We start from the raw sequence: 59058 nt of genomic DNA, 5'->3' as shown, positions 1-59058 counted from the left end.
TGCCTTAATCCACCACTTCCTATTCCACCCCCAGCAAAACTGCCACCCAGACTCCTTCCAGCCAAACATTCATGGGGATGTCAGCATCCCCTTCCTGCTGGCTTACCAGAACTTGAAGATGATGCCGGTGGCCACGAGGACAATGATGATGGAGATGGTAATTGTGACGTAGAGCTGAGGGTCCACACCTGCTTAGGGGCAGGGAAAAAGTCTTAGGGAGGCCTGGGGCCCGGGAAGCCAAGCGGGGTTGGGGGTGGGGTTAGGCTGTAGGTGCAGGAAGCTTGAGCGGTGTTGCCATTGGAAGCCACATCATCCAACTCTTTTTCTGCTTCTTTAGAGCCTCCCTGCTTTATTTTTATCATCAGCTTTCCCCAGAGTTTTCAGCTCTTTCCCTCCCAAATCTTTTTTCTCCACTTCCCCAAATCTTCTGTATATATGGGATGAGAAGGAGTTCCAAGGTCAGAGAGAACCTCTCAGAACCTCTCTCTCCGCATGGAAACTAGCGGGTGAAAATGTCCATCTCTGCCCTGGCCCCGCCCCCAAGCCACTGGCCCTGTATCTGCGCGCCCTGAGTCGAGGTGTCATCCTGAAGGGCCTTCCTCTGCCTGGACTACTCCCACTGTTTCCAGGGTCTGGCTCAAATGTCAATTCTTGGAAGGTGTCCTGATCCCCGGGCAGAAGTAGTCTCTCCCTTCCCTTTGCCTAAAAACATGCTGTGCACGCCTCTGTTAGAGCATGTATTACTGTTGACTCATCCCCGAGGGTTTACGCGTTTTCACCAGTGGACCTGAGCTCCTCTGGGGCTCAGACACATCTTCCTCTCCGCCTCCTGTGCCAGCCCAGGGCCCGGCACACTTGTGGAAGGAGCTGATACACAGGACCCTATTGCTGCCCTGAGAGTCTTCAACCAGCTCCCCGTCCATATCCCTTCCCAGCCTCTCCCACTCACCTTCACCGCGGCCCCCGAACAGGAAGGGCCTCAGGGTGGCAGGTGCTTCTCCAAGGATGAGCCCATCTCCATCAGCCCGCATGGAGTCTGAGTTGGGGTGTGGAGTAGCCAGCCCGTGGGGGGCTGCAAAACCATAGTCCAGGGGCAGAAATCCAGGATTGGCAGAGTTGGGGTCCCCCCCATCCTCTCGAGACACCGTAGGGCCCCACACAATAGCCCAGGGGTACTGGGATGAGGGTGGACCCTCCTCAAAGCCTGATGGGGTGGCCGGGGGCGCGGTGCCTGGCAGGACTTGCCGACGTGATCTCAGGACCCGAGGGGATCGGCTTGGTGGAGGTGCCCGCTCCCACACACACACGTGGCGTGGGGCCGAGGGGCCTCCCCGGGCACAGGGGGGCCGGGCTGGGGCTGGTGGGGTTCGAGGGGAGGAGGAGGAACCTTGAGCAGGCGGTGGGAGGGGCAGCAACAGCAGTGGCCAGAGAGAAAGGAGATGGGACAGCAGCAATGCAGGCCTGCGGGAAGGGAGAGCAAGCGATGAGTCCGAGGCCATCTTGGGCTGCCTCCTTCCTCTGCAAAAAGTGGCTTCGGGAGGACATGTCTCACTTCCCATCTTCCAAGGGTCGAGCCCTCAGGATGAAAAGCCCTGGGTGGGCCTAGGAGGGAAAGAGCCAAAACCCCAGGAAATGTGACCTCTAAGCTCCCTCCAAACTTACCGCATCCTGGACTCCATGTCCGAGATCCTCAGCGGTGACTCAGATTTTCAGCCTTTACTGGGGGAGAGAGGGGTTGTCACATCCCAAGCTTGCCCTGAGGACCTCCCCAGCTCATCCATCCTCCCTGTTCACCTCCATCTCCCCTCCCAGCTGCAGCTGCCATCTATGCTGCCACCACTCAGGACCCTCAGTTGCCTAGCACTGTCCTGGGGAGGGGAAACTCCAGACCAGTCCCCTGTCTAGCCCCTAGTCTCTATCTGCAACTTCCCAGGTCCCTGTTACTTCCCCACCCCAGGGTCTACTCTCACTTCTCTGGCTTCCTTCCTTCTCACTTCCTCTGCCCACAGCGCCTAGCTTTTCTTGGATCTTAATTTAGAGCCAAGAACCTTGTGATTCCTTGAGCACCTACCGCGAGGGAGGGCGTCTGAGAGGGGGAGGGAAGAAGAAGTCAATCAGATTGAGTGTGTGAACGTGTAGGGCTGCACAGAGGGGAGCATCCCAGACTGCCCACCCCACTTGTCCTCCGAGGCTTTTCTCTGAGGAGTGAATGGCCCCAGGAATCTGCATCTTCAAGAGCAGAGGAAACGGAGATGGAGGGATGGAAGGAAAGAGACAAGAAAGGGAGAGGTGGGTGGGAGAAAACTACAGAATGTAATTTTTGCTCAGTGTTCAGCCATCCAAACGCATAGGTGCCCTCTGAGAAGTGGAGATGGGGAGAAGCCGGACCCTCAAATGTCGCTCTCCAGGGTAAAGAGTCTGGGAGAATCATCGGGATGGAGGGTTCTGAAAGAGGAGGACACGTTCTCAGAGTCGAGGGTGGCAGACCCAGGGGGAGGCAGCAGGCTCCCCAGTGAATGAGGATGTGACATTCAGTGTCCTCTGGTATCTGGGTCCAGATCTGGACATGAAGTGCTCTCGGAGAATAACAGGGAGTAAGGTGGGAGAGTCTGGGGAAGGGACTGGGAAAGTGGGCTGTGGAGAGAGCTGTGAAGAGGTGATGGGCTGAGAGACGGAAGGCTGGTGAGGCGTGAGAAAGGAGAAAGGTGAAGAGGAAGACGGTGAGGGGGGCTGGTCCCTGAAAGAATGGACTGGGGTGGGGGGCGCGCACAAAAGATGGACAGCTGTAGGATGCTGAGCATAAGAGGAAAGGTCAGGGAGGGAAACAGAGGGTTCCGGGGTCGCAGGAGCCGGGGAGAAGGAGGAAAGAAAGGTCCAGGCAGGACGGGAAGTGGAGACCGCGGAAGGAGAGGGGAGAAGAGGGACGGAGGAGACCAGGGATGGGGAGGAAGAAAGCGGGGAGGAGACGACAAGGTACCGAGGACAGAATGAGACAAGGAAGGGACTGGGGAACAGCAAAGATGGAGGAGTTGGAAATTGTTTCTTCCAACGTAAAGAGACACGGAGCTACGGAGAGAGGCAGGGAAGGGGGCCTGATAGAAAGACACGAAAGGAAGCCAGGAAGAGAGCGAGGCTGTGGGGACCGAGGAAGGAGTGGAAGCCGGTGGAGTGTAGAGGGGTTCCCAGGGACAGCTGTGGCCAGCTGACGCCGGGACCCACTCGCCTCTCCTGCCTGTGCATCCCCCCGCCCCAACCAACGTCAACTCCAGTCCCCGGACTCCGCACCCCTTAGTCACCCCCTCCAGGAAGCCCGCAGTCGCCCAGCTGGCGCGCCACCCCCACCCTCCCCTCGCTCCTCACCGACCTGTTGTGCGCAGGAGACGAGCTGGGGGTGGGGCGGGAGTCTGGGGCTGGGGGAGCAGGGCCCATCCCCAGCGCGGCCGCGAGCCCACCCTTCCCGAAGGCCCGCGCTCCCTGGACCCCGCTGGAAATCGATGAGTGGGGTGGGGGGTGGGGGGTGTGGAAACGAGGACCAGGAGGTAGGCGAGGGGGTCCGTGGGAGGGAGCGCCGAGAGCAGAAAAGGAAGCCGAGGCAGGAGGATGCGAGGGGCCGAGCCAAAGGCGGGATGCAGGCAGCCGCCGGGACCGCTGCGCAGGAGGGCAGGACGGAGTCGGGACCCGCGGTGGGATGCGGAGCGCGGCGGGCGAGGCGAGCTTCTGGGCTGGAGGCTCGAGCCGGGCGGGGGGCCGCGCCGGGAGGGTTAGGGGGCGAAGGGCGCGGAGTCGGGGAGGGCAGGGCCGGGCTCCCTCGGGTGGGAATGTGGGGGGCCCTCTCGCTCACCTGCATGCCTGGCGCGGCGGCGCGACGGCTGCGGGCGCTCGGGGCTGCGCCGGCCTGGGGGCTCGCGGGAACGCGTGAGGCACGGGGCATGGTCGGGGGATTCTGCGGGCAACGGGGTGCAGGAGAGGGTGGGGGGCTAGCGCCCGGGGCGCGGGGCGGCGGCGGCGGCGGCGGCGGGAGATGCTCGGCTCGGCTCGGCTCGGCTCGGGCTGCGCTCGGCTCGGCTGGGCTCGGCGCGGCAGCTCGGAGCGCGCGGTCCCCGCCTCTCCTCCTCCCTCCGCTCGGTTTAACCCTCCCGCTGCCGCGCCTCGAATGTCGCGCCTGGCCGCGTCCCAGGTGGAGGATGGGAGAGGGCAGCGGAGGGTGAGCGACCGTCCGATTCCTAGGGTTCCGGGGGCGGGCTTCTCCACCCTCACTCCAACTCCGTGGACACCAGTGAGTTTCTGAGATTCTGAGTCACCCGAAGCTCTGGGTTCCTGACTGTTTCGCCTCTGCTGGGGGATGAGGTGGGATGAGGGTGGGTGTGATGTTCTCGCACCATCCTCGGATTATCACAACAGCTGGATCCCCTGATTCCATTCTGGCCCAGCTGCAGTGTAGCCTTCCCAGAGCAACCCAAACGATCTTTCAAATAAGTGGACCGAGTTGCGTTACTCAGCTTTTCTAGCACTTAGAGTATCCCAGCTCCTTACTGTGCCTTAGGAGGCCGCGCATAACCTGGCCCCCCAGGGAGCTCCCCATTCGCTCTTCATGTCCCAGCCACACTGGACCTGATCTACGTTCCTAGAATCAGAGGAGGTGAACTTGCCTCAGGGCCTTGGCACTTGCTGTTCCCACTGCCTTGACCGTTTTCCCCTGGCTTCTTTCAGTGATTCACTCATTTCATTAAATTTTCCCTTAGTTCCTATGTCACCTCCTCTAGGAGGCCTTCCCTAACCCCTCTAGCTAAATGGGCTTCCCCAGCCCTTAATCTCACCCTGTGCTACCCTTCCTGTGTCTTTCAGGTTACCCTATTTTATTTGGGTTGTGAGCGGACACCATGCCCTTCTAGTTTCCTTTCATTCTCACTGGCTTTTCCTTCTCCGTCTTCTGCTCGACCTCTAAATGTTAGAGCTTCCTAGGGCTTAGTCCTTGGCCCCTTCTCGTTCCACATTCTCTGTCCAGTGATGTCATCCAGTCCCAGGGCTTAAATACTATGTAAATGTCAGCGAGTCCTAAATTTATATCCAACGCTCCAGACTCATTTATCCAACAGCCTACTTGACATCTCCACTTGGATGTCTAATAGCCATGCAAAGCTCATGTGGCTAAAATAGATGTCTTGAATTACCCTCGGCCCCGGTCAGTCCATTTCTCTCTTAGCAGTGTTCCCCATCCTGGAATACCATGGTTTACACTTTTCAGGCTAAAAACCTAGGACACATCCTCCCCACCTTTTCCTTTTTGCTCTGATTCCCACCCTGTATCTAATTTACCAGCAAGTTCTGTGAGCTCTGCTTCCAAAATACACCACGAATCCATCTCCTTTTCTTCATCATTGTTGTTTGGTCGCGCTGAGTGTCATGTGGGATCTTAGGACCCAGACCCCCTGCAGCGGAAGCACAGAGTCTTAACCACTGGACCACCAGGGAAATCCACTCTATCGTTGTTGCTGTCACCCTGGTCCAAGCCATCTGCTCTCTCTGAAATAATGAAGTGATTACCTAGCTGGCTCCTTGCTTCTGCCTTTGCCCTTTACAAACTAGTCTTCACAATATCTAGTCATGTTTTGAAAAATCTAAATTATATCATTCTCTTGCCTGCTTGGGCTTCCCTGATGGCTCAGATGGTAAAGAATCTGCCTGCAATGCGGGAGACCCAGGTTTGATCCCTGGGTGGGTAAGATCCCCTGGAGAAGGGAATGGCAGCCCACTCCAGTATTCTTGCCTGGAGAATTCCATGGACATATGAGCCTGGTGGGCTACAGATCATGGGGTCGCAAAGAGTCAGACACAGCAGAGCGACTAACGCCTGCCTGCTTAAAACATCTGAGGGGCTTTTCATTGTACTTAGAGTAAAATCTGAATTCGTTGTTAGGAGAGGCCCGCCCATTAGTATTCCTCAATATTCAAACGATGTACCAGATCGGACTTCTAAAAAGTTCTAAACATCTGAAATTATCCTCTTGACGCCCCTGTACTTTTCATTCCAACTTCCTGGAATCCTTTGCCCACCCCCACCCCCCATCTTCCTCTTGTTGGGTCCCTCTTGTCATTCAGCCACCCACTCTGTCTCATCAGAAAGTTTCACTGTCTTTCCAACTCATCACTCTCTGAAATGATCTTGTATTTGTTTCCTGTTTATTATCCACCCCCACTCCACCCCCATATGCACTGCAGAACAAAGACCTCATTTGCCTTGTTCATCAGTATCCTTCTTCAGTGCCTAGCACATAGTAGATGCTCAATATCTGTTGCTTAGTGAACTTCACCTGGGACTCCTGCCCACTCATCCTCTCCCCTGCTCTTCATCTGCCTTTTCTGTCTGCCTGCCCTCTCTGATCTCTGCCCTGTGGTGAATGCTCTAAGTCAAGTCTCTGCTCGCACTCCCACCCCTCTAGATTCTCACCCCTCATCCCCTGCCTTATTACTATTATTAACCTGACATGCTCGCCTCCCGGAAGGAAACCTACTGTTCTGATCAGCATCTGCAGGGACTGCCCTCCTGCTCATCTGTCCCTGACAGCCCTTCATTCTGAGGTCAGAAGGCAGTGAGTGAGCCCTCCTCCTAGTGTCTCCCTGTGGCCAGGAAAAATGGTGCACATTTTATGTAAACACAGTCCTGTGAGGCTGGGTGTGCAACCCATGCTGTGTCCTGGGCCCCGGTGAGCCCCAGCTGCATCCTGAGAATATGCTGTGAGAGGCCTCATTATATGACGAGTGCGGGTCAAATTTATCAAGTGAATATTCACTATCAGTCTAAGTGCCTTTTATGCTGAGTACTTTGGGTCATTATGACTTATTTCAGGTATTCCTGATTGATTCATTCTTGCAGGGACTATTTCTGGAACATCTGCTATAGGCTGGGTACTGAGTTACAGCCTGGGGCATGGTGGAGACCAGGAACAAAGCCATCACTGTCTTCATGAAACTTAGAATGGAGCCAGGGAGACAATGAAACACAAAGTGATACATGTGTCTTTAGATGAATTTAAGGACCTTCCCACACGCCACAGTCTATAAATTCTCTCCTCATGTCTGGCTCTGTTGGTATCTTTATCAACTTCTTTGGGCTCACTGGGGCTTCCCTGTATTTGTCAGAGAAAATTGCTGTCGCTTTCCTGTCCTCAAATGTCCAGTTCTTCTGAATTCTTCTCACTCTCAGCTGATGATCTTGCTTGTTGCTTTTTTGAGAAAACAGAAAGAGGGAGAAGAGAACTTCCCCACGTCCACCACCTTATCACAGCTGCACCTCTCCTTCTGTGGGGGATCCCAGGCCCTTTTCAACCACCCAAAGCTATTACTCCAGCGACTGTCTCTCCCTCTCCTGCACTATCACCTCCTTCTCTCTGCTTGATTATGCCCAGCAGCATGTAAACACACTGTAACTTCTTGCAGCTTTAGCTTGAAACAAACCTTCCTTAGCTCCACGTTTCTCCTCCAGCATCAGTCCTTCTCTGCCTCCCATTACAGCAAAGATCACAGAAGATGCTCTCTGTTCACCTGCTCTTTCACTTCTCCTCCCATTCCTTCTCTTTCTCTTTTATCAACTTAAACTTCAATTTTTGTAATGCATTCTTTTCAATTGGCAATACATTTCCCCATGTGCAAAAAAACTTTCCAGTATACAAAAAGCTGTATAGTGAAAGTTCTCATTTTCAGCCCGTCCACTAGCTTGTCCAGTTCCCGTCTTCTGCCTTCAGGTTGACTCATTTCTACATATTCTTCCAGAGTCTTTATTCCCACACAAGCAAATAATAACGCAAGTTCTTATTCCCCCATATATTTGACATAGTCTTGCCGTGACATAGTCTTACTGTCTACACTGTTCTACATCTTTACTCTTTTTAAAAATAAATAAATAAATAGTTGATTTATTTGTGGTTGCCCTGGGTCTTCGTTGCTGCATGCAGACTTTCTCTGTTGTTGGTGAGCAGGGGCTACTCTCTAGGGGCAATGCTAGGGCTTCTCACTGCGGTGGCTTCTCTTGAGGCTCTAGTTGTGGTAGACTGGCTTAGTTGCCCTGCAGCTTGTGGGATCTTCCTAGACCAGGGATGGAACCTGTGTCCCCTGCATTGGCAGGCAGATTCTCAAACACTGGACAACTAGGAAAGTCCACTTCCTCTCTTAATAGATGGCATCTCCTTTCTTCCAGTTGATTAGGGCAAAAATCTTGGAATCATCCTTTTTAAAAAAAATTTATTTATTTTTTGGCCATGATACAAGGCATGTGGGATCTAGTTCCCTGACCAGGGATCTAACCTGGGCCCCCTGCATCGGGAACTCAGAGTCTTGGCAAATGGACCATCAGGGAAGTCCAAATTATTTTGGCACAGCTTGCAGGGTCTTACTTGCTTGACCAGGGATCAAACCAGGCAGTGAAAGCACAGAGTCCTAACTGGACAGCCAGGGAATTTCCTCCACTCTTTTAAAATATCATTTCTCACAAATAGATATAAGTTTAAACAGTATGTTACTTCAGTTCAGTTCAGTCACTCAGTCGTGTCCAACTCTTTGCGACCCCATGAACCGCAGCACACCAGGCCTCCCTGTCCATCACCAACTCCTGGAGTTTACCCAAACTTAAGTGGGTGATGCCATCCAACCATCTCATCCTCTGTTGTCCCTTTCTCCTCCTGCCCTCAATCTTTCCCAATATCAGGGTCTTTTCAGATGAGTCATCTCTTCGCATCCGGTGATCAAAGTATTGGAGTTTCAGCTTCAACATCAGTCCTTCCAATGAACACCCAGGACTGATCTCCTTTAGGATGGACTGGTTGGATCTCCTTGAAGTCCAAGGGATTCTCAAGAGTCTTCTCCAACACCACAGTTCAAAAGCATCAATTCTTCGGCGCTCAGCGTTCTTTATAGTCCAACTCTCACATCCATACATGACTACTGGAAAAACCATAGCCGTGACTAGATGGACCTTTGTTGACAAAGTAATGTCTCTGCTTTTTAATATACTGTCTAGGTTGGTCATACCTTTCCTTCCAAGGAGTAAGTGTCTTTTAATTTCATGGCTGCATTCACCATCTGCAGTGATTTTGGAGCCCCCCAGAATAAAGTCAGCCACTGTTTCCACCGTTTCCCCATCTATTTGCCATGAAGTGATGGGACCGGATGCCATGATCTTAGTTTTCTGAATGTTGAGCTTTAAGCCAACTTTTTCACTCTCCTCTTTCACTTTCATCAAGAGGCTCTTTAGTTCTTCTTCACTTTCTGCCATAAGGGTGGTGTCATCTACATATCTGAGGTTATTGATATTTCTCCCGGCAATCTTGATTCCAGCTTGTGTTTCTTCCAGCCCAGCGTTTCTCATGATGTACTCTGCATATAAGTTAAATAAGCAGGGTGACAATATACAGCCTTGACGTACTCCTTTTCCTATTTGGAACCAGTCTTTCTTGCTTATTTTCAAACTCTATAAAAATATCATATTGTATGTAGCTTTCTTGGAGAAGGCAATGGCACCCCACTCCAGTACTCTTGCCTGGAAAATCCCATGGACCGAGGAGCCTGGTGGGCTGCAGTCCATGGGGTCTCGAAGAGTCGGACACGACTGAGTGGCTTCACTTTCACTTTTCACTTTCATGCATTGGAGAAGGAAATGGCAATGCACTCCAGTGTTCTTGCCTGGAGAATCCCAGGGACGGGGGAGCCTAGTGGGCTGCCGTCTACACAGAGTCGGACACGACTGAAGCGACTTAGCAGCAGCAGCATGTAGCTTTCTAATACAAGTTTTTTTCCCACTTAATATGATGCTTCTAAGATTTGTCCATATTGTTGCATATTGCTAGAGCTCATAGATTTTCATTGGAATATACTATGCCACTGTGCATATGTGATATGTATCATAATTTATATATTCTCCCGTGGATGGATTTATGAATTGTTTCCATTTCTAGCTATAATAGACAGTATTTCTGTGAACATAACTATGTCTTCTGCATGCTACAAGAATTTCTCTAGAGTATAAATGTAACAGTGAAACTGCTAGGTTGTGAGGTATAAGAATAATTCTCTTTGAAAAAGAATGCCACATTGTTCTTTTAGTTTACACCCCTGCCATCAATATTTGAGTTCCCATTGATCTACATTCTCTCCAACATTAGTATTTTTAGACTTTGTAATTCTTGCCCATCCAGCAGATGTACAGTAATATCTTCTTGTGGTTTATTTGGCATTTTTCTAATTAAAAATGTAATTGGCATCTTTTCATATATGTCACAGTCTTTTGGGTTTCCTCTTTTGGGAAATGACTGATCATTTGGGTTTTATGTTTTTCTTATTGATTTGCAGAAGATCTTTATATATTCTGGATATTAATCTTGTATCAATTTTATGTGTTGTAAATATCTTCTCTGTGAAAATATTTGTGACCCGTCCTTTTGTTTTTTTCATCATATACTTTGATTATCGGAAGTTCTTAATTTTAATAAAGGTGTATTTATCAACCCTTCATTTTATCATTAAGCTTTTTGCATCTTGTATTAAAAAAATCACTCTCTGCCCTCTTGGTCAGGAAAGATTTTCTTACATGATCTTTAAAAGATTTTAAACTTTTTCTCTTTATCCTTAAGTTCTAAACATACCTAGAATCAATTTTTGTATATAGTGTGTTACAAGGGTCTATTTTTCATTGTTTAATATGGAAAATCAGTTATCCACCATTATTTATTACATAGCCCCTCTTTTCTGACTATTCCGCTTCGCTAACTCTGTTGGATATCAAAGTTCCATATATATATGGATCTATTTCTGACACTCTATTTTGTTCCACTGGTCAGCTTTTTAAAACCTGCACATGAAACATAATTGCTTAAATCCTATGGCTTTAAAATAAACGTAGATATCTCCTAGAGTGAACACAACTTTACCAATATACTCTTCTAGAGTATCTTGTGACTTCTCAACTCTTGCTGTATTTGAGAATCAACTTGTCAAGTTCTACAAGATTTGATTAAAATTGCAATGAATACAAAGTCCAATTGGAGACAAATTGATACCTTTTTTGGTACTGAAACTTCCTGTCATGGATTTGGGATATGTCTCAATTTATTTAGACCCTGATGCTGGGAAAGACTGAGGGCAGGAGAAGGGAATGACAGAGATGGTTGGATGGCATCACTAACTCAGTGGACCTTGAGTCTGAGCAAACTTCAGGAGATAGTGCAGGACAGGGAAGCCAGTGTAGTCCATGGGGTTGCAAAAAGTCGGACATGACTTAGCTACCGAACGACAGCAACAGCAGTGTCTTTCAATGAACTTGCATCATTTTCCACATACAAATAATTCCCATCTTCTGTTTTATGTACTCCTAGGTACTCTATTGCACTCATCTCACATGCTAGTAAAGTAATGCTCAAAATTCTCCAAGCCAGGCTTCAGCAATATGTGAACCGTGAACTTCCTGATGTTCAAGCTGGTTTTAGAAAAGGCAGAGGAACCAGAGATCAAATTGCCAACATCTGCTGGATCATGGATAAAGCAAGAGAGTTCCAGAAAAACATCTATTTCTGCTTTCTTGACTATGTCAAAGCCTTTGACTGTGTGGATCACAATAAACTGTGGAAAATTCTGAAAGAGATGGGAATACCAGACCATCTGATCTGCCTCTTGAGAAATTTGTATGCAGGTCAGAAAGCAACAGTTAGAACTGGACATGGAACAACAGACTGGTTCCAAATAGGAAAAGGAGTACGTCAGGGCTGTATATTGTCACCCTGCTTATTTAACTTATATGCAGAGTACATCATGAGAAACGCTGGACTGGAAGAAACACAAGCTGGAATCAAGATTGCCCGGAGAAATATCAATAACCTCAGATATGCAGATGACACCACTCTTATGGCAGAAAGTGAAGAGGAACTGAAAAGCCTCTTGATGAGGGTGAAAGTGGAGAGTGAAAAAGTTGGCTTAAAGCTCAACATTCAGAAAACGAAGATCATGGCATCCGGGCCCATCACTTCATGGGAAATAGATGGGGAAACAGTGGCTGACTTTATTCTGGGGGGCTCCAAAATCACTACAGATGGTGACTGCAGCCATGAAATTAAAAGACACTTACTCCTTGGAAGGAGAGTTATGACCAACCTAGATAGCATATTCAAAAGCAGAGACATTACTTTGCCAACAAAGGTCCATCTAGTCAGATCAGATCAGATCAGTCGCTCAGTCGTGTCCGACTCTTTTCAACCCCATGAATCGCAGCAAGCCAGGCCTCACTGTCCATCACAAACTCCCGGAGTTCGCTGAGACTCACGTCCAACGAGTCCGTGATGCCATCCAGCTATCTCATCCTCTGTCGTCCCCTTCTCCTCTTGCCCCCAATCCCTCCCAGCATCAGAGTCTTTTCCAATGAGTCAACTCTTCACATGAGGTGGCCAAAGTACTGGAGTTTCAGCTTCAGCATCATTCCTTCCAAAGAAATCCCAGGGCTGATCTCCTTCAGAATGGACTGGTTGGATCTCCTTGCAGTCCAAGGGACTTTCAAGAGTCTTCTCCAACACCACAGTTCAAAAGCATCAATTCTTCGGCACTCAGCCTTCTTCACAATCTAACTCTCACATCCATACATGACCACAGGAAAAACCATAGCCTTGACTAGATGAACCTTTGTTGGCAAAGTAATGTCTCTGCTTTTGAATATGCTATCTAGGTTGGTCATAACTTTCCTTCCAAGGAGTAGGTGTCTTTTAATTTCATGGCTGCAGTCACCATCTGCAGTGATTTTGGAGCCCAGAAAAATAAAGTCTGACACTCTTTCCACTGTTTCCCCATCTATTTCCCATGAAGTGATGGGACCGGATGCCATGATCTTCGTTTTCTGAATGTTGAGCTTCAAGCCAACCTTCTCACTCTCCACTTTCACCCTCATCAAGAGGCTTTTCAGTTCCTCTTCACTTTCTGCCATAAGAGTGGTGTCATCTGCATATCTGAGGTTATTGATATTTCTCCGGGCAATCTTGATTCCAGCTTGTGTTTCTTCCAGTCCAGCATTTCTCATGATGTACTCTGCATATAAGTTAAATAAGCAGGGTGACAATATACAGCCCTGACGTACTCCTTTTCCTATTTGGAACCAGTCTGTTGTTCCATGTCCAGTTCTAACTGTTGCTTTCTGACCTGCATACAAATTTCTCAAGAGGCAGATCAGATGGTCTGGTATTCCCATCTCTTTCAGAATTTTCCACAGTTTATTGTGATCCACACAGTCAAAGGCTTTGACATAGTCAAGAAAGCAGAAATAGATGTTTTTCTGGAACTCTCTTGCTTTTTCCATGATCCAGCAGATGTTGGCAATTTGATCTCTGGTTCCTCTGCCTTTTCTAAAACCAGCTTGAACATCAGGAAGTTCATGGTTCACATATTGCTGAAGCCTGGCTTGGAGAATTTTGAGCATTATTTTACTAGCGTGTGAGATGAGTGCAATTGTGCAGTAGTTTGAGCATTCTTTGGCATTGCCTTTCTTTGGTATTGGAATGAAAACGGACCTTTTCCAGTCCTGTGGCCACTGCTGAGTTTTCCAAATTTGCTGGCATATTGAGTGCAGCACTTTCACAGCATCATCTTTCAGGATTTGGAATAGCTCAACTGGAATTCCATCACCTCCACTAGCTTTGTTCGTAGTGGTGCTTTCTAAGGCCCACTTGACTTTACATTCCAGGATGTCTGGCTCTAGGTCAGTGATCACACCATTGTGATTATCTGGTTTGTGAAGCTCTTTTTTGTACAGTTCTTCTGTGTATTCTTGCCATCTCTTCTTAATATCTTCTGCTTCTGTTAGGTCCATACCATTTCTGTCCTTTATTGAGCCCATCTGCATGAAATGTTCCTTTGGTATCTCTCATTTTCTTAAAGAGATCTATAGTCTTTCCCATTCTGTTGTTTTCCTCTATTTCTTTGCATTGATCGCTGAGGAAGGCTTTCTTATCTCTTCTTGCTATTCTTTGGAACTCTGCATTCAGATGTTTATATCTTTCCTTTTCTCCTTTGCTTTTCGCTTCTCTTCTCTTCACAGCTATTTGTAAGGCCTCCCCAGACAGCCATTTTGCTTTTTTGTATTTCTTTTCCATGGGGATGGTCTTGATCCCTGTCTCCTGTACAATGTCACGAACCTCATTCCATAGTTCATCAGGCACTCTATCTATCAGATCTAGGCCCTTAAATCTATTTCTCACTTCCACTGTATAATCATAAGGGATTTGATTTAGGTCATACCTGAATGGTCTAGTGGTTTTCCCTACTTTCTTCAATTTAAGTCTGAATTTGGCAATAAGGAAGTCATGGTCTGAGCCACAGTCAGCTCCTGTTCTTGTTTTTGCTGACTGTATAGAGCTTCTCCATCTTTGGCTGCAAAGAATATAATCAATCTGATTTCGGTGTTGACCATCTGGTGATGTCCATGTATAGAGTCTTCTCTTGTGTTGTTGGAAGAGGGTGTTTGTTATGACCAGTGCATTTTCTTGGCAAAACTCTATTAGTCTTTGCCCTGCTTCATTCCGTATTCCAAGGCCAAATTTGCCTGTTACTCCAGGTGTTTCTTGACTTCCTACTTTTGCATTCTAGTCCCCTATAATGAAAAGGACATCTTTTTTGGGTGTTAGTTCTAAAAGGTCTTGTAGGTCTTCATAGAACCGTGCAACTTCAGCTTCTTCAGCGTTACTGATTGGGGCATAGACTTGGATTACTGTGATATTGAATGGTTTGCCTTGGAAACGAACAGAGATCATTCTGTCGTTTTTGAGATTGCATCCAAGTACTGCATTTCATCTTTTGTTGACCATGATGGCTACTCCATTTCTTCTGAGAGATTCCTGCCTGCAGTAGTAGATATAATGGTCATCTGAGTTAAATTCACCCATTCCAGTCCATTTCAGTTCGGTGATTCCTAGAATCATTCACTCTTGCCATCTCGTTTGACCACTTCCAATTTGCCTTGATTCATGGACCTGACATTCCAGGTTCCTATGCAATATTGCTCTTTATAGCATCGGACCTTGCTTCTATCACCAGTCACATCCACAGCTGGGTATTCTTTTTGCATTGGCTCCATCCCTTCATTCTCTCTGGAGTTATTTCTCCACTGATCTCCAGTAGCATATTGGGCACCTACTGACCTGGGGAGTTCCTCTTTCAGTATCCTATCATTTTGCCTTTTCATACTGTTCATGGTGTTCTCAAGGCAAGAATACTGAAGTGGTTTGCCATTCCCTTCTCCAGTGGACCACATTCTGTCAGATCTCTCCACCATGACCCGCCCATCTTGGGTTGCCCCATGGGCATGGCTTAGTTTCATTGAGTTAGAGAAGGCTGTGGTCCTAGTGTGATTAGATAGCCGTCTAGTCAAGGCTATGGTTTTTCCTGTGGTCATGTATGGATGTGAGAGTTGGACTGTGAAGAAGGCTGAGCGCCGAAGAATTGATGCTTTTGACCTGTGGTGTTGGGAGTCCCTTGGACTGCAAGGCGATCCAACCAGTCCATTCTGAAGGAGATCAGCCCTGGGATTTCTTTGGAAGGAATGATGCTGAAGCTGAAACTCCAGTACTTTGGCCACCTCATGTGAAGAGTTGACTCATTGGAAAAGACTCTGATGCTGGGAGGGATTGGGGGCAAGAGGAGAAGGGGACGACAGAGGATGAGATGGCTGGATGGCATCACTGACCCGATGGACGTGAGTCTGAGTGAACTCCGGGAATTTGTGATGGACAGGGAGGCCTGGCTTGCTGCGATTCATCGGGTTGCAAAGAGTTGGACACGACTGAGCAACTGAACTGTACTGAACTGAGGTACTCTATTGCTTTTGTTATGGTAAATGGGGTTTTTTTAAGATTACATTTCAAATTGCTTTTTGCTGGTATATAGAAATGCAATTGATTTTCAATATTGATTTCTAGACCCAACAACGTTAATAAGCTCTTTTATGTATACTAACTTTTCCATAGACACTTGGAAAGTTGTCTGCAAAGACAATCACATCATCTGCAAATGACAGCCGTTTGCCTTTTTCTTTCCAATGCTATGCCTTTAATTCCCTCTGCTTGTGCTGGCCAGGACCAGCTGGCTTCTTTCTTTTGTTCTTATTTTCTTTTTCTTTTTGTTTTTTTAATGTTGGTTGCACTGGGTCTTTCTTTTGTTCCTGTTTTTTTTTTTTTAAATTTTGGTGTATACAGTGATATTTCATTATGGTCTTAATGTCCATTTCTTTAATCTAATAAGGTTGGCCATTATGTTCATTTATATGTTCATTGACCTTGTGGATTTCCTCTTGTGAAGTGCTAGTTCAACTCTTTGAAAAAGTGAGAAGCATTAGTTCCTCCGTCGTGTCCAACTCTTTTGGGACCTCATGGACTGTAGCCTGCCAGGCTCCTCTGTCCATGAAATTTCCCAGGCAAGAATACTGGAGTGGGTAGCCATTCCCTTCTGCAGAGGGTTTTCCCAACCCAGGGATTGAACCTACATCTCCTGCCTTGTAGTTGGATTCTTCACTGTCTGAGCCTCTGAGGAAGTCCAGTTCAACTCTTTAGTTCACATTTATTATTTTTATTGTTAGGATTTTTTTTCTTAATCATTTGTAAGAGTTCTTTACACATCCGGGACACATCCTTTGTCAGTGATGATGTTATAAATGCTTCTTTCTATTCTGTGGTTTGTCTTGATGAACAGATGTTCTTCATTTTAATGTAGTCAAAAGTATCAATCTTTTCCTTTATGCTTAGTGTATTTGTCTTGAGAAAGATTTCCCTACCTTGAATTCATGAATAAATTCTTCTACATTATCTTTTTTTTTTTTTTGGCCATGCTGCACAGTTTGATGGTATCAGTTCCTGGACCAGGGATTGTACCCAAGACAAGGCAGAAAAAGCCCAGAACCTTAATCATTAAGTGACCAGGAAACTCCCTGACATTATTTTCTGAAACTTTTACATTTAAGACTAAATGTAGCATAGTGGGGAATGAATTTTTGTATATGGCTTAAGATAGGGCTTCCGTTTTACTTTTTCTTATAGATATCCAGTTGTCACAGCAACATTGAAATTTGTATCTTTTCTCTCCTGCTCAAATGTGCAAACTCTATCAGAAATCACATTTATATATTTGTGAATTTGTTTCTGAGCTCTGTTTTATGTCCTAGTGGCCAATTTATCTATCTTGTGTCAACACTATACTATTGTAATCTTTGGGGATGGTGGTGGTTTAGCTGCTCCATCTTGTCCAGTTCTTTTGCAACCCCGTGGACTGTAGCCCACCTTGCTCCTCTGTCCATGAGATTTCCCAAGCAAGAATACTGGATCGGGTTGCCATTTCCTTCTCCAAGGGATCTTCCTGACCTAGGAATAGAACCGGTGTCTCCTGCACTGTCTGGTTAATTCTTTACCATCTGAGTCACAAAGGAAGACCATCTTAATTATTGTAGCTTTGTAATTATGGCCTGGTATCTGGTAAAGCAAGTCTTTCCACCTTGTTCTTTTCAAGAGGCTATATTTGGCCTTTTGCATTTCCATGTAAATTTTAGAATCAGTTTGTCAGTTTCATACGCCCACAAAAAAAAAGCCTGTTAGGATTTTGATTAGGATTGTGCTGAATCTGTGAATCTCTTTAGAGAGAACTGACTTCTTCATGATATTAAGACTTCTAATCTATGACTGTGAAATACCTCTCCATATATTTGAGGTCTTCAGGGTCTCACAATAAATTATAATTTTCTGCATGTGAGTCTCACTCATATTTTGTTACATTTATATAAGATATTTGATAATTTTCATAGTATTGCAAATGATAACTTTAAAAATTATTCATCTAATTGTTGTTCATATATAAATATATTAATTGATTTTATATTTTCTTAACCAAACTCTTATTATAATAATTTATTTGTAGATTCTTTTGAATTTTCTACATATGCAATCACAATTTCACATTTTATGTAAATGATACCTGCTTTGTTTCCTTTAAATAGAATTGGTGATACCAAGCATTCTTTTATCAGTCACAAATTTCCTTCTAGTTTTTTTTTTGACTATGCTGTGTGGCTTGTAAGATCTCAGTTCCCTGACCAGGAATTGAACCTGGGCCACAGCAATGAAAGCCCAGAATTGTAGCCACCAGGCCATCGGGGAACTCCCACAAGTTCCCTTCCAGTTTTCTAAAAGAAGAATTTTTTTTTTTTTTAACCACAAATATATGTTGATTTCATCACATGCTTTTTCTATTGAGATGATTGTGTGACTTATTCTTTTAATACACTAAAATGATGAATAAAATGAATGTATTTTCTAATATTAAGCTACATTTAAATTCCTGACATAGATTCAAGTTAGTCTTGATGTATTATCTTTTTTACACTTTGTTGGATTCAGTTTGCTAGTGTTTTATTGAAGATCTTTGTATCTATGTTAATAAGTAAAATTGGCCTGTAATTTTTTTTCTAGTGTTGCCCTTTTCTGGTTTAGTTATCACAGTAATTCTGGCCCCATAAAATGTCTTTTCTTTTCCTAATTTTTGGACAAGTTTATATAAGGTTAAAATGAGCTGCACTTTGAAAGCTTGGTGCAACTTGCGTGAAGGATGTAATTTTTAACTCCTTAATTTCCCTTTACATCTCATATCTCATCCATTTGCAAATTCTGTTCACCTCAGCTTTTAACTATTACTCAGCTTCACCTGCCACCACTATTTCTCACCTGAGTCATTGGAGTACATGCTCAGCCACTTTGGTTGTGTCCAACTCTTTGTGACCCCGTGGACTGTAGCCCACCAGGCTTTTCAGTCCATGGGATTTCCCAGGCAAGAAAACTGGAGTGGGTTGCCAGGCCCTTCTCCAGGGGATCTTCCCTACCCAGGGATTAAACACGCATCTCCTGCACTGCAGGCATATTCTTAGCTGGTCAAATGATCATATTCAAAAGGTGTGGATGAATAGATCATTGGCAGCATCAAGGGCTGTGTATTATTCAGTGCTGAGTCTTAACAGTTTGAAAGAAATAAAGGTCACTTGGAGTGTGCTTAGAAAAGAGCAACTTGAAGGGCAAAGGGCCCAGAACCACTTCAGCTGAAAAGAGATCTTAGGAGCCAGCAGTATTTAGCCAGGAGAAGGGAAGACGTAATATGGTCCTGTCTTCAGAGATTTGAAGAGCTTCTCTCAAGGAAGTGAAATAAGCCTCTATTCAGAGGTGCCTGGAAGAGGCTGTTTCCAGGTTGTTTGACATTCTGTGATTCTATGATAAGTTCTTCATGAATCCAAAGAGTATGTCTTAGTTCAAGCAGTTATAACAAGGCACCATAGACTAGATTTAGGAGGGGCCATGGATCTTCCCTCCTAGCTCAGTCAGTAAAGAATTTGCCTGCAAGGCAGGAGACCCAGGTTCGATTCCTGGGTTGGGAAGATCCCCTGGAGAAGGCAATGGCAACTGACTCCAGTATTCTTGCCTGGAAAATCCCACGGACAGGAGTCCATGGGGTTGCAAGAGTCAGACATGACCTAGTGACTAAACCACCCATTGGAGTAGTAAACCACCCTGAATTCAGTAAAGCACCCTGAATAAACTCGTTGTTTCTGTTTACACAACCATCACAATATTTTAAACATGTGGGTCAGATCCTGTTACTGAAGGTGCAATCATTGCAGCACTGCAGCAAAGGTCAAATCCTCCATTGGTCAAAGGTCAAATCCTCCATTGGCTGTCCATCTCATGCAAAGTAAGAACCGAAGACCTTACAATAGCCCACAAGGCCTGATATGACCTGGCCACCGTGCTCTCTCTTCCATCTCAGCCCATACTTCTCTCCCTTACTCACTCTGATACTGACCAGGGTTCTTGGCCTTCCCCAGTCAATAGAAATTGACTAAAGGCCAAACAAACAATTCAGGCAAGCCTTCACTGGGGCTTCTGTGCCCTTAGGAGGGAGGGAAAACAAGGAATAGATTCTTGTTCTCCTCTGGGAGAGGAGGAAGCTGGTTTCTCATATGGGGTGAGGATAGAGGTGTGTCCAGGGGGTTGTCCAGAGGTTGGTAGGTGGTTTGCCCACCCCTTTGTGGTATTGAGTGCAGGGGCTCAGATGGTAGTGTCTGTCTACAATGCGAGAGACCCGGGTTCGATCCCTGGGTTGGGAAGATCCCCTGGAGAAGGAAATGGCAATCCACTCCGGGACTATTGCCTGGAAAATCCCATGGACAGAGGAGCCTGGTAGGCCACAGCCCATGGGGTCGCAAAGAGCTGGACATGACTGAGCGACTTCAGTTTCACTTTGTGGTATTGAGTGCAGGGGGCATTCACAGTACCCTGCTTTTGCTTCTGACACCAGTTTTTCTCCCAGATCTTCAGAAGTGGCCATTTGTGGGTTTTTTGGTCTTTTTGTATCTTTTTGTTCATAATTTGCCCCAACTGTGCATGCACACAGTTATTTTTGGCCCTACATAGTTTCTTCATATTTTGTTGCTTGCTCCAGGAGAGGTGTGTCCAGGTGCAAGCATTGCAGTGCTGCAGCGAGCGGTCCCAGGTCCCAGACCCCATCTAGTCTCAACTCAGCTCTAGCCACAGAGGCCCCCCATGCTGTTCCTCAAACTCATCAAATATGTTCTCATCACAGAGGCTTTGCACTTGTAGTCTGCTCTGCCTGCATCTGGTCCCATCATGGCAAATAGATGGGGAAACAATGGAAACAGACTATTTCTGTTGGAAATGGAAATGGACTTTATTTTCTCGGGCTCCAAAACCACTGCAGATGGTGACTGCAACCATGAAATTAAAAGACGTTTGCTCCTTGGAAGAAAAACCATAACAAACCTAGACAGCATATTAAAAAGCAGAGGCATTACTTTACCAACAAAGGTCCATCTAGTCAAAGCTATGGGTTTTCCAGTAGTCATGTATGGATGTGAGAGTTGGACCATAAAGAAAGCTGAACACTGAAGAGTTGATGAACCGTGGTGTTGGAGAAGACTCTTAAAAGTTCCTTGGACTACAAGGAGATCCAACCAGTGAATCCTAAAGGAAATCAGTCCTGAATGTTCATTGGAAGGACTGAAGCTTAAGCTGAAGCTCCAGTACTTTGGCCACCTGATGCGAAGAACTGACCATTGGAAGAGACTCTGATGCTGGGAAAGATTGAAGGTGGGGAGAGGAGACAGCATAGGATGAAATGGTTGGATGACATCACCGACTCAATGGACATGAGTTTGAGCAAGCTTCGGGAGTTGGTGATAGACAGGGAAGCCTGGTGTGCTGCAGTCCATGGTGTCACAAAGAGTCGGACACGACTGAATGACTGAACTGAACTGAAATGCCTGGAATGTTGTCCCCACAGAAAGCCATGTGACTTGCTCCTTTTTCTTTTTTAAAAATCTCTACTCCATTGTCACCTTATCAGAGACTTACCACCATATACATCACAGGAAATGTCTCTTGCATTGTCCATCCACCTTCCTTGTTATGCTTGCTTCATAATTTGCTTCTGACCAGTTTTATGTGTGGACTTGTGTATTTATGGCCCAAGTCTCACCGCAAGAATGTAAATACCAAGAGGGCAGGTATATTGTCTGTATCCCTAGTAGTTAGAACAATGCCTGGTAATGAGAGGTGCTAAATATACTCCTTTGAATCAGTGATGAATATTTTATTAAGTGTCTGACCCTCAGACGGCAGCCTGCTTCTCTAGCTTTACTTCAGTGCATCTTGTTTTCTACCCTTAGCATTAAAAACAGCACCTGGCACATGGCCTGTGCATAACTGTCACTTAGTAACAAATAAATAACTGTTATATCCTAGGCTTTGCTTCAGTTTAATTAGCTCCCATCCTCTCCCTTGGAGATCTTTACTTTTCTTCCCACTTTCCCCACTTCTTGCTTTCTTTTTTTTTTTCCCATCACATCTGCCCCTCCTCCTCTTCTCTCTCTGCCTTTTCTAATCTCGTTTAGTCCATCCCCTCTTCTTTGTTTCTCCAAATGTTCCTTTCCTATTTATTTATTGTCCTCTCATTTTCTCCTCTTATTCCTCTTTCTCTCATGGAACCATGAAGCATCAGAATCAGAATTGGCCTTAATCTCTTCACTTCCACTTCTTCACTTTCTCTCACTTTGCACACATGAAAGAGGAGCACCACAAGATGGCACAATTCCCTTTAAGGTCATAGCTAGAGTAAAGCTCAAAGAAATCAGGACTAAATCTCAGATTACCTCTTTGCCCTCTTGGCTTCTCCCTTTCATTTCTGCTTTCTCTTCTCTTTCTTAGCATAGTGTTGGAGTCAGACAAACTTGCATTTGGATCTCAGTTCTATCACTTATACTTGTGATTTTCAACAAATTATTTACCTTCTGTGATCTTTATTGCCCTCACTGGGCTTCCTTGATAGCTCAGTTGGTAAAGAATCTGCGTGCTGGGACTTCCCTGGTGGTCTAGTGGCTAAGACTCTGTGCTCCCAATACAGGAGGTCTGGGTTTGATCCCTGGTCAGGAAACTAGATCCCACATGCTACAACTAAAGATCCCACATGTCACAACTAAGACCAGCACAGCCAAATAAATAAAAATAAATATTAAAAATTATATATACATTAAAAAAAAATTTTTTTTAAAGAATCTGCCTGCAATGCAGGAGACCCTGTTCGATTCCTGGGTCAGGAAGATCCCCTGGAGAAGGGAAAGGCTACCCACTCCAGTATTCTGGTCTGGAGAATTCCACAGACTGTACAGTCCATGGGGTCGCAAAGAGTTGGACACGACTGAGTGACTTTCACTTCACTTCACTTTAGTGTCCTCACAAGTTAACTAAGATATAAAGGTGCACCTCAAAGTGTTGTTAAGATTAAATAAAAAGGACAAAAACACACACAGACCAAAAAACCCTACAACTAACAACTTAATGGTGAGAAACTTGAAGCTTTCTAAGATCACGTACAAGGGTTTCCCTAGTGGTCCAGTGGTTAAGACTCTGCACTTCCACTGCACAGGATGTGGATTTAATCCTTGGCCAAGAAAGTTACCCATGCTGTGAGGTGTGCCCAAAAAGAAAAAAAAAAAAAAGAAGATCAGGCACAAGGGAAGGATATTCCCTCTCACCATTCCTTTTCAACATTATACTAGAAATCCTTGCTAATGCAATAAAGAAAAAGAAATAAAAGATATACAGATTGGGAAGGAAGACATAAAATTGTCTTTGTTCACAGATGACAAAATCATGTAGAAAATCTTAAAGAATCAACAACAACAACAACAAAGTCTGCTGGAACTAATGAGCAATTATAGTGAGGCTGCAGAATACAAAGGTTAGTATACAAAAGTCAGTTGCTTCCGATATACCAACCATGAACAAATGGAATTTGAAATTAAAAACAATGTCATTTAGAAACCAGAAATGTGAAATACTTAAGCATAAATCTAGCAAAGCATTTATAAGATCTATAAGGAAAACTAGAAAACTCTGATTAAAAAAAAAATCAAAGAATAATTAAATGGAGAATTAGTCCAAGTACATGAATAGGAAAACTCAATATCATCAAAATATCAGTTCTTCCCAACTCAGCCTACAGGTTCAGTAAATCACAACCATAATTGCAGCAAGTTATTTTATGGATAGCAACAAACTGATCTAAAGTTGATATGGAGAGGCAAAAGGCCCAGAATAGTCATTACAATTTTAAAGGAGAAGAACAAAGTTGGAGGACTGACACTACCTGATTTCAAGACTTACTATAAAGCATTTTAATCATCAAGACAGTATGATATTGGTGAAAAAATAGACAAACAGATCAACAGAACAGAATAGAGAACCCAGAAATAGACTCCTATAGAGCCAACTAATCTTTGAAAAAGAACCAAAAGAAATGCAATGGAACAAAGATAGCCTCTTCAACAAATGGTGTTGGACATCCACTTGCAAAAAAATAAAAAGAAAGGAATCTAGACCCAGGTTTTATACCCTTCACAAAAATTAACTTGAATAGATCACAAGGCTACATGTAAAATGCGAAACGATTAAACTCCTAAAGATAACATAGAAGAAAATCTAGATGAACTTGATACCTTTTTAGATACACCATCAAAGACAGGATATGTGAAAGAAATAATTGATAAGGTTGACAATCAAAATGCAAAACTTCTGCTCTGAAGTAGATAATATCAAGAGAATTAAAAGACAAGCCACAGACTGGAAGAAAATATTAATACTTGCAAAAGACACGTCTGATAAAGGATTGTTATCCAAAGTATATACTTTAAAACTATTATCAATAAAACTCAACCAATAAAACAAACAACCCAATTAAGAAGTGAACCAAGACCTTAATAGACAAGGTGGTATACAGATGGTAAGCTCCACATCATGTTATCAGGGAAATGCAAAATATGTAGTAAAAGAGCAATGAGATGCAACCACACACCTATTAGAATGGCCCAAACCTAGAACACTGACACCACCAAGTGCTGGTGAGCGTGTGGAGCAATAGGAGTTTTTACTCACTGCTGGTGGGAATACAAGCTGTACAGCCTAGTCGGACAGGCTTTCACCATATGATCCAGGAATTGTGCTCTTTGGTATTTCCCTGAGGGATGAGAAAACTTATGTTCACACTGAAACCTGAACATGGACGTTTATAGCAGCTTTATCCATAATTGCCTAAGCTTGGAAGCAACCAAAGTCCTTCAATAGCTCAATGCAAAAACAGTGATACATCCAGACAATGGAATGCTATTTGGCACTAAAAAGAAGTGAGCTAACGAGCCACAAAAAGACATGGAGGAAACTTAAAGTGAAAGAAACCAATCTGAGAAGGCTACATACTGAATGATTTCTACTCTATGACAATCTGGAAAAGGCAGTGGAGGTGATAGAATTCCAGTTGAGCTATTCCAAATCCTGAAAGATGATGCTGTGAAAGTGCTGCACTCAATATGCCAGCAAATTTGGAAAACTCAGCAGTGGCCCCAGGACTGGAAAAGGTCCATTTTCATTCCAATCCCAAAGAAAGGCAATGCCAAAGAATGCTCAAACTACTGCACAATTGCACTCATCTCACACACTAGTAAAGTAATGCTCAAAATTCTCCAAGCCAGGTTTCAGCAATATGTGAACCGTGAACTTCCTGATGTTCAAGCTGGTTTTAGAAAAGGCAGAGGAACCAGAGATCAAATTGCCAACATCTGCTGGATCATGGAAAAAGCAAGAGAGTTCCAGAAAAACATCTATTTCTGCTTTCTTGACTATGCCAAAGCCTTTGACTGTGTGGATCACAATAAACTGTGGAAAATTCTGAAAGAGATGGGAATACCAGACCACCTGACCTGCCTCTTGAGAAATTTGTATGCAGGTCAGAAAGCAACAGTTAGAACTGGACATGGAACAACAGACTGGTTCCAAATAGGAAAAGGAGTACGTCAGGGCAGTATATTGTCACCCTGCTTATTTAACTTATATGCAGAGTACATCATGAGAAACGCTGGACTGGAAGAAACACAAGCTGGAATCAAGATTGCTGGGAGAAATATCAATAACCTCAGATATGCAGACGACACCACTCTTATGGCAGAAAGTGAAGAGGAACTAAAAAGCCTCTTGATGAAAGTGAAAGTGGAGAGTGAAAAAGTTGGCTTAAAGCTCAACATTCAGAAAACGAAGATCATGGCATCTGGTCCCATCACTTCATGGGAAATAGATGGGGAAACAGTGGAAAGAGTGTCAGACTTTATTTTTCTGGGCTCCAAAATCACTGCAGATGGTGACCGCAGCCATGAAATTAAAAGACGCTTACTCCTTGGAAGGAAAGTTATGACCAACCTAGACAGCATATTCAAAAGCAGAGACATTACTTTGCCAACAAAGGTTCGTCTAGTCAAGGCTATGGTTTTTCCAGTGGTCATGTAGGGATGTGAGAGTTGGACTGTGAAGAAGGCTGAGCACCGAAGAATTGATGCTTTTGAACTGTGGTGTTGGAGAAAACTTTTGAGAGTCCCTTGGACTGCAAGGAGATCCAACCAGTCCATTCTGAAGGAGATCAGCCCTGGGATTTCTTTGGAAGGAATGATGCTAAAGCTGAAACTCCAGTATTTTGGCCACCTCATGCGAAGAGTTGACTCATTGGAAAAGACTCTGATGCTGGGAGGGATTGGGGGCAAGAGGAGAAAGGGACGACAGAGGATGAGATGGCGGGATGGCATCACTGACCCAATGGACGCGAGTCTCAGTGAACTCCGGGAGTTGGTGATGGACAGGGAGGCCTGGCATGCTGCGATTCATGGGGTCACAAAGAGTCGGACACGACTGAGCAACGGATCTGATCTGATCTGATCTGATCTGATGGAGATGACAAAAGTATCAGTAGTTGCCAGGGGTGGGAGGTAGAGAGAGATAACTAGGCAGATCATAGGGAATTTTTAGGGCAAGGATATTATATATGTAATATATATAATAATCATAGATATATGTCATTATACAGTTTTCCAAACCCAATGAATGTATGCCACCAAGAGTCAACCCTTAGGTAAAATGTTGACCATGCTGCGCAGCATGTAGGATCTTAGCTTCCCAATCAGGGATGATCTCATGCTCCCTGCAGTGGGAGCATGGAGTCTCAAGCACTGGACTACCAGGGAAGTCCCTAGACTGATGTTAATAAAGAGATTATGCACGTGTAGGCTCAAGGGCTATATGGCAAACCTCTGTACCTTCCTCTCAATTTTATTGTAAACCTAAAACTGTTCTAAAAATATAGTCTTTAAAACATTGAACAACTAAAGACATGGCACATAATAGAACATATATTGTCTCATTTCTCATTCTTTCCTCATATTTCTCTTTTTCCTTTCCAAATATTAATAGATATGGTTAGATCAAATAATTATTTGGTTCCTCCAAACTTTGGATGGTTTCTTATGCCTTTGATTGCTTCTCACTTTGAGGTATCAACTCATTTATTCTTTCTCCTCCCCTGCCTCTTCCTCCTTATTCTTTTTCATCTCCTTCTCCCTTTTCCTTGTTTACTTAAGTCCCCGAGTCCTGTTTTTCCATTTGGAAAAGAGAAACAATAATGAATTGTTTTAAGTATCAAATGAATAAGTAAACTATTAGCTCAGTGCCTCACCGGAAAGCTCCAAGACATCATTAACTCTCTCATTTGACCTTCTGCAAGGCCAGTATGAAATACAGAACACTATAGAAATGTTAGTTGTTTATTTTTTTCACCTAAAGTATCATGGTGAATTGGAAAGATTTGAAAACACATGGGTTTTGAAAATCCAGGTTTGAAAACACATAGGTTCCACGTAAAATCAATTTTTATGAGCCTCAGTTTTTCTAAGCTGTAGAGTGGGAGTAACAATATATGCTTTCCCTCCTCTTAGGTTTTTTTTTTTTTTTCCCTTCCCCAGGAAGTAAAAGAGTCAATATTACAGAAAAGCATCTCTCTATAAACACATGTTGTAATCATGATAAGATGGTGTCCTGGAGTCACAATGGGGACGCTGTTACAAGGATTCAGTGGGATACAATTTTAATTTTAAAAGATGTCTGATCAATAGTAAATATTCAATTTGTTGTTAGTTGCTAAGACTCTTTTGCGACCCCATGGACTAGTCTGTCAGGCTCCTCTGTCCATGGGATTTCCTAGGCAAGAATACTGGAGTGGGTTGCCATTTCCTTCTTCAGGGAATCTTCCCAACCAAGGGATCAAACCGGAGTCTCCTGCATTGCAAGGTAGATTCTTTACCATTGAGCCACCAGGGAATATTCAATACATGGTAGTTATTACTATCTCCTTTATTGTTTCCACTTTTTTCTCTTGCTCCTCCAAAAAAAAAAAGAGTGGTTGCTATACCCAGGTGATCTCTGCTACTGGACGTCTATTACTGATGTCCTCTTCTCTTCATCCTACCTTCCTTTTTTCTTTCTGACCCTCTCTTCCGATCACAGCTTTCCTCTCACCTCAAGCACCCCATGAAGCCAGAAGTCGAGCTATTAGGCTGCTGCTGCTGCTGCTAAATCGCTTCAGTCGTGTCCGACTCTGTGAGACCCCATAGACGGCAGCCCACCAGAATCCCTGGGATTCTCCAGGCAAGAACACTGGAGTGGGTTGCCATTTCCTTCTCCAATGCATGAAAGTGAAAAGTCAAAGTGAAGTCGCTCAGTCGTGTCCGACCCTTAGCGACCCCATGGACTGCAGCCCACCAGGCTCCTCCGTCCATTGGATTCTCCAGGCAAGAGTACTGGAGTGGGTTGCCATTTCCTTCTCCGAGCTATTCGGCAGGCAGCTTAGACAACTCTGAACAAGCCCGGACCTGCCTGAGACTAGGAGCCCCCTCCTCATTTAGCGTCTAGTACCCGACCAACAATAAAGTTTTATTGAAACAGAGCAGGAAAGAAGTCGCCCATCAGTCTTTCCTCAACAGCCAATGAGAGAGCAGAATGCCTGCGTCGCTCTCGGGAGCTGCAGCAGTCAGAGGCGAGGGCGGGGCATGTCGCGCAAGAAATCCGCCCCATAAGAGCGGAAGTACGGCCGGAAGCCAGCCATAGAGTTTAGGGGCCAGAGTGACCCTGCAGGGAGGTGGCAGGAAAAGCTGAGAACAGCTGCCGGAGGTGACGGAGCGGTGGCCCCGCCCGGTGCGCTGGAAGACGGAGCTTCCAGGTAGCGGCCCGCAGAGTCTGACCCAGAGTACGACGGGGTAGCCGGCGGGAGCCCACGGTCCCTCGGCGGCCTCTTTAAGGGAGGGGGCGGAGCCACGTGAAAGGATCGCGAGGGTGAGGTCACGTGGTGTGGGGCACCTGCGGGGCACAGTGGATATTTCGGGGAGCGTCGTCTTTGGGGTGGACACTATGTGACATCCCTTCCCCCACTGAGACTTGTGCCTTGGAGTTCCATGGGGTGCGCGTGGTGGGATTTGGGCATAGGCTCAGGCATGGGGGAGGTGGGCGTGACAACGCTGTATCAGCCAGGGTGCCATCGAAGTGGCTGATCTTAGGATTCCTAAGATACGAGGGTTACACTGTGGTTACAAAGTGGCTCAGTGCCTCTGCAATCCAGCCCCTAGGCCTTGTGCTTTCCAGCTTCCCCAGTTCAGAAACCTCCAGCTTCCCATCCTCTTTCCTTGCAGCTCCAGACTTCCCGAGCCCAGGTCCCCCCAGCTCAGCGCCAACATGAGTGCGGAGGTCAAGGTGACAGGGCAGAACCAGGAGCAGTTTCTGCTCCTGGCCAAGTCCGCCAAGGGGGCAGCGCTGGCCACACTCATCCACCAGGTGCTGGAGGCCCCTGGTGTCTACGTGTTTGGGGAACTGCTGGATATGCCTAATGTTAGAGAGGTGGGTTCCTGACCTGGATAGCTCCCAAGGAGGCCTGGGGCTGAAGACTAAGAATGGGTGGACAGGGCTCGTTTTGCAACCCGATAACCATTCAGCTGAATAAGAGCTTGTGATTCAGAATAGGAGAACTGATTTCAGCCTGTCTCCATCAATGTTATAGCTCTTAATAATCATATTACCTTGATTGTAGTGTGTGTTAGTTGCTCAGTTGTATCTGACTCGTTGTGACCCCATGGACTGTAGCCCATCAGGCTCCTCTGTTCATGGGATTCTCCAGGCAAGGATACTGGCGTAGGTTGCCATTTCCTACTCCAGGGGATCTTCCCCAGGAAGGGATCAACCCCTGGTCTCCTGCATTGCAGGCAGATTTTTTACTGTCTGAGCCACCAGGGAAGCCTGTTACCTTAATCAGGTCACTTTTATTTTAGGACCTACATTTTCTTTTTAAAAACTGGACATGGGGGCTTCTCTGGCAGTTCAGTGGTTAAGACTCCACCTTCCAGTGCAGGGGGTGGAGGATTGATCCCAGGTGGGGAAACTGAGATCCCACATGCCACATGGTATGGCCACAAAAAACAAAACAAAATGGACCTGTTACTGCCCCTCAGTGTCGTAGAAATCAGGTGAGATTCTGTGAAAGTGTAAAGTCTGGTACAAATAGAAGGAATGAATGTGAAATTGTCATGACCGGTAAATTCACTTAAATTAGCTAAGGTAGAAGGTATCTTTTTCTTCAAGACACACTATAATATGCTAGGAACACAGGGGAGAGACCTGTTCACACAGAAGTGATAGAGTTAAGAGTTTAAAGTCCAGAGTGAGTAGATTACCAAGATGTATGGCACCAGCCAAAGTTCTGAGATACTATGACGGTGGTAGGTGGGTGAACTCTGAGTAAATTTTTTGAGGGCCAGTGATTGAGTCAATGCAGTTAACCTTTTGGGATCCTTCTTGTCCAAAGAAAACTGGCTGCCTTCTTTCCCTGCTTTCCGCTGCAGTGGAATCAGAGAATCAAGGGGAAGGAGGAGAGGTAGGTTTTGGGTGCCTGTTTAGCACTCTTCTAGTCCTGGGAATACCAGGAAAGTACAAGCCACAGGGCTCCCCTTCTGAAACGTACAGTCCAGTTGCGGAGATAAGGTGAATGGATATCCATGTATAAATCACTTATTTAGCAAGTATTTATCAGCAGAGCCAAGTACATGCACATTTCTGCTAGATCTGAGTGGGAGAAACCAGGTCTGTAATCTTGTTGAAAAGAAAGACATTGTTAGGTAACAGCATCAGGTGGGCTTTGATGGACTAAGTGGGTGATCAGTGGTAGGAGGAGAGGAGGTCTGGGTGGACTGGCTTGGGTGATGCATGCTCCCAGCTGAGACCAGTCTGAAGCAGAGGCACCTCCCAATGCCGGCCCATATCCTGCAGCTGTCACGGGAGTGAGGCCAAGGCGGAAGTCCTTGGTGAATTGGGGAGTACAGCAGACTCCTAAGGGTATTCAAATTCAGAAATACTACATATACTCTAAGGATGAAACAACACAGTTTGTAATGTCCGGGAGGTGTGCGTGTGTGTGAGATGTGTTAGGTAACTAAACACTACGAAAGTTTTTAACTCTGACTTTAGGGTAGGAATTGGGAGGCAGATGGAGGAAGAGGGTATTGTGGGTCTGGGGGACAGAATCAACAAAGGCCTGGAGGTGAAAATGAGGCTTCCTTGGGGAGAATCAGAGAGGCAGAGAATTCCTTTCGGTGAGCTGGGAGAGCTAGTGTTGGAGGGGAAAGCTGGGCCTGGAGATTGGGGTTCAAACAGGCAGAGTCTGGAGGGTGGGGAGAGAGGCCCTTCCTGTCACCGCTTCTCTCCCCTCATGTTTCCACAGCTGGCTGAGAGCGACTTCGCTTCCACGTTCCGGCTGCTCACAGTGTTTGCTTACGGGACGTACGCTGACTACTTAGGTAACCGGAGGGGTTGGAGCTCTGGAGACTGGAGGTGGGAGAAGGGCAATTTACAGAGGGACTTATAAGACATTCCTGGGGTACCTGACTTAGATCCCTTGGGTACACAGGGTCAGGGTCAAGACCTGAATTGGCATGGAAAACTCAAAAAAAAAAAAAAAAAAAGGAAGGAGGCTAGGACTTCCCACAAAAGTGCAAATCAGGATTTCCTACACTTTATTTTTTTCTAGCCGAAGCCCGGAATCTTCCCCCACTCACAGAGGCTCAGAAGAATAAGCTTCGACACCTATCGGTCGTCACCTTAGCTGCCAAAGTCAAGGTGAGTGACAGTCCCTATCGGGTCCTGAGTCACAGAACACCTTTCTGTATGTCCCTTCTCGGGGGTCCATCGGAAGGGAACGGTCACCGTGTTGCTTCTTCTTGCCTCCCGCAACGATCCAGGGCCCACATCTGAACTCCATTACCTTCGGCCTTTGGGGCTGAATATGATTCTGCTAGTTTTCTCTTTTGCTTTTCAACCAACTCAGGTTCTAAGTAAAACACCTTTTGCCTTTGGATTCAGAATAGCAACACAGATGCTGCTGGCTGTGTCCTTCAACAGCCCCCTCCTCCCCTAAGATCCTGCAAGGTGTACAATGTGACCAAAAAGAAAGAAATCTATAACCCAGAAGTGTTACACATTTGTATTACCTGTTGGGTCCTGTTTTTGACTATCCCCCCACCCATCTGCATCTCCCAGGTGTTACGTCACTCTCCGTCATGCTTATGGTTTTACTTAAATCAGGCTGACTCCTGTGAGATGCCTCTTTGGAAGTAGATGGAGTAGCTCCAGACCTCCCCCACACCACATCCTCCCATGATGTCAGGCGGGTTCTTTGCCACTAGCGCCACCTGGGAAGTCCAAGGGGGCGTATGTCTTTTATTTAAGATTCTCATCCTGTTATTTCTCAGGTGGGGATACTTGTTAATTTATGTTGCCTTAGAACCAGCCTCTTAGAGGAGGCGATTAGGAGTAGGAGTGGAGGGTGGGCAGGGGGATGGAGAGAAGGGCGTCTTGGAAGCCCGCTCTGCTGCGGCCCCACACAGACCCCGCCGCCCTGGGGCCCCAGTGTATCCCCTATGCAGTGCTGCTGGAGGCGCTGGCCCTGCGCAACGTGAGGCAGCTAGAAGACCTGGTCATCGAGGCCGTGTACGCCGACGTGCTGCGCGGCTCCCTGGACCAGCGCCACCAGCGGCTGGAGGTCGACTACAGCATCGGGCGGGACATCCAGCGCCAGGACCTCAGCGCCATCGCCCGGACCCTGCAGGAGTGGTGAGACCCCAGGAAGGGAGGGGTGCTTTGGAGAGGGAGGAGGGCTGGGCAGGGCAGAGGATGTGAGTTTGAAAGGGAAGGAGGAGGGGTAGGGGCCGGAGGGAGAAGCATGCCTGGAGTACCTGGTGTGGGAGGGGGTGGTAACCTTGAGTCGTGGTCCCCTGGGGGATGGGTCACCCGTCTCAGGCTGGATGCAGCTCCCCAGCTCTGTGACCAGCACTGTCCACAGGCCACTGGCCTCTCCCACGTCTGTTTTCTTTGTGTTCTTGTGTGACCTCGGTTTGTTAACGTGCCTTCCTTTTTTCCTCTGTAACCTTTGCCACCCTGTTTCTGTTTTAGCTCCTACTCCCATTTTGGGGGGGCTTCCAAGGAAGGTAAAGAACCTGTCTGCAATACAGGAGACCTGGGTTCAGTCCCTGGGTTGAGAAGATCCCCTGGAGAAGGGCATGGCAACCCACTACAGTATTCTTGCCTGGAGAATCCCATGGACAGAGGAGCCTGGTGGGCTACAGTCCATAGGGTCGCAAAGACTCGGACATGACTGAGCAGCTAACACTTTCCCTTTCCCGTCTTGCACATCACTCCAGGCACTGCCTGTCTCCTCCCTCTTCCTCCCTGAGTGTCCTTCTGTCCTGGGAATTTTGTCATAGGCGGTCTCTACGTGCCCTGGCGAAGCTTCTAGCTCAGACAGGGTTCCCGACACCAGGACTGAGGGGTCTCCCTGAGTCTTTTCCTCGTGAATCTGTGGTCAACGCCCTCCCACGCTGACCTCCTCCCCGCCAATTCCCACAGGTGTGTGGGCTGCGAGGTGGTCCTGTCAGGCATTGAGGAGCAGGTGAGCCGGGCCAACCAGCACAAGGAGCAGCAGCTGGGCTTGAAGCAGCAGATCGAGAGTGAGGTGAGCAGTTGGGGGGCCAGCTGGCTGAACCCAGCTCCTCCTCTGGCCCGGGCCACTTGTCCCGGGCAGAGGGGTTTGGACAGCGGTGGTGGAGACAGACCAGGTGGGCAGGGACAGTCAGGGTCTGGAACCTTCCTTGTTTCCCCCCATTCCTTTCCTCTGGGTAGGTCGCCAACCTGAAGAAAACCATTAAGGTTACAACAGCCGCGGCGGCCGCGGCCACATCTCAAGACCCCGAGCAGCACCTGACTGAGCTGAGGGAGCCGGCCCCAGGCACCAACCAGCGCCAGCCCAGCAAAAAAGCCTCCAAGGGCAAGGGGTGAGCGGGTGTGGGGGCCACTCCAGTCCAGGCTGCCTGCTCCTGCCTCCCTCATCCCTTCAGAAGCTTGTGGGGGTCAGGAATTGGGGGGTTGCAGTGCCTAGCGGTTCCCTACAGCCCCCTCTGTCTCTCTTTCCTCCTTGCCAGGCTCCGAGGGAGCGCCAAGATTTGGTCCAAGTCGAACTGAAAGGACTGTCATTTCTTCTCGGGATGTGGGGTGCTCACTGCCCACCCGCCCGCCCATAGGAGTCCTCAGCCTTCCTGTGCCCCTGGCCAGCTGATAATCTAGGTTCCTGACCCCTAGCCCTGCCGGCTCCCATGCCTGCTCCCCCACCCCCAAGCATAGGCCACACCTTCTCCAGGGAGGAGGGAAGTACAAGTCATGGTTTTGTTGGTACTTTTTGTTTCACATGACTTTCTTACGTGTTCCCTTGTCCCCTCCTCTTCCCCGCCATGCTCTTTGCCCTGTTTCTTTAGGACCCAGCATCTGCCCCCATTCACTACACACCACTGTCCCCAGCGTAAGACCCCCAAGTTCCTTTCCTGCCGCCCACGCCTTGCATGCCTCTCCCCGCCTGCCGCCACCCCCCTGCCTGTTCAGGCAGCATCCAAAGAGCCATAGGGCTCCCACTTTTATTCCCATGCCGAGAGCTCTGGGAGCCAGCCTGCCATTCTAGGAGTCGCTGGACACTCGCAGCCTAGAATCTTGTCCCTCTGCAGCCATTCCCATCTCTCCCCACGTCAGGTCCTGGGAGCACTGCTGCTCCAGTGACCCCAGAGCCTCAAGACAGCTGTTCTCAAGCTGTCATGAGATGGTTCTTTCTTGGCCCTGGCTGTCCTCGAAAGCCTGACGGCCATCCTGGAAGGATTTATACTTCCTCTTGTGAGTTTGGTGGGGAACGGGAGGGGATATAGATTGTATAAAAAGAGTATATATACATATATCTATATATAACATGACACACAAATAAATCTATGAGAAGTCTATCTACAAACTATCTCACCAGCCCTGCAGGGGGTGTCTTCTGTCTTTGGTATTTGTGGACGCACAGAAGGCTCTTTCCCAGCTCGCTCTAAAGCGAAGTGCCAGAAAAACAGGAGAACCAAATACTATGCCGAAGCCCACTGGGTGCCTGGAGACCTAGATCCTAGGCCGTTGAACTTTGAACAGATTGCTCAGTATGTCGGCATTCATTCAGGAGCCGAGGGCGCTTGCTGGGCACCAGCGTGTGCGCAGCTGGAGATGCAAAATGGTGGTCACTGTCCCTGCTCTCGGGGAACTCTGAGTTCAGCCTGTTTACCTCCACCTCATAGGATTGTAGGGGAAGAGTTGATAGTAAACTTCAATTTTTGCATCAAAACCACAGGAGGGCTTCCCTGGTGGCTCAGTGGTAGAGAATCTGCCTGCCAATGCGGGAGACACAGGTTCAGTCCCTGATTGGGCAGATCCCACAGGCCGCAGAGCAGCTAAGCCCGTGCACCACAGCTACCGACTCCATGCTCTAGAGCCTGGGAGCTGCAACTGCTGAGCCCACGTGCCACAACTACCGAAGCCTGTGCACCCTAGAGCCCGTGCTCCACAACAAGAGAAGCCACCGCAATGAGGAGCCCACACACCACAACTAGAGTAACCCCCAAAAAGCCTGAGCAACAGTGAAGACCCAGCACAGCCAGAAATAAAACAAATCATACGGGACTCTCAGGTCTCAGTAAGAAGCCGTAGTTGGACTCCTGTCCCCTGTCCATGGCAGGGCATTCGAGAGGTGTGGGTTTGGTCCCCTTGGCTCAGTGCACTGCTGTGCACACCCTAAACTTGGGGTGCTCTAGTGTAAGGGACAGTTGGTCTCCCACTTGCATGAGAGGCAGTCGCCTCCTGAGGGTCCCAGTGTTGACCGAGCCGCTTTCCCTAGCTTGTGCTGTCCTCTAGGGGGAGACCGTTGTTTACTGGTCTTAAAGTATCAGTTGAAATAGAATTGGAAGTAGGGGTGGATCCTGAGTGTTTGGTTAAAAGTGGGCTAGGTGAGTCTGTTGTCTTGAGGGGCAGTGGAGACTTCCTGAGACCAGTCCAGTGAGCCCTGTCTTCTCAGTTGACTCTCGGCCTCTCATTTTAGCTTTGGTCTAGACTAGCTTCTTGTTCAGCCGCTAAGTTGACTCTGTAACCCCATGCCCTGTAGCACACCAAGCTCCCCTGTCCTTCACAATCTCCCAGAGTTTGTTCAAATTCATATCCACTGAGTCAATGAGGCCATCCAACAGTTTCATCCTCTGTTTCCCCCTTCTCCTGTCCTCAATCTTTCCCGGCATTAGGGTAAACTTTTCCAGTGAGTTGGCTCTTCGCATCAGGTAGCCAAAGTATTGGAGCCTATTGAGACTTTTGCATCTTGATTCAAATCTTTACCTTTGCAATAAATCCCTCTGTCCTCCCACACTGTCCATTTCTGTAGAAGTCGCTAACTCCTGGTGCTTCGAGCCTGTGTCCCCTCCCTCTGCCCATACCCCACTTTTTCCTTGAACTTTAATATCTCGTTTTCCTGTAAGCTGCCTCCAGCTTTGACTCCATAACTGCCCTGATCCCTGCAGTTCCAACCTTCAGTGAATGGCTCCAGGGTCTGATGTGGGTGGTCTTGGACTGCCAGGTCCTATACCCAGAGGGAGAAAGGGCCATTCACAGCCTCAAGGACATGCAAATGAAATTTGTCTTTGACTTACAAAGACAGGGCATTTGCCTCCCAAGGCTTGGAGATGGGGGAGTGAATTCTTGTGGACTGTTTTGACCGTGGAGTTGGTTCAGGATTTACGGATGCCCACGTGGCACTAGTGGTAAAGAACCTGCCTGCCAATGCAGGAGACGCAAGAGGTGCAGGTTCAATCCCTGGGTTAGGAAGATCCCCTGGAGATGGAAATGGCAGCCCACTCCAGTATTCTCACCTGGAGAATCCTACGGACAGAGGAGCCTGGTGGGATACAATCCACAGGATCACAGAGTCAGACAGGACTGAAGTGACTTAGCACATTAGGGATTCCATGTATAACAAAGCCTAGGGTTCCAGGAAAAATCTTCCAGCCGAAAATTCTCATCACTTGTACTTTCTCAGACGATGATCCCAAATCGATGGCAACCCTAGCTAGAGGAGCTTAGGGCTGGGCCACTGTGATAGGAGGAGAAAGAGAACTTGCATTCGTGCGAATTCAGAGTTCACACACATGAAACAGGTAACTCTTAGAAGGTTAAGCCAAAGTCTCTGGACATAAAAAGTGCGTTTGGACTGGGATGCACCTTTCTACGCAAAAAGCAAAGACAGTGTCTCTAGTCAGTATTTGATGTGTGTGCGTGCATGCGTGCTCAGTCGTGTCCAACTCTTTCTGACCCCATGGACTGTAGCCCAGCAGGCTCCTCTGTCCATGGGATTCTCCAGGCAGGAATACTGGAGTGGTTTGCTATTTCCTTCTCCAAGGGATCTTCCTGACCCAGGTCTCCCAGATTCCTCTTCTCAAACCCATGTCCCTTGCATCTCCTGCATTGGCAGACAGATGCTTTACCACTGGCACCACCTGGGAAGCCCGTATTTGATGAGATCGTATTAAAGAGAAGTGAGCCTTTTTGGTTCTCTGAGCAGCACCATGGCGGTCGGCAAGAACAAGCGCCTTACGAAAGGAGGCCAAAAGGGAGCCAAGAAGAAAGTGGTTGACCCATTTTCTAAAAAAGATTGGTATGATGTGAAAGCACCAGCTATGTTCAATATAAGGAATATTGGGAAAACATTGGTCACAAGAACTCAAGGAACCGAAATCGCATCTGATGGCCTCAAAGGTCGTGTTTTTGAAGTGAGTCTTGCTGATCTGCAGAATGATGAAGTAGCATTTAGAAAATTCAAGCTAATTACTGAGGATGTTCAGGGCAAAAACTGCCTGACTAATTTTCATGGTATGGGTCTTACCCGTGACAAAATGTGTTCCATGGTCAAAAGATGGCAGACCATGATTGAAGCTCACGTTGATGTCAAGACGACCGACGGTTACTTGCTTCGTCTGTTCTGCGTGGGTTTTACTAAAAAGCGCAACAATCAGATTCGGAAGACCTCTTACGCCCAGCACCAGCAGGTGCGCCAGATCCGCAAGAAGATGATGGAAATTGTGACCCGAGAGGTGCAAATGACTTGAAAGAGGTAGTCAATAAATTGATTCCAGATAGCATTGGAAAAGACATAGAAAAGGCTTGCCAATCTATCCGCTCCATGATGTCTTCGTTAGAAAAGTAAAAATGCTGAAGAAGCCCAAATTTGAATTGGGAAAACTCATGGAGCTACATGGTGAAGGTAGTAGTTCTGGAAAAGCTACTGGGGATGAGGCAGGTGCCAAAGTTGAACGAGCTGATGGATACGAGCCACCAGTCCAAGAATCGGTTTAAAATGCAGACTCTTAATGGTGACAAATAAAAGATCTTATTTGTGGTAACAAAACAAAAAAAGAGAGAGAAGTGAGAAGTTCTCTGCTTAGGTGCGTCTTCCAGCATGCGTGGAGAGACAGTAGTTCAGAGGGGCGTGTCTAGGCAGTGAGTGAGTGCTCTGCTGCTGTATAACAAATTACCCTGAAACCTAGCGGCTTAAAACAACACATGGTTATTATCTCGGTTTCTACAGCCCGGAAATCTGCACAACTCAGCACTACAGTTTTCTGCTGAGTTTTCAGGGTCCCTTCCAAGGCTACCGCAGGGTGTGACTGAGGGTGTCTCAGCTCAGGGTTCCAGTGGGTGGGACTGACTTCCAGGCATAGCCAGCGATTGTCAGCAGGATTCCCTACCTCTGGGTGGTCAGGCTGAGGTCCTCACTCCTTGGCTGACTATAGGTCAGAGGCTGCCCCCTTCATCAGAGCAAGAGCCAGAGACCACCTCGGCAAGGTGAAAGCCCAGTCTTCTGTAACCTAACTGGGGAGGAAACATCCCGTCATTTACCAGTCACCAGGTCCAGCCTAGTGATGGTTAGAAGGCAAGGATCTTTGGAAGGCGTGTCGGAGGTGTCCTACCACAAGCAGTTTTTTTGGTCCATCAGCATCAGAATCATCAGGGCAGCTTTTGAAAATGCATATTGCTGGACCCCACTCGCACCCCGGTTCCTACTGAATTCGGATCTCTGCGGTTGGACTGGAAAATGGGACTTCACTGCTCATTGACTCAGCTTGGAGCTGTGGTGGCCCATTTATGTAAGCAGACTTGCCCAGATTAGTGCCACCTTGGATCAGCCGAACAGGCTTCAACCATAGCGCCTTGGAGGATGGATGGGGAGGCCAGGGGCACCATCCTGCTCATTTTGGGAGAGAAAAATGAGCAAATGTGAAACTCTTAAGTACAGAACTTGTCTGTCCTCTGAGATTCTTAACTGTATGGTTACATAATTAAGTGCGTGGTAAGTACTAAGAAGTATAGGGTGACACGAAAGCCCTTACCAGAGAATCTACTTCTCATCTGGGGTCAGGGAAGCCTCCTAAGAGGATGTGACCTTTAAATTGAAACTAGATACCCAAGTAGCAGTGAACCTGATAAAGAAAGGGGAGGATGAGCATTCTGAGTGGGAGGAATCGTGGGAAGAAGGCCGAGAGCTTGAAAGTTTTCTTCCTGTGACCTGCTTTGGCTCCCTAAAGCGAAATGTATCATTTGGGGAACAGGACAGGGAATACAGTTCTATGCTTCTACTAATTGTTCATGTGTCCAGTCAATTAATAAATATATCTTGACTGAAAAATCTGAAATAATACAAATCAGGATGCATATATTATACTTCTGGGCATTGGGATTTTGGGTGACTTTCATCTTTTTGCCCATCTCTATTTTCTAATCTTTCTATGATAATTGCTAATGAAAAATATTATTTATTATTAAGTACTGTTAGTAATATTTATTAAGCACTTACTGTGATCAAGCACTCTTAGTGCCTTATGGATATAAACTCATTTAATACAACAAACTTCTGAGGTTAATATCACTACCATCCGCTTCTAAAGATGACGGATGTGGTACAGAAAAGTCATCTTAACCTGCCTAGGGTCACATAGATTGTAAATGGAGTAGGCTCACCCCACCCTGTCTCTCTGACAGTCCTGGACAGAATGCACAGAGCAGTTATCTGAGATCTGTGGTGAACAGTAAACGAAGCAGGGACGTCCCTGGTGGTCCAGAGATTTCGACCCATGCACTTTCCCTGCTGAGAGCCTGGGGTTCGATCCCTGGGAACTGGGATCCTGTAAACGACACAGTGCAACCAGAAAAACCCAAAAAGCAAACAAGCAACCAAGAAGTAAATGGTAGCTGGGAGAAAGACACCAGAATTCAAAGTTCCACTAAAGCAGTGGTGAGTTTTCCTTTCCCCCCACCCCTCCAGTATCACCTGGAATGAACCCAAAGGCAGCCCAAACCTAGAAGTGCACATCTGGTGTGAGCTGAAAGGCTCCCCTTGGAGCCCTCTGCTGCAGGTCTAGGGGGCTCTGGCAGTGGGGGGAAGTCCCCTCTTTCTTTCCCCTCTCCCCTCCAGCCCCACAGGACACCAGGGTGGCGGTCGCCACAGCAGCACGGTGACGGCAACGGTGGCTGGGCAGACACTGAAAACTCTGGGAAGGAAAACCCTTCTCTCTGACCACTGGAGCTCTGGGCACAAAAATGTGGAGCGAATCTGCCCTTCTTTTTCCTTTCTCTCTTCTCTTATTGCTTGACCCAGACACATAGTGAGAAATGTCCAGCAGAGGGACTTCCCTGGTGGTCCAGTGGCTAAGACCCCCAAAACAGAAGGGCCGAAATTTGATCCCTGGACAGCAACTAAAGATCCAAGTGCCACAACTAAGACATGGCTCAGCCAAATAAATGTTAAAAAACAAAAAATGTCCAGCAGAGCAGAGAAACTAAAACTCTGACTTTTGGGCCAGAGGATTGGAAAGAGAAGCTCCAGAGAACCAGAAAGTACCAGGAGATCACAGAAAGAGAAATCAAGAGAGCAGCCCAGATAGCTCTGTGCAAACTCCTGGGCTCACCTCTGAACTGTGCAAGCATGAATCTGACCCTGAACAGCTTACCTGAAGCCTTGTGAGCTGAGCTATAGGATGGGCCACGGTCCAGGTCCGACTGGCCACTGGGTGGCACACGTGTAGGACTGATCCGAATAGCACTGCAAACTGAAAATTAAATTGACATTGGAACCACAGTGCAAAAAAAAGGCAGGTTGCTGCCTGACTCTAACCTGGTCGATCACTTGCTGAAACAGAAGATATTCTCTTTAGTATTTTCATAAGACCCAGAGTCTTGAAACTGTATTCCATCTTTCAGGGTATGATCTGAAACTACTCAGCATACAAAGAGCTCTCTAGGAAAAGACAAAGATGACAGAGGTTTTGGAAGGCAAAGACTGCAAAACAGTTAGTATAACTATATTGGAAAAAGAAAGGGAGAATGCTCTTGAAACAAATGAAAATATATTAATAGAAAGTTTCAGCAGAGAAGTAAAAGCTACAAAGAAGTAAATGGAGATTTTAGAACTGAAAGATAGGAATAACCAAAATAAAATCTTTGCTGGATAGGTTTTAATAGCAGAATGAAGATAACAGACAAAAGCGTGAGTTTGAAGGTAGATCGATACAAATTATGCAATTTGGGGGAATTCACTAGTGGTCCAGTGGTTAAGACTTGAGCTTTCACTGCCAGGGCCTGGATTCAATCCCTGATCAGGGAACAAAGATCCCACAAGCTGAGTGGCACAGCCAAAAAAAAAAATCATGAAATCTAAACAACAGATAAAAAGAGATAAAAAATAAAAACAACAAAAAAATTACCAGAGCCTCAGGGCCTGTCGAACACTATTAAAAGGTTTAACATTTCTGTCAACAGATTCTCAGAAGGCGAGGCGAAAAATACAGAACAGAAAAATTATTAGAATGGAAAATAATTTAAAAAATAATATGTGTATATGTATAACTGAACCACGTTGCTGTGCACCTGAAACATTGTGAGTCAACTATAGTTCAATAAAATATATAAAGAAAAAAAAGAAATCGTAGCTAAAAATGTCCCAAATTTGGCAAAAGATAAACATCAGTTCACTTCAGTTCAGTCGCTCAGTCGTGTCTGACTCTTTGCGACCCCATGGACTACAGCCAGGCCTCACTGTCCACAACCAACTCCCGGAGTTTACTCAAACTCATGTCCAACAAGTCGGTGATGCCATCCAATCATCTCATCTTCTGTCGTCCCCTTCCCCTCCAGCCTTCAATCTTTCCCAGCATCAGGGTCTTTGCAAATGAGTCAGATTTTTGCATCACGTGGCTAAAGTATTGGAGTTTCAGCTTCAGCATCAGTCCTTCCAGTGAATATTCAGGATTGATTTCCTTTAGGATTCACTGGTTGGTTGTCCTTGCTGTCCAAGGGACTCTAAAGAGTCTTCTCTAACACTACAGTTCAAAAGCATCAATTCTTTGGTGCTCAGCTTTCTTTATAGTCCAACTCTCACATCCATACATGACTACTGGAAAAACCATAGTTTTGACTAGATAGATCTTTGTTGGCAAAGTAATGTCTCTGCTTTTTAATATGCTGTCTAGGTTGGTCATAATTCTTCTTTAAAGGAGTAAGCGTCTTTTAATTTCATGGCTGCAGTCACCATCTGCAGTGATTTTGGAGCTGCCAAAAATAAAATCTGTCACTGTTTCCATTGTTTCCCCATCTATTTGCCATGAAGTGATGGGACCAGATGCCATGATCTTAGTTTTCTGAATGTTGAGCTTTAAGCCAACTTTTTCACTCTCCTCTTTCACTTTCATCAAGAGGCTCTTTAGTTCTTCTTCACTTTTCTGCCATAAGGGTGGTGTCATCTGCATATCTGAGGTTATTGATATTTCTCCTGGCAGTCTTGATTCCAGCTTGTGCTTCTTCCAGTCCAGCGTTTCTCATGATGTACTCTGCATATAAGTTAAATAAGCAGGGTGACAATATACAGCCTCGACATACTCCTTTCCCTATTTGGAAGCAGTCTGTTGTTTCATGTCCAGTTCTGTTGCTTCCTGACCTGCATACAGGTTTCTCAAGAGGCAGGTCAGGTGATCTGGTATTCCCATCTCTTTCAGAATTTTCCACAGTTTATTGTGATCCACACAGTCAAAAAAAGGCTTTGACGTAGTCAGTAAAGCAGAAGTAGATGTTTTTCTGAAACTGTCTTGCTTTTTTGATAATCCAGTGGATGATGGCAATTTGATCTCTGGTTCCTCTGCCTTTTCTAAAACCAGCTTGAACACCAGGAAGTTCGTGGTTCACGTACTGTTGAAGCCTGGCTTGGAGAATTTTGAGCATTACTTTACTAGCGTGTGAGATGAATGCAATTGTGCGGTAGTTTGAGCATTCTTTGGCATTGCCTTTCTTTGGGATTGGGATGAAAACGGACCTTTTCCGGTCCTGTGGCCACTGCCGAGTTTTCCAAATTTGCTGGCATATGGAGTGCAGCAGCACTTTCACAGCATCATATTATAAGATTTGAAATAGCTCAACTGGAATTCCATCACCTCCACTAGCTTTGTTTGTAGTGATGCTTCCTAAGACCCACTTGACTTCGCATTCAAGGATGTCTGGCTCTAGATGAACGATCACACCATCGTGGTTATCTGGGTCATGAAGATATTTTTTGTACAGTTCTTCTGTGTATTCTTGCCACCTCTTCTTAATATCTTCTGCTTCTGTTAGGTTCATACCATTTCTGTCCTTTATTGTGCTCATCTTTGCATGAAATGTTCCCTTGGTATCTCTAATTTTCTTGAAGAGCTCTCTAGTCTTTCCCATTCTGCTGTTTTCCTCTACTTCTTTGCACTGATCACTGAGGAAGGCTTTCTTATCTCTCCTTGCTATTCTTTGGAACTCTGCATTCAAATGTGTATATCTTTCCTTTTCTCCTTTGCCTTTAGCTTCTCTTCTTTTCACAGCTTTTTGTAAGACCTCCTCAGACAACCGTTTTGCCTTTTTGCATTTCTTTTTTTGCTGATGGTCTTGATCCCTGTCTTCTGTACAATGTCATGAAACTCTGTCCATAGTTCTTCAGGCACTCTGTCTATCAGATCTAATCCCTTGAATCTATTTGTCACTTCCACTGTATAATCATAAGGGATTTGATTTAGGTCATACCTGAATGATCTAGTGGTTTTCCCTACTTTCTTCAAAGATAAACATACAGACTCAAGAAACTTGGTGAGAGCAAACAGGATACGCTCAAAGAAATCCATGACCAGACACATCATAATCAAATTGCTGAAAATTAAAGACAGAAAAACACTCTAAGGCCATTCAGAGAAAGACAACGCGTTTCGTATACAAAAACATATATGAAAAACAATGATTCAGATTACAGAAGATTTCTCATTAGCAGCTACAGAAGCCAGAATAAAGTGGAACAATGCTTAAAGTCCTGAAAGAACATTGTCAACTCAGAATTCTGTATCCAGTGAAAATATCACTCAGGAATGAATGTGGAATAAAGACATTCTTGGGTGGAGGAAAAGTATGAGAATTTGTTACCATCGGATCTACTGTAAAAGAAGTGCTAAAGGGTGATCTTGAGACAGAAGAGACTTGAGATGTCAAGAATAAAGAAAGAGGTCCTTCCCTAGTGATCCAGTGGTTAAGAATTTATTCTTCCACTGTCTGGCATCAATCCCTGTTCAGGGAACTAGGTCCCATATGTCGCAACTAAGGCCCAGTGCAGCTAACTAAACGAACAAATAGTAAAAAAAAAAAAAGTAAAAGGATGGGAAAAGAAGTACCATGCAAATACTAATCAAAAGAAAGATGAAGTGACTGTAGTAACATCAGACAAATGAACTTTAGAGCGAAGAAAATTACCAGGGATGAAGAACAACGATAAAAAGTTGTTTTCCAAGAAGACATAATTCAAAATGTCTCTGTGTCTAACTACAGAGCTTCAAAATACATGAAGCAGAAACCGATATATATCAAGGAGAAAATGGACAAGTCTACAGTTACAGCAAAAAAAAAAAGTCAAAACTGCTCCCCCAGTAATCAATGGAACAAGGAAACAAAATCAGTGAATATATAGCTGTATAGGGCAACCCACTCCAGTACTCTTGCTGGGAAATCCCAGAGCCTGGTAGGCTACAGTCCATGGGGTCGCAAAGACTCGGACACAACTGAGCAACTTCACTTCATAAAACTGAATGATGCCATCAAATACCAGGAACTAATTAAAATTTCTAGAAGACTCCCACAAGATAGTATAATACACTTTTTTTTTTTCCTCCAAGTGCACACAGAGCATTTACCAAGATAGATTATATCCTGGGTCATAAAATTAACAAATTTAAAAGGTCATACAAAGTATACGTTCTGAGCATAATATAATTAAAACTAGAAATCAGTAACAGATAAAAAGGAAGTTGCCAAACACTTGGAAATTAAACAACACACTTCTAAACCCAGAGTCCAAAGGTAGTCTCAAAAGAAATTAGGAAATATTGTGAACTTAACAAAAAGAAAAATATACAATATTAAAAATATGTGTAATCACTAAAGTAGTGATTACAGGAAAAATTAGAGTATCAAATGCTTGCGTTAGAAAGGTCTAAAGTCAACAATCTGTACCTCTCTACCTTGAGAAGTTACATAAAGATGAGCAAAGGCAAGTAGGAGGAAAACCCAAGAGCAGGAAATAAAGAATATGAAAACCAAAAAAAAAAAGCAATGAAATAAACATTGATTCTTTGAAATGATCAATAAAATTGATAAACCTCTAGCCATACTGAACAAAAAGAAAAAAAAAAAAGAGAAAATACAGATAACCAATATTAGGAATAAAAGGAGATATCACTGCACACCCCACAAAGATTAAAGGTTAGTAAGGGAACTCTACAAATAATTCTACACACAAATCCAACGGCTTTGATGAATCAGACCAACTCTGAAAGTCATAAGTTACCAAAACGCAACCAAGGAGAGATGTAAATACAAATGTACAACCAGAAGACTTTCAGAAAATAGCAGAAGAAAATCTTAGTCAGATACCAAGAGTTCGGCAAAGTGTCCCTGGATAGGACACCAAAATCATGATTCATAAAAGAAAAAAAAAAGTGAGAAGTTGGACTTCATCAAAATTTAGAATTTTGCTTTGAAAAAGACAACACCAAAAAGAGGAAAAAACAAACTACAGAATGGGAGACAGTACTTGTAAATCCCTATCTAACAAAAGACTTCTAACTAGAATACATAAGGAAAGCTTGAAACTCAACAATAAGAAAATAACCCAATTTTGAAAAAAAAGCTGAAAGCCTTAGACACGTCATCAAAGAGGTTAAAATGATGACAAACAAGTGCATGAAAGGCTGTCCAGCACCATTAATCACCAGGGAAATACAAATTAAAACCATGGTGAGATGTTTATAAACGTTTCACTGTGCATGAAAGAATGCCCACACATCTAATAGAATGGGCAAAATAAAATAGAAGCTGACAATACCAGCTACTGGCAAGGATACAAAGCAACTGGAACTCTTCGTACATGGCTGCTGGGATTGCAAAACGGTCCAGCCACTCTGCGAAACAGTTTGGCATTTTCTCACAAAGTTAAATATGCACTTCCATATGACCTAGAAATCCCATGCCATTTCACTCCTAAAGAAACTAAAACATGTTCACACACGTGTACATGATTTTTTAGGGCAGTTCTATTCATAATTGCCAAAAACTGGAAACAACTGGAATGTTCTTTGACAGACGAATGGATGAACAAACCATAAACACACAGTGAAACAGCGCTTGGCAGTAGGAAGGAGTGAACTATTACTATGCACAACAACATGAGTGCACCTTAAAGGCTTTATGCTGAGTGTAAGAGTCACTCTCCAAAGGTTGCATAGCATAGCAACACCTTTATTGCTGGTTTGGTTCTGGAGTGAGTCAGATGAATTTTTGGTTTCCCAGTGCACATAAAAATTATGTTTTCACCATATGATAGTCTATTATATGTGCACTGGCATTATGTCTAAAAATTAATTAATTTAAAAATGCTTTATTTTAAAATGCTCCATACCTTACTTTAGAAATGCTTCATCCTTAATTTAAAATGCTTCATCGCTAAAAAATCCTAACCATCATCAGGGCCTCCAGCAAGTCGTAATCTTTTTGCAATAGTAACATCAAAGGTCACTGATCGGGGTCTTCCCAGGCGGTCCAGGGGTTAAAACTTCACCTCCCAATGCAGGGGATGCGAGTTTGATCCCTGGTCGGGGAACTAAGATCCCACATGACTCTTGGCCAAAAAAACAAAACATAAAGAAAAAACAGTATTGTAACAAGTTCAATAAAGACTTAAAAAAGCTCACTGGCCACAGATCACCTTTGCAAATATAATGATAACGAGAAAGTTTGGATGTTGCCAGAATTACCTTCTCCAGTGGCTCAGCAGTAAAGAATCCACCTGCAATGCAGGAGCCAGAGGGGACATGTGTTCCATCCCTGGGTCCGGAAGATCCCTTGGAGGAGGGCATGGCAATCCACTCCAGTATTCTTGCCTGGAGAATCCCATGGACAGAGACACCTGGCAGGCTACAGTCCATAGGCTATAGTCGCAAAGAGTTGGGCACACTGAAGCATCTGAGCACGGCACAGAGACATGAAGTGAGCAAAATGTCGGAAAAAATGGTACCAATGGCCCTGCTCAGTGCTGGGCTTCCACAAATGTTTAATTTGTTAAAAAAAAAAATGCCAAAAAACAGAATCTGCGAAGTAAATAAAGCAAAGCACAATAAAACAATGTATGCCTGTGTATCATTTCATTATATGACATTCTGGAAATGGTACATTTGTACCAGTGATGAACACATCAGTGGTTGCCAAGGGTTAAGATTGGGGGAAGGGGGTGGCCATAAAGAAGTAGCAGAAGAGGGTTTGGGGTGACAGAACTTTCTTTAGAAATGTCTATGTATGTATTTATTTGACTGTGCCGGGTCTTAGTTGTAGCCTGCAGGATCTTTGAACTCTTAGTTGCGGCCTGTGGGATCTAGTTCTCTGACCAGGGATCGAACCCAGGGCCCCTGCACTAGAAGCTTGGAGTCTTAACCACTGGACAACCAGGGAAGTCCTTTGAGGGAATTATTTTGATCCTGATAGTAGTGGCGCTTCCACAAGTCTGCAAGTGCTCAAACTCATAGAACTCATGCACAGAAATTTTATTGTATGTTAAAAAATATTGAAAAAAAAGCACAAATAAACCAGACATACTGTGCCACTGGCATCCATCATTTTAAACACTATGCTTTGACTTGGGTAAATGTTATAAATTTGAAATTAAAAAAAAAAAGTCAAGGAATATTCTATTTAAAGGACCCCCACAGGGAATCATGCCGCACAGCACGTTAGTATGGTTTGTGTCTGTCTGGACTTTGAGTCCTGGCTCTTGAGTTCTGCTAGGTAGCTGTATGGGGTTCAACAAGTCACCTGTTACTTAAGCAGTGAAGCAGAAGCAGGGGTTTGGAGGGCATCTGTAATTGTTGCTAGGCTGCACTGGAATCCTCTTCAACCTTGAGATTCTGCTTTAGTGAGTCTAGGGTGGTGGTTCTGATCAGTTGCCACTTTGGGGAACATCCAGAGAAGGTGATCTCAAAGGTCTCTTTCAACTCCACGAGCTGTTGTATCATATACTGGCTTTGCTTGGAATTAAGATCTATCTGTGCCACCTTCCCTGTGAATTGGGAATTGCCCCCACTCCACATCTAGGCTAAGTTCAGCGGTGGTTTTCTTAGACTCTAGTTTTGTTTACTTTGTTCTTTCTTTTTAAAAGATACGACTTTTAAAATAATTTTATAGGGCTTCCCAGATGGCACTAGTGTAAAGAAACTGCCTGCCAATGCAGATGAAAGAGACACAGGTTCGATCCCCAGGTTGGGAATATGCCCTGGAGGAGGGCATGGCAACCCACCCCAGTATTCTTGCCTGGAGAATCCCATAAACGGAGGAGCCTGGCAGGCTACAGTCCATGGGATTGCAAAGAGTCGGACACAACTGAAATGACTTAGCACACATTTATTTATTTTTGGCTGTGTTGGGTCTTAGTCGTTGTGAGGGCCTTTTTTCTCTAGATGGGGTGATCAGGGGCTACTCTCCAGTTGCAGTGTGGAGGCTTCTCATCCTAGTGGCTACTCTTGTTGTGGAACAAGGGCTCTAGGATGCTTGGGCTTCAGTAGTTGCGGTTTCTGGGCTCTAGAGTGCAGGCTCAGAAGTTGTGGTGCACGGGCTTATTTGATCCGCAGCATGTGGGATCTTCCAGGACTAGGGATCGAACGTGTGTCCTGCATTGTCAGGTGGGTTCTCTACCACTGAGCCACCAGGGAAGCCCTCGCTCCGTTTTCTTTCATCAAACCATTTCCTACATCAGTGTCACCTTGACCTTTCCCCCAGTATTTCTGCTCCTTCTTTTAGAGACTCAACCCCACTCCATGGCCCTTTCTCACACCCGTTTCTCTCCCATCCTCCAGCTTCCTGTGCCCAGATGTCCTAGCCTCAGACCTTCAGACACTTAGTTGGTCTCCATCTGGAGAAAACTGACATCTCAGGGATAATTGTTCAGACCCTGCACGCGATCCAGGTGGCAGGTAACAGAGCAGATGAGGAGAATGGGCTGGATGCTGGGAGAAACCAGGGGTTTAGTGGTGTCTGACTCTCTGAGACCCCCTGGACTGTAGCCCACCAGGCTCCTCTGTCCATGGGATTCTCCAGGCAAGTATACTGGACTGAGTTGCCATTTCCTTCTCCAAGGAATCTTCCTGACCCGGAGATTGAACCCAGGTCTCCTGCACTGCAGACAGATTCTGTACTGTCCGAGCCGCCAGATGGAGGACCAAACATGCAGGACAGGGGCAGGGTCACAGGGGCAAAATCAGGTGTCTGTCTCACACAGAGTCAAACGCATCCTCTGTGCTCATGCACCCCACTCTCATATTTCTGAGCTATGAATCTGTGTCCCCACTGCCAATAGGGCCTGGAAAAAGGCCCATTTTACAAAGCAGGACACCAACTCTGAGAGGTGAAGACTCTTCCCCCAGGCTTGCTCCTGCCGGTCTGTACTCCTAATTTCACCCCTCTCTCTAATTCATAGTCTCCCACCAAGTCTCAGACTCTTCCACCCTGTCATTTTCTCGGGTGGAGGAAATCGTCCAAGTGAGTCTGGCCACATTCTCTGGACACCTGGCAGGTCGAGGCTGGGTCATGGCGACTGAGCCATTTCAAAGAGCTGACCTGGAAATGAAACATCAGCATTCCTCCTGCGTGCTTTCCTGCTCCCTGACCCTCACCTGCCATGGCAGACAGGTCAGGAAAGTGCCAGGGGGCTGGGTTTAGGGCATTTCATTCAATTTTGCTAGTGCCTAGTTTCCCACCATGTATCTTAGCTGAAGAATACCATCACAGGGCTTGCAAATATGAGCTGGGTTTGCAGGGTGGTCATCACCCAGGAGCTGGGAGCAGGGGTGAAAATTGATTTATTCGTGTGTTTGAAGCCAGGACCCAAACGACAATGCTTGTGAAACCCTGGATGACTCACCTGGATAGAAACCAGGGCAACCCTTGGCCTGCTCCAGCCCCCACTCAGAACTACACCCAAAGAGCGTGGGCACTGGAGCGGGAATCCAGGGTGAGAGGTTGGGCTTGAGCTGCAGCCTGAGACGTTGGACTGAGAAGGGACACCCACTGCTGCAGTCCAGGGAAGGGAGGTCTTGCCCAAGGCCACATGGCTGGGCTGGTGGCAGAGCTGAGCCAAGGAGCCTGGGGGCTCCTTCTACACTCCCATGCTCTTTCACCTGCTGCCTCCTCAGGAGATTGATGACAGTTCCTCCACTCCCAGAGGAAGAAACTAGGGGCGACCTGGACAGGGCACAGTTTACACTGGAAGTTGAGGACTGGGGACGCTTTGAGCTCCAATTTAGCATCCCAGGTGGAGATGAATTCTCTCCTGTTTGATTTCTGGGATTTCTGGATTCATCACTGGTTAGTTCCTTTGACCCTGGAAGTGCATCGTCAGTGGCTGGGTGACTAAGACTTAGTACCTGATCTGAACAGGACGTCAGTGCTTGGTTGCTCACGAGCTCACCTTCGTCTGCCCATTGTGTGTCTGGATAAATCTGCTTCAGTCTGTTTGCCTGTCAAGGACACGGGAAAATCTCCTTCCCAGAGGGGACCCGGTGCTGTTTTTACCTTTATCAACTGACAAGGGAAGCAGATGTTTATAAAGCAGAAACCACCCTCAGACTCTCACAGGCACTCTCCATCACTGGTGAGTTCCTGGGAGGGACAGGGTGACCCATTTGCTGAGCCAGGTCAAGCAGGAGTGAATGTCTTGAGAAATTAGAGCTTCTCAAGCTGGTCCAGAGCTGCTCAGGTTCCAGGCTAATTTTCTTCCCTGGGCTCAAATTCTCAACAACTGGGGCTGGAGGTTTTGAAGAACACTGCTGCCTTGAGTTCCTCCCGTTTGAAGACTGGAGCGGGGTCCTTCCTGCTCTGTACCCCAAGTGTTCCTGCCCACAGTCCAGGCAAGAAATGCCCAAGCGACAAGGGGCAGAAAACTTGTCGGACACCTACAGGTGTGCCCCGCCACCCCCTCAAAAGCGAGGAAGCCTGCAGGACAGTCGCCCTCAGTCTCAACCGCAACCCAGCCTGGCCACACGCATTGCTGCTTCTCATGAAGCACTGACAGCCCCACTGCGGGACCACGCAGTGCTGGGCTTGAACGAGTTAAGAAGGCCGCACACGGAGACAGAGGGAAGGTAAGGCGACTAGAGAAGGAAATGGCAACCCACTCCAGTATTCTTGCCTGGAAAAGAGTTCATGGGGTTGCAAAGAGCTGGACACAACTCAGCGACTAAACACAAGGTGACTAGGAGACAGGAGGGTTGAAACTGAACATGGAAGAGATCAACAAAGCCAGACACAACACCATAAACCAACTATACTTCAATAAAATACATTAAAAGAAAAAAATAGTAAAGCCAGATGCCTACTTGGTGTTTTTTCCATTCTCCTTTATTTCATAAACACCTAGTTACAGGTTGCACAAATCAAAAAATAAAGGCAGAGAGGGTATGGGGAAGACCTTTGTGATGTGAAGCGGGTTGGAAGGGAGAAAGGGCTGGGGACAGGTCCTCTCCCTCCACACACAGCCCTGGACGAGGGCTGTGGCCCCTACAGTAGGGGATCCAAGGAGGAGGTGGGCAGAGAGCCAGGGTCGCTGGGGCCCCTAAACCCAGAGCTCACCCTCAAAGCCCCTTCAATGCATGGCAGGAGTAGAACAAGGAAGGGAGGGAGATTCAGAGATGGAGTAGCAAAGTGAAAAATCAAGTCATCCTGGTAAAGAGGTTAAAGAAGGAAAGGAAAAGGGGCAGTGAAAGGTTCTCCCTGAGACCCCCAGGGAGGGGCTGGGGCCAGCTTGCCTGTTAATTTAATATTAAATTGGGAGTGGGAGTTGAAGAGGAAAAGTTATCTCAGGGGATGACGTCTCAGCCTCTCAGCTTGTACCTGGGATGGGAAACAGAAACACACAAATTAAAAGGAAGACAAGACACAGAAGCCAGGAGTTCTGTCTTTCTGCACCAATTAGAACTTCTACTTGGGGGCTTCCCTGGTGGTCCAGTGGCTAGGATTCTGTGTTCCCAATGCAGGGGGGCCCGGGTGTCATCCCTGGTTGGGGAACTAGATCCCACAGGCCTCAACCTAAGACCTGGTGCAGCCAAAATAAATAAACATTAAGGGACTTCCCTGGTGGTTCAGTGGCTAAGGCTCTGCGCTCCCAACGCAGGGGACCTGGGTTTGATCTCTGGTCAGGGAATTAGATCCCACATGCTACAACTAAAACTTGATAACAGCCAAAATTTTAAAAATTTTTAAATAAATACAAAAAAAAAAAAACAAACCCAAAAAAACCAACCTCTTCTACCATCCAAGGTGGTGGTTGCTGGGTACCTAGGCTGCTTCTGCCTCAAGGCTGAGTGACGCTCACATTACACGCCTCACCCCCTCCTGTCCCTGCCCACCCCCTGGTACTTACAAGAGATACAAGACAGGCCGAGGGCCCAGGGCCCTCACCAGTCGTAGCGGCGCGACTGTCGGGATGGGGAGTCCTCAGGTCCCTGTATAGCCAGGCGGGGAGGCCCCTCAGCCCTTCGTCCTCCACCCCCAGAAGCCTCATGCCTCCGAAATTCCAGAGGGCGCTGCTGCCGGAATCGGGAAGTCTCTCTCCGCCACTCGTCATCAAACGCCGCGGCCTCACCTGAAGAGGACATGGAGACCACACAGGGCACCTGAGTACCACCCCACTTCCCAGGCAGACCCGTGCCCGATGCAGGCTTGAGCCACAGGGTCTGAGACCAAAACCCAAGGCTGAAAGGCCTTGGGGCAGGGAGATGGGGGGAGGGGAGAAGGGAAGTTGGATTCATCATGGTTTCCCAAAGCCACGAGCAGGAAATCAGGAATAGATACTTAGTTAAGGAGCATAATCCCATACACACCGTATTTAATAAATGTTGGCTGATTTGAAAGAAATAAAGATGAGAAAGGAATACACTGATGGAATACGGTAGATTACTATCAATATCTGACTTAGGTGACAAGAGTTTGCCCTCCCCGGTGAGGCCATCTCCTGTACTGACTTAGCCCTAAGCTGACAAAGAGGCCCCGAGTAAGTGAAGAACATGGAGCTCATCCATAATGTTGCCCAAGAAACACGTACAGAGCTAGGGAGCATGCGTGAGGGCTCAGTCGTGACTGACTCTTTGCAACCCCATGGACTGTAGCCCACCAGGCTCCTCTGTCCACGGGATTTTCCAGGCAAGAATACTGGAGTGGGTTGCCATTTCCTTCTCCAGGGGATCTTCCTGACCTAGGGATCGAAGCAGGGAGAAAAAGCTGCCATTTCTCAGCTCACGAGAAGGGGGCTAGGGGCTGGTGGCAGGAAGCCCGCAGGCTGGAGCTGGAAGGGGGCTTACTCTCGTCCAGGTTGATATAGTCCTGTCGCTCCTCCTGGTCCCCCGTGCGGTGGTTTCGGGAGCGCTGGAGGATGTGAGCCCGGTCCCGGATGTGATGCCCAATGGACATCTGCTCCAGCCCGCTGTCGGAGTCGCGCACGGTCCGCCGGGTCTCCCGGATCTGAGGGAGGCAGAGAGCCACACGCTCAGTTGATCCTTTCAAACCTGGCTTCGCCAGCCGGGAAACACCACCCGAGACCTCCTCTTGAAAAGAGCCAGCCAGGCCACCTGACCGTGCCTCCCTGGGATAGGATGAGCCCTCCAACTCACCCCGCCTGGGGCCGAGCGCATCTCTGACGTCTCTTGGTAGACCTTGGGGGCTCCATTGCCAGTGTTGGAGTAGGAGATGACAGTGGAGGAGGAGAAGGTCTGGCAATTGCCTCCGGCTGTCATGTGCTCCTGGGGAGGGAAGGGAATCGCAAGGCTGAGTGGGCAGGGCCTGGCTTCTGGAGCAGGGATCCCTCCCTGCAGCCCCGAAGCAAACGTGAGGACTCACCATCACCCCCCCAATCCCTCTGAGTCCAACAATAAGCCAGGCAGACCTGGAGAGACCGAGCCTTAACTGCCCATTTCATGAGATGCCCGCCGCTGCTTCCCACTCAGGACCCCTGCGCTCTCCGGGTCTGGCCGTCTTATCCAGCCTGCAGGCCTCTGTGAGGACAGCCTTCCCCACTCCCACCTCCAGGGACTTGCCAGGGGAGGTGGGACACAAGACCCTCACCATGTTGCCGATCATGTCGTTCATCATCCCAAACATGTCCATGAAGCCGCCTGACTGGAGCAGAAAGGAAACCGAGTCAGGTTGCCGAATTCAGGCTCCCATAGGCTACCTGGCTACACGGTCCCTCTCTCCCCTTCCTTCACATCTGGCAGCGGCTCCTCCTCATTCCTCGTGAGCAGGAGCAGAACAAGTGTGCCTCTCTCAACGCTTCTCTTCCCACCCACCCTGCCCTCCTCCTCAGGCTCTGTGGCTACTAGGATCCCGTCTTTTTCCTGCCTGCCTGACCTATTTCCTCCTACTTTTAAGAAGCAAGTCTGTGTTACTGGAGTCTAACCTATAAAGGGGTTGTTTCTGAAGCTGTAGAAAAATCTCCTACACATCATCTCTAGTTGGCCCTCCAACAGCACCTCCCTCCTCAAAGGAAGACATTTTGCCAGGCAATTATATCTCCCTAATGGGCATGACTCCTAGAAGCACAGGAGTCAGTAAGTTAGCTTCATCAGCTCACAGGATTCAGCACACAGCAGGCCCAGAGATCTGTGAGCACATGAAGACTCTAGGGTTACCCATTAGCCTATATTTCAGAGAGACAAATTTGGAACTAATATCTAAGGGTTACAGAGCATGTTTGAGATGGAAGGATGCAGGGAGATGAAGACTTACCATTCCCAGCATTCCAAAAGGGGAGACAGCCCCAGCCTACAGGAACATGTCAGGAATAGAAATCAGAGGCCACATGCGACCTCACCCTCCCAAACCAAGCCCATGGCCTCCCTTGCTTTTTTCCATCCTCCTCTCAAAGGAGCATCACAAAGCCTGTCTTCCACACCCCTTTCCCCACTCCTAGAAGGCATGCCACTTGCTAAGTCAGCCAGCATGCAAGAAAAATGAAGCACTGCATTAACCACCCTCCCACCTTTCCTCGAGTCTCAGGTCTGTGGCAGCACCATTACCTGCATCCTGCGGCTGGCAGGCCGGGTCCCTGGCAGATTGCCATCTGTGATGCTGAGGAAGGGGCTATATCCAAACCCCCCTGACAACATCCGGTTCATGTGCTGACGGTGAATGGCAAAGGGGTCCCTGTGCAGGGAGAGTACAGAGCAGATGGCAGAAGGGGCAGCGGTCAGCACCTCCCTGCTCCCCCTCCCCCGAAAGAAAAGAGCCATAGGGAACCAGCGGCACAGACATCCCCTCCAAGACTAAGCTGGAGCTTAGAGTGGCCACCCAGGTGTGATCTGAGCCCGCAATAGGAGCCCAGGTGTCTGTCTCAACTACTCAGAGACTGAAGTGGAGGGATGTATGCTCTGGAGCAAGAGTGGGAGGGGATACTCACATCAGGAACATGGGGTCCTCGGGCTCCACGTCCCTCATGAAGCGAAACATCCTGATTTCAGCTCCAGGGAGCTCCACACTGTGAAAATGTGGAGGCTCAAAGGTTGGAAGCGGCCAGGCTTTTTGCACACCCGCTCAGGGCAGAGACTCTCAGAGCGTGGTCCCTTCCAAACACTGTAACTGGCCCCCAAACTCCAGGGAGACCCTTCTCCAGGTGTTCAACATCAGCCTCTAGGGAGAGCAGAGCTCTTAACCCTCTCTCCGAAGGGGGACCATGGAAAATTTTCCCGAGCCTGTTTTCTGCCTCCCCCACTCAGAGCCATCCTCTTCCCAAAGCCACCGCCAAAGGCACACTCCCCCAACCCCCGACGCCACCTTTCCGGATGCGAATCTCAAGTGCCGCCCCCCACCCCCGCCCCATAAATGACCCCAAACACTCCGCTCCCCCTTCATACCCCGGCCGCCGCCAGACCTCCCCCGGGTGGGCCTCATCGTCCCCGCCGAGCCTGGCGCCTGGCCCCCTCACCCCTCACCCTGCTTTCCTGCCGGGTGAGCAGGAGAGGCAGGCTTGACCCGCTCCCCTCCCCGCATCCCAGGCTCCCGGGGACCCTGCAGCCCGGCGGGCCGCTCCCGCCCCGAACCAGCTGCCCGCTCCGCTATAGCCTCACCGGTCCCCGGTCCGGGCTCAGCGGCCCATCCGGCCGGTCTCGCCTCTCGTGCGCGGCAGGATCGGGGCTAGCGGCCCGGGACGCTGGACTGGTCCGGGCGTGAGCTCCTCGGCCTCCCGCACCGCCTCCTCTCACAGCTGCCACCTCCGTGCACCCCCCGCCCGTCGGCCCACGGAGCCCAAACCCCAGCCAGGCCCGGACGGAAGTGACGTCACGATGGGACAGCCCAACCCAGGCCGGGCCTGCGGAGCTCCGCCCACCGGCGGGCGTGGGGCGCACGCGGGGCCGGCTCCCAGGCCTAGCTGCTGGGGGCCTCGGGGTCCTCTGGGACTCGGGGAGCGGAGGCCTCGTTAGTAACCTGGACTTGGGTTCTGTGGCCCCGAGGAGGCTCCCTGTCAGGGTGCGGGGGAAGGAGCAGCGGAGTCCATCGCCGGGAGGGGAAGAGGACGGGGCAGATTCCCCCGGACAGGGCAGGCTCTCAGTGGGTGACGAGGTGGGGCGGATCCCTGGGGAGAGCTTTCAGCAGATTTCTACCGGGGAAGCATTCATCCCGAGCGGGAGGAAGGACGGCAATTCTGCGGGGGAGGCGCTGGTGCCAGTCCCCTCGGGAGGAGGCGCGTTCCAGGCCGGGGCGGCGTCCTCGGAGTGACGTAGCGGGAGGAGGTGACAGTGCTGCCCAGGTCTTCTAGCTTCGAGAACTCGGGCTGGGGCACGGAGGATCCAGGCTAGGGATCTGGCCGCCAGATGGCGCCCTTCGGCCGGGCTGGAACTGCAGCCCCTGGGGAACTGGCGTTGGCGGGGCTCTAGAGACCACCCCCCGCACCCCCGCCGCCCCCAGTTACCCTGCTGTGAGGAGTCAGACTGGGGAGAGAGTTCTGAAATCTTTTCATTGAATGCCAACCTCCCCTTTCTTTTCTCTGAGTATCCTCAAGAGCTCCCAGTCCGCACTGATCTTTCTTGTCTCTAGTCAGGCAGGTTGCTAGGTAGGTCGAGGGAGAAGAGAGCTCCCGGTTCACCAAACTCACCGAGGGGCGGAGTTGCGAACAGGCCCAGGAGAGCTGACTCGAAGGCCAAAAGCTGACACTTTGACATACTAAATGTGTTGCACAAAATCCGGCCCAACTGGAGAGAAGGGCCCTCCCCCTGGATGTCCAGGGATTTGGGCTGTCCGGGCTGGACTTTAGACTGGACTCATCCGGACGCCAGTTCGCCTAGTTCTTTACACTGGCCGCTAGCCACGTTCGTGCTCTGTGGGCCTGACAGCCAGAGAGACTTGTTCCCATCTCCAGCACTTGCCTGGAGAGGAAGAGGGGTTGCTCCCTGGTGACTCAGGAAAAAGTGGTACGAATGGGGCTTCTCAGGTTTCTTTGGACTTGATTATTATTAGAGAGGGAAAAACAAAATAGTGGCAACAGAGGGGAACAGAGACAGAGAAATTAGAAGCTGGCAGACTGGCAAAGCCAAAGATAGAATAAAAGAAAATGTGTTTTCCATTGATATTTCTGGGGAATAAACTTAGTAAGAGCTTTTGTCTTCCAAATGATCTATCTCTGAACAGCCCACCATGCCAGTGCCCCTTTCCTCTTGCCTCCAAACAAAAGCATTGTGACAAGTGGTTAAGAGTTGTCCCTGTGAGAGTTCGGCAGCCAAAACTTAGTGAAGTGTGGGCCTCACCTTCTAGCATCTCCGTCCCGGTTTCATCATGTCCAACCTACCCAGAGTTGGATAGGAGATGCAGCTAGTCTAGCCTTCTCCTTCCGTCTTCCATTGCTTGGTGTTCCGTGTTGTTTAGTCACCAAGTCATGTCCAACTCTTTGCAACCCCATAGACTGTAGCCCGCCAGGCTCCTCCATCCATGGGATTTTTCAGGCAAGAATACTGGAGTGGGTTGCCATTTCCTCCTCCAGGGGATCTTCCTGACCCAGGGATTGAATCTGTGTCTCCAGTGTCTCATGTACTGCTGCTGCTGCTGCTAAGTCGCTTCAGTTGTGTCCGACTCTGTGCGACCCCATAGACTGCAGCCCACTAGGCTCCCCCGTCCCTGGGATTCTCCAGGCAAGAACACTGGAGTGGGTGGCTGTTTCCTTCTCCAATGCATGCAAGTGAAAAGTGAAAGTGAGGCTGCTCAGTTGTGTCCGACTGCTAGCGACCCCATGGACTACAACCCACCAGGCCCCTCTGTCCATGGGATTTTCTAGCCAAGAGTACTGGAGTAGGTTGCCATTGCCTTCTCCGCTCATGTACTGCAGACAGATTCTTTTCCACTGAGCCATTGGGGAAGGTGCCTAATAGAGCTCTTTTTCTTCTTCCTTCCAAGACTTAAGAATCTGATACTGGGGACTTCACTAGCCATCCAGTGGTTAAGATTGTTTTCACTCCAGTGGCCATGGGTCCCATCCCTGGTCAGGGAACTAAGGATCCAGTATGCCACAAGGCACAGCAAAAAAAAAAAAAAAAAACAACCCTGATATCAGTCATTTTTACTTTTGCATGATTTT

General features: G+C 47.3%; 3 protein-coding genes and 1 pseudogene across 7 annotated transcripts in view; 2 read left to right on the top strand and 2 right to left on the bottom strand.

The window, feature by feature from the left end:
- PIANP (PILR alpha associated neural protein) overlaps nt 1-4086 on the bottom strand; it is a 6471-nt gene extending 2385 nt beyond the window's left edge. The window contains exons 1-4 of the mRNA XM_086402243.1: nt 3842-4086; nt 1663-1719; nt 950-1461; nt 107-188 (exon numbers count right to left, since the gene is read on the bottom strand). Of these exons, the coding sequence (XP_086258369.1) occupies nt 107-188; nt 950-1461; nt 1663-1679 (611 nt within the window). The 5' untranslated portion in view covers nt 1680-1719; nt 3842-4086. The remainder of the gene's footprint in view (nt 1-106; nt 189-949; nt 1462-1662; nt 1720-3841) is intronic.
- Nucleotides 4087-28501: 24415 nt separating this feature from the next.
- On the top strand, nt 28502-34800 carry COPS7A (COP9 signalosome subunit 7A). 3 transcript variants are annotated; one of them, XM_086402198.1, is made up of 8 exons: nt 28502-28653; nt 29120-29324; nt 31198-31273; nt 31504-31592; nt 32383-32585; nt 33378-33483; nt 33651-33802; nt 33950-34800. In XM_086402198.1, the coding sequence occupies exons 2-8, from the start codon at nt 29163-29165 to the stop codon at nt 33987-33989; spliced, it is 828 nt and encodes a 275-aa protein (XP_086258324.1). In that variant the 5' UTR covers nt 28502-28653; nt 29120-29162; the 3' UTR covers nt 33990-34800. The 3 variants fall into 3 exon arrangements, with proteins under 3 accessions (XP_086258324.1, XP_086258323.1, XP_086258322.1); XM_086402197.1 differs by having other exon boundaries at nt 28631-28766; XM_086402196.1 differs by lacking the exon at nt 28502-28653 and adding an exon at nt 28760-28890.
- A 2484-nt stretch (nt 34801-37284) lies between these two features.
- Nucleotides 37285-39556, top strand: LOC147372888 (small ribosomal subunit protein eS1 pseudogene; annotated as a pseudogene). The gene has a single exon (XR_015164342.1). The product of XR_015164342.1 is annotated as a small ribosomal subunit protein eS1 pseudogene (transcript).
- A 12264-nt stretch (nt 39557-51820) lies between these two features.
- On the bottom strand, nt 51821-56767 carry MLF2 (myeloid leukemia factor 2). Of its 2 annotated transcripts, XM_086402194.1 has the most exons (9): nt 56561-56767; nt 55894-55971; nt 55514-55640; nt 55224-55259; nt 54561-54614; nt 54110-54238; nt 53801-53960; nt 52864-53085; nt 51821-52334 (listed from the first exon to the last, which is right to left on the bottom strand). In XM_086402194.1, the coding sequence occupies exons 2-8, from the start codon at nt 55941-55943 to the stop codon at nt 52898-52900; spliced, it is 744 nt and encodes a 247-aa protein (XP_086258320.1). In that variant the 5' UTR covers nt 55944-55971; nt 56561-56767; the 3' UTR covers nt 51821-52334; nt 52864-52897. The 2 variants fall into 2 exon arrangements, with proteins under 2 accessions (XP_086258320.1, XP_086258321.1); XM_086402195.1 differs by lacking the exon at nt 55224-55259.
- Between the last annotated feature and the right edge of the window lie 2291 nt (nt 56768-59058).

This window comes from Bos grunniens, chromosome 5, assembly GCF_055505025.1.
Source record: "Bos grunniens cultivar Pamir isolate PY7600 chromosome 5, Bosgru_T2T1.0, whole genome shotgun sequence".
NCBI classification, from domain to species: Eukaryota; Metazoa; Chordata; class Mammalia; order Artiodactyla; family Bovidae; genus Bos; species Bos grunniens.
This window is presented reverse-complemented; position numbering and strand designations above follow the sequence as displayed.

What these genes read in the sequence shown, in the direction of transcription:
- MLF2 (XM_086402194.1), bottom strand. Translation starts at nt 55,943, where the DNA reads ATGTTTCGCTTCATGAGGGACGTGGAGCCCGAGGACCCCATGTTCCTG. An exon ending in CTGCCAGCCGCAGGATGCAG is followed by an intron (nt 55,260 to 55,513) that starts GTAATGGTGCTG and finishes ATGTTCCTGTAG; the next exon opens with GCTGGGGCTGTCTCCCCTTT. An exon ending in CTATATCAACCTGGACGAGA is followed by an intron (nt 53,086 to 53,800) that starts GTAAGCCCCCTT and finishes TGTCCTCTTCAG; the next exon opens with GTGAGGCCGCGGCGTTTGAT.
- COPS7A (XM_086402196.1), top strand. An exon ending in CCTTAGCTGCCAAAGTCAAG is followed by an intron (nt 31,593 to 32,382) that starts GTGAGTGACAGT and finishes CTGGGGCCCCAG; the next exon opens with TGTATCCCCTATGCAGTGCT. An exon ending in AGCAGCAGATCGAGAGTGAG is followed by an intron (nt 33,484 to 33,650) that starts GTGAGCAGTTGG and finishes TCCTCTGGGTAG; the next exon opens with GTCGCCAACCTGAAGAAAAC.